This window comes from Moschus berezovskii, chromosome 14, assembly GCF_049115385.1.
Source record: "Moschus berezovskii isolate FMDL1 chromosome 14, NW_MosBer_1.0, whole genome shotgun sequence".
Lineage (NCBI taxonomy): Eukaryota > Metazoa > Chordata > Mammalia > Artiodactyla > Moschidae > Moschus > Moschus berezovskii.
The window spans coordinates 9,808,056-9,862,894 of record NC_142473.1 but is presented as its reverse complement, the minus strand read 5'-3'; the positions used below and the strand labels follow the sequence as shown (position 1 = coordinate 9,862,894).

The window sequence follows — 54,839 nt, the reverse complement described above, 5'->3', positions numbered from 1 at the left end:
AAGAGATGGGAATACCAGACCACCTGACCTGCCTCCTGAGAAATCTGTATGCAGAACAAGAATCAACAGTCGTATGACAAGGAATCCATTTCTGGCCTTTCTTAACGCTTACTTATAGGTAGTTTCATGCATATATGAGAGACATTTTGTTCTGAGGATTAACCCTGGGGGAAATTAAGCTGTTGGATATGAGAAATATCGTTCATCGGTATCATGGGAAGGAATTTAGGGCAATCAGTGAAAGTGCCTGTGGCAGGCAGGTGTCTTGTGAGTGGATGCCCTGTCCAGAATCATTCCTCTCTTTCTAGGAACCACCAGCAGCTGGACCAGAGGCACAGGACTGCCCTGAGACCAAAGCTGGTGGGTCTAAGAATGAACCTTGACCCTGGCCTACAAGATTCTTTTTTTTTTTTTTAAGTATCTAGAATTTTAAACTACAGATATAAATGAGGAGTGAGTGGAATCAAGTTCTGTTGCTGCAGCCTCCCAGTCCTGTCTTGCTTGCTCCGAGGGCAAATGCAGATCTTTGCAATTCCTCTGAGCTTTAGGGTTCTTTGAAGTTGGCACAGGTCATTTTCTGCAAACCAAAGGACCTTAACTGATAAAATACTGAGGTTTCAGGATTATTGTTGCTGTTCAGCCACTAAGTTGTGTCCAATTCTTTGCGACCCTGTGGACTGTAGTCCACCAGGCACCTCTGAACTCCACTATCTCCCAGAGTTTGCTCAAATTCATATACATTGAGTTGGTGATGCCATCCAACCATCTCATCCTCTGTCATCCCCTTCTCCTTTTGCCTTCAATCTTTCCCAGCATCAAGGTCTTTTCCAGTGAGTCAGCTCTTTGCATCAGGTGGCCAAAGTATTGGAGCTTCAGCTTCAACATCAGTCCTTGCAATGAACATTCGGGTTTGATCTCCTTTAGGAAGAACTGGTTTGATGTTCTTTCAGTTCAAGGGACTCTCAAGAGTCTTCTCCAGCACCACAAATCAAAGTCATCAACTCTTTGGCACTCAGCCTTCTTTATGGTCCAACTCTCACCTCCGTACGTGAAGTCTCAGGATGTGTGCAAGCATGCCAAGTCGCTTCAGTCATGTCCAACTCTTTGTGGCCCTATGGACTGTACGTAGCCCTCTAGGCTCCTCTGTCCATGGGATTCTCCAGGCATGAATACTAGGGTGAGCTGCCATGCCCTCCTCCAGAGTATCTTCCGGACACTGGGATCAAACCTGCATCATTTATTTTTCCTCCATTGGCAGATGGGTTCTTTACCACTAGTGCCACCTAGGAAGCCTGAAGTCTCAGGATACTAGCCCCAAAATACAAAGAATGGTACACACATAACAGATTGTATCTACTTTCATAAGCTTTCTATTTAAATAGCCAAATCTATTGAATTTTTCTGATCTTGAAATCATTGACAAACCTTATTTTAAAACAGTTTTCACTTTATGGCTAAACATCAGCACATTAAACCCTTAAGAGAGTCACCGGACCCTTAAGTGTCAAGCTTTCCATTCTTCTAAACTCTGGGAGGTAGAGCTAGAAGAGCCAAGCAAATGCAAAAGGAATTAGCGCAGAGCTGGGATTTCTATGCAGATCTGCATGTTCCTTTAACTTTTCATTTTTCAGCTTGAAAATCTGTGGCCCAGAACATTAAGAAAAAATAGAGGCAGAGCTCAAAATAACCAAGTTTTATACTAAAAATCTATACCAAAGTGATGGTTTAATATTTCCTCTATTTTGAACCAAGAAATTAAAGAAGAAAAGGCCACACAAGGTATTTTCTTTCTTAACATATCTATGTATTTAAAAATAGTTGCCACTGCATTTTAACTTACTCAAATCATTTAACATAATGCTGTTTGTTGGTAGTATTTTTAGTAAAATAGAAATAAAGATTTTTTTCATTGGCCCCATATTCCCTTGTTCCCAAATATTCGAGATAAGGAAAAGGAAAGATATAAAGGATCTAAGAAAATTTTGGTGTGGGGAGAGATGAAGAATGGAGTTCTCTTTGGGACTTCCCTGGTGGCTCAGCTGGTAAAGAATCTGCCTGCAATGTGGGAGACTCAGGTTCAATCTCTGGGTTGAGAAGATCCCCTGGAGAAGGAAATGGCACCTCACTCTAGTATTCTTGCCTGGAGAATACCATGGACAGAGGAGCCTGGCAGGCTACAGTCCAGAGTCTCAAAGAGATACAACTGAGCGACTAACACACTTAACATGCTCTCATATTTCAAAAAATAGAATTGTTGTGGCCACCATATAAAGGTAGGATGAATTCTTCCCTTCCCCCAAATTTAATTTGGATGTGGAGACTATTTATTTCATACCTGCACCAAGAGGGTATGAAAAGGATTTTTTATTTGTTTGCTTCTTATCACTGGGTAGCTTTGCTTTTTATTTGTTATTATTATTACTTTCAGTGAGGTGTAATTGATATTATACCTCACATGTATAACATAACGACTGCATATTTTGTGAAATGATCACCACAATTAATCTAATTGCCATGTGCTGTGCTTGTGCTAAGTCGCTCAGTCATGTCTGACTCTTTGCAACTGCATGGACCATAGCCCGCCAGGCTCCTCTGTCCATGGGATTCTCCCGGCAGGAATACTGGAGTGGGTTGCCATGCCCTCCTCCAGGGGATCTTCCCAACCCTCAGAAATTGGACCAAGGTCTTCCACATTGCAGGTGGATTCTTTACCATACATAGTTACTTACATACATACATATGTAACATACATAGTTACACGTTTCTTTTTCTTATTATGAGAACTTTTAAGATTTACTCTTTTATAAACTTTCAGATATGTAATTTACAGTATTTTTAACTATAGTCACTGTGCTGTATATTATATCCCCGTGACATATTTTATTGTAAAATTGGAACTTTACACACTTTGACCTCCTTTATCTACTTCCTCTATGGCCCACTTCCTTCCTCTGGCAATCACCAGTCTGTTCTCTGTGTCTGAGGGTTCAGTTTTTTTCTAACTTATGTATATAAATCAGATCATATGATGTTTGTCTTTCTCTGTCTGACTTATTTCACTTCATGTGCTGCCCCCACAGTTCATCCACATTGTCACAAATGGCAAGATTCCCTTCTTTTACATGGCCGAATAATATTCTGTTGTTGGTCCCATCACTTCATGGGAAATAGATGGAAAAACAGTGGAAACAGTGTCAGACTTTATTTTTTTGGGCTCCAAAATCACTGCAGATGCTGATTGCAGCCAGGAAATTAAAAGACGCTTACTCCTTGGAAGGAAAGTTATGACCAACCTAGACAGCATATTAAAAAGCAGAGACATTACTTTGCCAACAAAGGTCCATCTGGTCAAGGCTATGGTTTTTCCCGTGGTCATGTATGGATGTGAGAGTTGGACTGTGAAGAAAGCTGATCGCCGAAGAATTGATGCTTTTGAACTGTGGTGTTGGAGAAGACTCTTGAGAGTCCCTTGTACCGCAAGGAGATCCAACCAATCCATTCTAAGGGAGATCAATCCTGGGTGTTCATTGGAAGGACTGATGCTAAAGCTGAAACTGCAATACTTTGGCCACCTCATGCGACGAGTTGACTCACTGGAAAAGACTCTGATGCTGGGAAAAGTTGGGGGTGGGAGGAGACGGGGACGACGGAGAATGAGATGGCTGGATGGCATCACCGACTCAATGGACATGAGTTTGAGTGAACTCCGGGAGTTGGTGATGGACAGGGAGGCCTGGCGTGCTGTGATTCATGGGGTCACGGAGAGTCGGACACAACTGAGCGACTGAACTGAACACCATCTTTATCTGCTCATCTGCTGATGGACATAGATTGTTTCCATGTCTTGGCTGTTGCAAATAATGATGCAACAAACCTGAGGAGTGCATATATATCACTTTTGAGTTAGTGTGTTCTTTCTCTTCAGATAAATAACCAGAAGTGGAGCTGCTGGATCATGCGGTAGTTCTATTTTTAATTTTTTAAAGGAAGCTCCATACTGTTTCCCGTGGTGGCTGTACCAATTTACATTTCCACCAACAGTGTACTATGGTTTCCTTTCCTCCATGTTCTTGCCAATACTTGTTATTTTTTTGTCTTTTTGATTTTAGCCATCCTGACAAAAGCAAGGTGATAGCTCATTGTGGTTTTGGTTTCATTTTCCTGATCATTAGTGATGTTGACCACTTTTTCATGTGCCTGTTGGCCATCTGTTTATTTTCTTTGGAAAAAGTGTCTATTCATATCTTCTGCCCATTTTTCCATCAGATTGTTTGATTTTTTTGTTTGCTTTTGTTATTTGAGTTGTATGAGTTCTTTATATATTTTGGATACTAACCCCTTCTCAGATATACGATTTGCAAGTATTTCCTGCATTCAGTAGATGGCCTTTTCATTTTGTTGATGGTTTATTTTGCTGTGCAGAAGTTTTTTGGTTTGACCTAGCCCTGCTTGTTTAGCTTTGCTTTTGGTGTCAGATTAAAAATATCATCACCAAGATTGCTCTCAAGGAGTTTACTGCTTAAATTTTCTTCTAGGAGTTTTATGGTTTTAGGTCTTACATCTGAGTCTTTAATTCATTTTGAGTTTATTTCTGTGTATGGTATAAGATATGGTCCAGTTTTATTCTTCTGCATGTGACAGGCCAGTTTCCCAAAACCATTTGTTGAAAAGAATGTCCATACCCATTGTATATTCTTGACTCCTTTGCCATAGATTGATTGCCCACATAGGTATGGGTTTATTTCTGGGCTCCCTATTCTGTTCCATTGATCTGTGTGTCTGTTTTTATGCCAGTATCATACAGTTTCACAGTTTGAAATCATGGAATGTGATGCCTCAAGCTTTGTTCTTCTTTCTCAAGATTGCTTGTGAAGGTTTATTAAGCTCATAATGAGCCGTTCTGGGGAGAACAGAGTGGCTTCTGAGCCGGTCCCCGAATGGCTACCTGAGCGAGCAGGGATAGGAGACTGACTCTGTTTTCACTGGGATCAGGAGAAGGGGTCCCCATGAGGGCCAAGGCTGCGTTGAACTTGCCTTCAAGACCTAAAGAGACAGCACCAGGACTTCTTATAACTTTCCCAGATGTGGGGCAAAGAGAAGGAAGTAGTGAGGCTCAACATCTGTCAGCAAACATGAAAACTGGAGTCAGATTCTTTATTATAAGAACAAAACGCCTAAAGTCTCATGTTCATTCATAGTAAAATATTTAGTTTGTAGTTTATTATTTTCCACTTGATGTTCCATAGCATAAGAAAACCATTTAAGCACATTTAAAAAATAGTATATGGTCTTAGAAATTTTAAGAATTGAAGAAAGAGAAAGTACTTGACGTGGTATAAAGTAGTTTAAAAAATATCATGCAAGAGGAACTTCTAAGCTGGCTCATTCAGAAGCCATTTTCCCCAACAAGTAGTGTGTGCATCTTTTCTCTATTAACAGAAAACTTCACTTTAAACAGTGAACAAGTAGTGTGCTATCTTAATTTGAGGTTTCCAAGTCTGTGACAGCTGTGCTGAATCAGCTGTGGAGGGCCACACTACTCTGTAGGGCTTGGGACTAGTCTGTGCCCTGTTAGAATGAAAGTCTCACTAGGACTGAGGCTTTCGAGTCTCTCCTGTTCACCGTCTGCTGTTACACAGTACCTGACACTAGCAGACACGTGAAAGATACTGGATGGGTGGTTGGTAAGTTCCAGTCAGCTGCCACTGGATGGCAGTCTTTTCTTGGGTCTGTGCTGCGCATCTCCACAGCGCTGAAACAGTCCCTACTGACGGGTGTGCCCCGATTACATCAATCACACGTGTCCAGACCTCCATGATCCTGCCCCCTCCTGTCTGAAACTTTGTCCCCCACCATCCCTCAGAATGCTAGGGGTTGGAGAAGCGAGAATTTTTCTTTGTAATTAATCTTCAGTTCAGTTCAGTTCAGTCGCTCAGTCGTGTCCGACTCTTTGAGACCCCATGAATCACAGCACTCCAGGCCTCCCTGTCCATCACCAACTCCCGAAGTTCACTCAAACTCATGTCCATCAAGTCGGTGATGCCATCTGGCCATCTCATTCTCTGTTGTCCCCGTCTCCTCCCGCCCCCAATCCCTCCCAGCATCAGAGTCTTTTCCAGTGAATCAACTCTTCGCATCAGGTGGCCACAGTATTGGAGTTTCAGCTTTAGCATCAGGCCTTCCAATGAACACCCAGGATTGATCTCCTTTAGAATGGACTGGTTGGATCTCCTTGTGGTCCAAGGGACTCTCAAGAGTCTTCTCCAACACCACAGTTCAAAAGCATCATTTCTTCGGCAATCAGCTTTCTTCATAGTCCAACTCTCACATCCATACATGACCACGGGAAAAACCATAGCCTTGACTAGACGGACCTTTGTTGGCAAAGTAATGTCTCTGCTTTTTAATATGCTGTCTAGGTTGGTCATAACTTTCCTTCCAAGGAGTAAATGTCTTTTACTTTCCTGGCTGCAATCAGCATCTGCAGTGATTTTGGAACCCAAAAAAATAAAGTCTGCCACTGTTTCCACTGTCTGTTCTCTTCCAACTCCCTAATTTTTCAAGCCAACAAAATGGGGCACAGTAAAGCCCTAAGCCTCATAGTGGAAGCCCAGCCTTCACTGAACCAGTGTATACGTATATGTAAGTAAGTGAGTGTTAGTTGCTCAGTTGTGCCTGACTCTTTGCAACCCATGGATTACAGCCCACCAGGCTCCTCTGTCCATGAAATTTTCCAGGCAAGGATACTGGAGTGGGATGCCACTTCCTTCTCCAGGGTATCTTCCCAACCCAGGGATCAAACCTGGGTCTCTTGCATTGCAGGCAGATTCTTTACAGACTGAACTACAAGGGAATCCCAGTGTGTATATATATATATGTATATATATAATTTAAATATATATATATATAAACGTCACGAGAGAGGGTTTTATCTTTTATTTTTTTAATATTTATTTATATATATATTTTAGTATAGTTATATATGTGTGTTTGTATGCTTTAGTACAGTTTTATATATATATGTATGTGTGCATAATCTAGTACAGTTCCTGGCGCACAGTAGGTGGTCAAAAAATACTTCTTCCTTTCCCCTTCTCTGTGACAGAGGTATAAACAAAATTTTGTTTGGACAGAGTGAGGAGCAGTAGCTGTAAGAGTTTCCGGAGAACATTTTTAAGAATGTGACGCTGGGGACTGGAAGGACGGACGTGACCTTGGAGGTGCAGAAGGAAGAGAAAGTTCCAGGCGGAGGACAGAGCAAGCAGAGAGGAGGCAGTGGCTGAGGCAACGCAGCAGTGCTGCCCGGGTCCTCTCCAGCCCCTTCCCTCCCAACACGGCTCACCCTGTCATTTCAGGTCTCAGCTCAAATATCAAACATCCTCAGAGGGGCTTCTCCGACTAGTTCTCTAGAATCACTGCTATCTACCTCCCCTCCTGTTTCTTTTCTTTCTGAGCACACTTGTTTATTTGTGCACCTCCCCAGCTACAATGTGAAGAAGGAAATGGCAACCCACCCCAGTACTCTTGCCTGGAGAATCCCATGGACAGAGGAGCCTGGTGGGCCGCTGTCCATAGGGTCACACAGACTCGGACACGACTGAAGCAACTTCGCATGTATGCATGCATTGGAGAAGGAAATGGCAACCTGCTCCAGTGTTCTTGCCTGGAGAATCCCAGGGACGGAGAAGCCTGGCGGGCTGCCATCTATGGAGTCGCACAGAGTTGGACAGATCTAAAGTGACTCAGCAGCAGCAGCAGTGGCAGCAGCAACTACAACGTAAGCTCACTGAGGTCAGGATTGTATCTGTCTTTTCATGGCAGCGTCATCAGTCCCTAAAATAAAGGAGAGCCTTCGTAAACACTGATGACACAGAGAAATGTACACAACACCAGTAATAACAGTGAGTGACTTCTGCATGGCAACGGCTGTCCTTTCATCACAATCTCCTACCAGAGAGGAAGGGGAGGATTGTACCATGCAGCGGCCGTGTTCTCTGCTGTGAAGAGGAGGTTTTGAGCCAACCACAGCTGAACTGCTCATGTCCCTGCCTTCCTGTGGTATCAAGAAGAGGGAGAGAGGTTGCCTGAGCTTCTGGTGGGGAGGAATGTGATAGAAACAGAAAGGACACAGTCAGAGGTAGTTAAAATTTACCTCATCCTCATATCCACCTGTGATCATGGTCCTACTGTAGTCTCAGATCCAGTTCTTAGAGCAATAAAACCCTCTCTTGTGAGGTTTTCAAAGTCACAGGCAACTAAGAAAAAATTAGGAAGATTGCCCATAGAAGGGAAATGTCAGATTAATTATGTCCAAAGTTCTGAACCACATCAAAAAGAAAATCTTCATCATGGCATTTAAACTGTCCACCCTAACGCAAGGAGAGATCTGGGTGCTGTCCAGTGCAGGAAATGCTGTTGGGAGAAGCAGCAGGCAAATTCTTCTCCACTTATTTCCAGTCTTAGTAAGGCCAGATTGTCTTTCTTTTGTTCCTAAATGTGCAATGCCACATCTATTCTTGTTGCCAGATGGATATGATTTAGCACAATACCGTCCTATCAGCATTTCTGTTCAAACGTAAGTCAGTATAATGCCAAGCTGAAGGCTATATAAAAAGTAATTAACCACAAAGACAATTACAGTGTAAAGTAGCTGTTCAAAAATCTGAGACATTGTGAAAAGTTGCCACCTAGAAAAAAAAAAAAAACACCTAAAATTTCCTGAAACATCTTGACCTTTGGTAACCAACCTATAATACATGATTTCATATTTATGATGAAATTTATGTCCCAAATTGACTTCACACTATTTTAGTTTCTTTTTTTTGGAGTTTCACAGTCTCTGCAGCTATCTGAAGAAAAGAAAAGTAAAATTACCACGAAGCTACAGATTGATGTTTATGGGTTTTTTTTGCGTTAAAAAAGAAGCAACCCAAACTATCTTCCGTAGGTTTTGCCTTGTTACCACTAGAAGGTGCTAGAATCAGCTCTGAACCAAAGTTCACTGTTGAGTGTTCCAAGTGTCACAAACGTGAAGAAGTCGGGCGAGCCCAGGGTAAAATGTATTGTGCTTACTTTTGAAGAATTAACTAATAGCTTGACTTGAAAAGACAGAATATAAAAGTTTGGGGTTTTGCTCAACTAGGAAAAGAGTTATAAATATTATTAGTGTTCAAACTAAAAAAGGAATACAAAGAAGAAACACAATTTAAAAAGTGAAAAAACTATCTCTTAGTCTTTTAAATAAAGTCAACTGAGAGGTACTCTTGATATTGAGATGACTCAGTGACAATGCTTCTTGAATTTTCTATCAAGGTAAAATATCAGACCAAGTGAATAGAAAATGAATGAATAAGATGGTCACCTCAATGTTGTTTAAAATATTGTATAATGGCTATATTATGGTACTTCACTGTGTAATCATAAAAATGGTATAAATGTTTGTTTATTGTCATGGAGCTCTACCATGCAATAAAGTTACATACATGTCTGTAATAAAGTTACATGTCTGTAATAAAGTTACATATAAAGTGCATGTTACAAAATAGTGATGCAAAATATCCTTTAAAGGATTTAATGATAGAAAAGCATGGAAGATATTCTCCAAATGATGATTGCATCTAGATGACATGATTCAGTTCAGTTCAGTTCAGTCGCTCAGTCGTGTCTGATTCTTTGCGACCCCATGAATCGCAGCACGCCAGGCCACCCTGTCCATCACTAATTCCTGGAGTTTACCCAAACTCATGTCCATCAAGTCGGTGATGCCATCCAGTCATCTCATCCTCTGTCGTCCCCTTCTCCTCCTGCCCCCAATCCCACCCAGGATCAGGGTCTTTCCCAATGAGTCAACTCTTCGCATGAGGTGGCCAAAGTATTGGAGTTTCAGCTTTAGCATCAATCCTTCCAATGAACACCCAGGACTGATCTCCTTTAGGATGGACTGGTTGGACCTCCTTGAAGTCCAAGGGACTCTCAAGAGTCTTCTCCAACACCACAGTTCAAAAGCATCAATTCTTCGGCACTTAGCTTTCTTCACAGTCCAACTCTCACATCCATACATGACCACTGGAAAAACCATAGCCTTGACTAGTAATGTCTCTGCTTTTTAATATGCTGTCTAGGTTGGTCATAACTTTCCTTCCAAGGAGTAAGTGTCTTTTAATTTCATGGCTGCAGTCAGCATCCACAGTGATTTTGGAGCCCCAAAAAATAAAGTCTGACACTGCTTCCACTGTTTTCCCATCTATTTCCCATGAAGTGATGGGACAAGATGCCATGATCTTAGTTTTCTGAATGTTGAGCTTCAAGCCAACTTTTTCACTCTCCTCTTTCACCAAGAGGCTTTTTAGTTCCTCTTCACTTTCTGCCATAAGGGTGGTGTCATCTGCATATCTGAGGTTATTGATATTTCTCCCGGCAATCTTGATTCCAGCTTGTGCTTCTTCCAGCCCAGCATTCCTTATGATGTACTCTACATAGAAGTTCAATATGCAGGGTGACAATATACAGCCTTGATGTACTCCTTTTCCTATTTGGAACCAGTCTGTTGTTCCATGTCCAGTTCTAATTGTTGCTTCCTGACCTTCATATAAGTTTCTCAAGAGGCAGGTCAGGTGGTATTCCCATCTCTTTCAGAATTTTCCACAGTTTATTGTGGTCAATAAGATGACTGATTATTTGCTGTTATACTTTGGTGGTGTGATCTTGAGAAACAAATGTAACTACTCTGTCTCTCAGTTTCACCAGTAACAAACAGCGGCGATGATACTCCATAGTGATACAGATAAGGCACTTAGGAGAGTGTTGAGCACACAGTTCAGTTCAGTTCAGTTCAGTCACTCAGTCGTGTCCAACTCTCCGCGACCCCATGAATCACAGCACGCCAGGCCTCCCTGTCCATCACCAACTCCCGGAGTTCACCCAAACTCATGTCCACAGAGTCGGTGATGCCATCCAGCCATCTCATTCTCCGTCGTCCCCTTCTCCTCCCGCCCCCAACCTTTCCCAGCATCAGAGTCTTTTCCAGTGAGTCAACTCGTCTCATGAGGTGGCCAAAGTATTGGAGTTTCAGCTTTAGCATCAGTCCCTCCAATGAACACCCAGGATTGATCTCCTTTAGAATGGACTGGTTGGATCTCCTTGCAGTATAAGGGACTCTCAAGAGTCTTCTCCAACACCACAGTTCAAAAGCATCGATTCTTCGGCGATCAGCTTTCTTCACAGTCCAACTCTCACATCCATACATGACCACGGGAAAAACCATTGCCTTGACTAGACGGACCTTGGTCGGCAAAGTAATGTCTCTGCTTTTTAATATACTATCAAGGTTGGTCATAACTTTCCTTCCAAGGAGCAAGCGTCTTTTAATTTCATGGCTGCAATCAGCATCTGCAGTGATTTTGGAGCCCAAAAAAACAAAGTCTGACACTGTTTCCACTGTTTTTCCATCTATTTCCCATGAAGTGATGGGACCAGATGCCATGATCTTTGTTTTCTGAATGTTGAGCTTCAAGCCAACCTTTTCACTTTCCTCTTTCACTTTCATCAAGAGGCACACAGTACATACTCAAAATATGTCAGCTGCCATAATCATTATCCTAACTGTCCATATTTTATAATTTTATGAGTACATATGTATAGTGTTACAATCAGAAAAGATAATAAATATTTTAAAAGATGATTCACATGGGGAGGAGGGAACTGGACTTAATCTCAGATGGTAAAGAATCTGCTTGCAAGGCAATAGATCCAGGTTCAGTCCCTGGGTTGGGAAGATCTCCTGGAGAAGGAAATGACAACCCACTTTAGTGTTCTTGCCTGGAGAATCCCACAGACAGCGGAGCCTGGTGGGCTACAGTCTGCTGCTGCTGCTAAGCCACTTCAGTCGTGTCCGACTCTGTGTGACCCCATAGACGGAAGCCCACCAGGCTCCCCCGTCCCTGGGATTCTCCAGGCAAGAACACTGGAGTGGGTTGCCATTTCCTTCTCCAATGTGTGAAAGTGAAAAGTGAAAGTGAAGTCGTGTCTGACCGTTAGCCACCCCACGGACTGCAGCCTACCAGGCTCCTCCATCCATGGGATTTTCTAGGCAAGAGTACTGGAGTGGCTTGCCATTGCCTTCTCCGGGGCTACAGTCTATAGGGTCACAAAGAGCTGGACTTGACTGAATGACTAACATGTTCATGCTACATATAGTAAGTCAGTTCCCCTTTACCCAGAAAGTTTAGTGGTCAGATCTTTTTAATGCCTAATTTTCAGACTATTCTAAAGAAGAATCCACTTAGCATTTATGCATTAAATCTGACACTACATTTCTTTGTGTCAATCCAGGCTGTAAAAATTAAACCTTATTAAATCTGGCAAATAATAAGAGCTCAAAATTTGCTGCAGGTGTTAAGTGAAGTGGTTCAATCGTGTCCAACTCTTTGGGACTCCATGGACTGTAGCCTACCAGGCTCCTCTGTCCATCGGATTTTCCAGACAATAGTACTGGAGTGGATTGCCAGCAGGTGTAACAGAAGGCAATTAAAAAATCATATTCACAGTTTGTCCCACAGCTCTTGGTACGTAAGGAATTGTTTTTGCTTGGAACAAAGACACTTAGGTAAATGTTTGGGTAAATGGTGAGTGTCTATTGGAAGCTCGGGTAAATGGTGGGTGTCCATTGGATCAGTACTTTATAGAACAAAGGAATTTGGTGCTCTTCAGTGTAGAGGAAAGATGGGAGAGGGGAGAAGTTGAGGACAGGAGAAGAGAGGGAAAGAGAGAGAAGGGAAGAGTGAGGGAGGTGAAGAGAAATGAGGGAAGTGGAGGGAAGAGATAGGAGGAAGAGGCTGGTTGGAGGGCTGGTGGAAGCGCGTCTCACAGGACCTCACGAAGCTGTTCTGGGCAGTCGGTGACGGGGTGGACCCCAGTGATTCTGTAAAGACTGTGTACTTTGTGGAGAATGATGAAAAGGATAGGTTCCACCTCTGTGTGGATGCTGGCTGGACAGAGAGGGCATGTGTAGATGCAGGATTTGGGGAGAGGGTGCTGGGGTATGAGAGCACATGAATTTCCAGAAACTCATAGAAATCTTGAATAACCCTGGGTCATGAAACTTGGGCTCAGGGCAATCTAGATCTCAAGGGACAAGGGAGCAGGTAGCAGCATCCAGATTACATAAAATTGTGTGTGTGTAAGAGAGAGAGAGAACGAGCGAGTGAGCACAGGGGCCAGCAAGTGAGAGCTAGAGAGGGAGAGAAATTCACAAATGGGAAGAGAATCAGGGAATGGAGAGAAACCAGTTGCACTAATGAAAATTCCAACTACAGTTATATCTGAAACCCTGTAGTGGTCACATTACACACAAATATAGCCTCTCTTCCAGTTTCCTCCCTGCTTCCGATTAGGAGCTGAATGTGTTGCCCAATATTCCAGACCAGCAGATATTGGTCAAGTCATGGGAAACTCAGTGCTTTTGGGGGAAGTCCTTTCCATTTAGAAAAACACTTGTGGTTACTAAGTTCTTTGTATTAAGCTGACATTTTCATTCATTCATTCATCTAACAAATACGCATGAAGTGTGTTCTGTGTGCCAAGCATTGGTCTGTGTACTGGGGGCGGGGGGCAGACAAGCTGTGGGACAGTGCCCAGCAGAAGTGGCAGCAATAGCAGCAGCCAGGACCCCTGGCAGGGTCAGAAGCCACAAGGCAGCAATGCCAGAGCCATGCCAGCTACTGACGGGATCTTTATTGGCCCCTGGGAGCAGGGAAGCCACCCAGAAGCTGCCCAGGGGAAGGGATTTGCATGGGTCTAAAATTCAAGCAACTACACTAACTGGAGACTGCCCTTATCGCATCCCACTTCCCAGAAACTATACAGCCCTCATATTCCATCCTACGTTGGGATGATCAGGTTAACACAGGCTACACTACAAACCACAGCTCTGCAACTCTATTCTTGAGCTATTTTATGCCCCAAGTGGGTCATTTACACTACAAATCTCACCTGCTGAGAGCTGAAGATCTAAGACTATTTTGATCTTACAGGTATCAATCCTAGATTTCTTCTGCTTATAAAAATGATGGGCAGTATTTTCATCCAATCTATTCTTCACTATATTCACTGTAAAATTGCAAAGGAAAAATTTGAGATCAGACTCCAAGATATCATCAAAATCTGCAGGGAGGGAAAAAAGTCTGTTTGATAAACATCAAGTTGGATTGAATGTCAGATACAAATCAACACCACATATACCCTCATCCAGCCAGATGCTGTTCATTTGCCACAAAGATATAGACTCAGACATCTGCTACCAGTCAGAGCTTATCAAAACAGGAAGTGGGTGTGCCAGGCCCAGATCTTTCCTTGTGATTGCAGACTCTCTCATGGTGAGCACTTCTTCATTTTCTTAAAGCTTACACACCACTTTGAATAATTCATAATAGAATTTTGCTTAAGATGGCTATTACATTTATTTACTCTGTCAACTGTCTGCAGAAGTCCCTTCCTTCCCTTTTCTGAAAATTAGAAATCTTAGCTCATTTCCAGTTCTTCCACTATTTTGTGATTTTCAAAAATAATTATATCAATGGTTAAGTAATATGTTCTGCAAGTTTTTTAAGGTTGTATGTCTGAAACAAGAAACAAGAATTATTCAGAGTGGCTACTTGCTTTCTATAACCTCCTCATTATGTTGACCTCTGTTTTCTTCTTACTAACATTTAGACCATCTTATTCCCTCCTCTCTCCATGGGATTCAGACTGGGAGAAATATTCAACAAGTAGCTGCTGCCAGAGAATGGGACCAAAAGCTGAAGCATAAGTTTGATTGTCCGATTTAGGTGAGTGCAGTGAGGGGCTGTGGGATGCAGGCAAGCTAATTAACGTCCATCAGGAGAGACAGAGTCTAATGCAGAGCAAATAGAGGGTCACAACTGGGGTTCAGAAGCAAATCAGGGCTGGAATTCCCTGGCAGTCCAGTGATCAGGATCTGGCATTTTCACTGCTGTGGGCCTGCTAACCACGTGGGTTCCTGAGCACTTGAAATGTGGCTAGCACCACTGAGGAACTGGATTGTTAATTTCAGTTCAATTTAAACTCATTTATTTTAGAATTTAAAACATGAACCAAAGTAAAAATGTTCTCACTAAGTACAACCCCATTGTTCTGAGAGGATTATGTTTCACTTTAACAAATCATGTAAGAGGTTTTTGTGATGCTAGAGTGTGCCTCGTAGGCCTGTGTATACACATCAGCAATCTACTTGGTATAAACAAAATTATTTAAGTGATTTTTCCTACACAACAATGTAACATTTCAACAAGATTATTGGATGTTTATGCAGAAAACACAAGTTACAGTGATACTTATGAAAATAGTAATCAAATAGAAATGCTTATAATTTTAATTAAAGCAATTATGCCTTTGTTCTTATTAAAAAGTTAAGTATGAACAAAATTTAAGTTTAAAATCAGGGCATACTAGTGACGTAGAATCAAATGGAGATGGAGAAGCCAGTCGCACAAACAAAGCAATAAAGGAAAAAAAAAATGAGAAAAGATATGTCCCAAATTTCACAAAGCATGGTAAATTGCAGATTTGGGGGTTAAACAAAATTAAAAAGCTGTTTGCTTGATGTGTAAGTTTTCTTTAAGATGATGAAACAGACAATATTACAGACATTAGCAGAAAAAACATGGTGCATTTGATGTTTCCTCTAACAGTCAAAAATTTTGCAAAGAATAGACTTAGTTATCAGAAATCAGAAATGAATATCCAACAAAATTTTTTAAAATTATATATAATGTGACCTTATAACTTTAACTAGCTGTTAAATGACTTAGACTCTTGCACAAAAAAAAACCTAATTTTTTAGATGGCAACATGGTAAAAGAAATCCATTTCAGTTATGGAAAATTATAAAATTACTAGGAAAGGAGTAAAAAAAAAATCACATTTTACAAAAAACAAAATGTCTTCAATAAAGTCACCGAACAATCATCTGTAAGATACAAGCCCTTTTCAAGAATATCAAAGCTCAATTGATTCAGAATTGGAAAGACTGCAAGGACTTTCTTCAACACATTTCAAGTGCTTAGAATGAGTCATGACTAATTAATACTTTGGTTACATTTAGTCTCAGAGGACTTCCAAACTCATGAAGAAGTGCTGGCAACTCATAGTCTAAAAAGTCAAACTCATGGCATAGATATATTGGAACTTTTTATGACTGTCAAAGAATTTCAGCTGAATATGAAAAAAGTTGGTTTCTATATGATACAGGTGCTTCAGCTATTATATAAAAAAATCTGGATTTATAAGAATTGTAAAAGAATAGACTGATGAGAGTCCCTTTGGACTGCAAGGAGATCAAACCAGTCAATCTTCAAGGAAATCAAACCGGAATATTCATTGGAAGGACTGATGCTGATACTCCAATACTTTGGCCACCTGATGTGAAGAGCAGATTCACTGGAAAAGTCCCTGATGCTGGGAAAGATTGAGGGCAAGAGGAGAAGGAGGCGATAGAGGATGAGATGGTTGGATGGCATCACTGACTCGATGGACATGAGTTTGAGCAAACTCAGGGAGATAGTGAAGGACATAGAAGCCTGGTGTGCTGCAGTTCATGGGGTTGCAAAGAGTCAGACATGACAGCGGCTGAACAATTATGTTTTTAACTCCAATTCAAGATTTTCTTGAAACAAAAGAATATTTGCCAAATTTTCAGTAATGGAAGACAAAACTTGGCAGTTATGATTTATGTTTTCTCAGTCATATCACACTGCATATGAACAAGCAGAACCTGAAGCTCCAAGGAACAGAACAGCTTGTTTGTAACCTAGATCTATAGATATAAGAATTAATGTTGATATTGAAATTTTTCATAATACTAGTCAATAATGAGTTTATACATTTTTCTAATATGAATTCATATGCAGAATATTTTAATTATAACTGAAAGTATTATGTAAATTGGCTGATAGAAATTCAAAAATTGAAAACACTTTGTTGCTAATGTTAAATTTAGAGTTTCTTCCCTTCCTTCCCCTCCAACTTTGTTGAGACAAAATTAATATATAACATTGTGTGAGTTTAATATGTACACTGTGATTACCACAATAAGGTTAGTTAACACATCTATCACTTGACATAAATAACTTTTTTTGAGGGTTTGTTATTGAGAACATTGAAGATCCTGTCTCTTGGTAACTTTCAAGTATACGATACAGTATTATTAATGATAGTCACCACACATCAGATCCTGAGAACTTGTTCATTTCATAACTGGAGGTTTGTAGAGTTTGGCCAACAGAGTTGCTTTCAATTTATGCAATTCTCCTTTGAATTTGAAGTTAACATTAATTGTCTTGTTAGTGAATTTACTAAATTTTGACATAATTTTGAAATTAATATGCTTTTAAGTATGCTGAACCTTACAGTTTGTTTCATTGCATAATGTTTTCATAAGAAAAAGTATTGAAAACTCTAAGATATCCTACAACCATCAATCAGCTAATTATTAATTCTACACTAAAACTAGGCAGACATATAATCTTAAATTTAAAAACTAGTTTAAAAAAAAGTAGACAAAAATTTAACATGATACACTTTTCAATATGGCTATATTTGTAGTTTCATGTTGTTAATAAGTGTTTCAAATGTACTGTTGGAAAGTTGCTTTTTATACTGTGAATATTGCTAGGGTAATATCAGATTATAAGCTGTAAAAACTAATTATTTTTATGGAAGGATAAAGCTAACACTGTGATAATCAGTTTTCAATTCACACGCAAATTAAGTTGATGTAATAGTAATAATCTAAATAACCTTCTTATAACCAACAAAATTCTACTGAATTCAAGTTATACATGTTGCAAACAGGACTGAATAGTGAGACCTGGAACCATTCAGGGTGATGTTAAGAACTTGTGCTTGCAGCCGACACCTTCTCCGTAACTGTCTTTTGAGCACACTGTACTTAAAAACTTACAGGTCAGCCTTCAGCTCTTTCCTGTTGTCTGACCATATAAACCAAACATCTCTCATAACCTCTCTTCATCAATGGCTTCAGGTCTGTTGATCTTATTCCCAAGAATCAATATAAATGCATTAGAAGTGGTTTTGACTGTCATTAGCAAATCAAGTTCTTTTGATTCTAACAACAGTCTTTCATGATCTGCACAATCCACCAGAAATGTAACACCGTTGATATCAGGAAGATAGTTTTTCCATACTTTTTGGGCTTGAACATATTCACCCACATTAAAAGTTGCAAAGGTCATGCCAGCAGTGGCTAGTTCTTTTGAAGGGGGATGTAACATTGGGGACATGTGTCGATGTCTGTCATCTTTTAGCATAAACAGTAATGTTGTTTTTCTCATGTCGTCTAATCCAAAAAATATTGATTTGTCAGTTTTCTTTTATAATCCTAAAAACTGTAGCACTCTGCTGAAATCACTGTATATCCGATCAAAGATGAAGGATCTGTCCATATTTTAGCATCTGAGACTGAAGAGAATGCTATTCCTTGCTTGGTACTGGCCCTGCACCCTCTGAGACTGGACTGCAGAGTGTGATGGCTACTTGATGAGCTTTTGCTTAAAAGTCAAATCAGTTCTTGGAAAAGAGGAACAAGCTTTGTCAATGTACATGCAAACATTGAAAGAAAAGAACTTTCCATATTCAATTTAGTTACTTGAAAATGTTTAAGTATGCTTTTCACTGTAAAAAATATGGCTACTAGGAAACTTTAAATTGTATATACAGCTCAGATTATATTTTCACTGGACAGCATGAGTCTAAGGATATTGTCATGATCAATGCTGGAGTGTCAAGAACTCACCTTTTCATACATACGGGGGAGTGTGCAGCTACTTCAAAGGACCAAAGGCAGAGTAGACAATTTTATTCGTTTCCAGTTCTGTTGGATTGTCATCTCAAAAGTGGGGTGCAGTATTGTGCTGATACATTATTAACAATTGGTTCTTGGGGTAAAAAAAGATCCTTGCTTTCTACCATTATCTAGTTTCCTAATGTAAATGTTTCCATCAAGGCTCATTTCAGACTACTAACTGGACATCACTGGGAGTCTGGAAGGAGTACTGATAAATTGGCTCTGGCCAGCAGGTTGCAGCCAGCTTCAGTCTACTACCAGCTGGGACTATCTATTATTCATCATTGTTTCTGCAGTAGCTTACGTCATCAACAAAGAGTAAGCCCATTTTAAGCATAGTACTTGTTGAATGAACAAATATTTCTGCTAGCCACAAATCTCCAGTTGTTTCAGTTTTCCCCTGATCCTTTAATCTTTCTGAAATGTACATTCCTAAAGTTGGGGGTAAATGTATGACTACAAGCATTCTCTTTCTTGGCCCTTGTAATGAATGTGTTGTGCTGTCCAGATCTCCCTTAGCTCTGAGCCATTCATTACCCTGATGGTTGAGGGTATTACCTGATGGTGCTCAGCTGAAACGCTGTAAAAATTCTACAGGTCCGAAAGAAGATGCCTCTCCAGTGGTTTCCCAAGCAGTTCTCTGCATCTAATGACTGACTAATGCGGGAGTCCGGGTCTGGCCCCTTCAGTGAGAGACGTTTTAGAAGAACCATCCCAGTTTCAGAATTTCCTGTGAGACCTGCCATAACCCCTGTTGCAACTGCATTGTGATTCAATTCATACCTCTGCTCAGCACTGCTTCATTCATTCCTTTATGGTCATGGTCTTTGAAATCACTGCCCCATGTTCCACCTGCACACTGTCTCCATTGCAAGGTCTACTTGCCAGAGAATGCAACCTACAACAGGCACAACAGAAAGCATCTGACAACTTTGCTCCACGTTATTTTTAACTTCATCAACCAGTTCTTACATGTTGGTTATCAAGGCCAGATCTTGCTACTTCCTCCAGCTTATAGAGAGGAAATTTATAAGCAAGGTAAGTCAAGAAGTTCTATTTGAGAAGATTTCTAAGAATTTTCATTGTGGTCACATTTAAAAGCATGAGTTTGCTGTCTGAATAGTTGGAATCCTTATAACTAATATGTCTTATTAGCTTTGGTTTACTACTTCGAATGTTGTGATTTTTACTATATTGTTGTAGAAAATATCAACTTATTGCAATGATTGACCTCAGCTCCATTCAGCATTTTTGCACCCATCAGAACAATAGAAATAACTGCCCAAAGTTGAGGTGCTCATCATATCAGAGGAGGGCTATTTTCAAAATTCTCTTACTATAAAATGATACCTCAAGTATTCTCATTTTTTGAGAATACTTTAGTGCTTTTTATTTTATGAGAAAATGTTTTTCAGCCTATCCCCAAAGCAAATTTATTTATTTTTTCCTTTCCAAATTCCTGTTATTTCAAGTAAAAAAAAATATGATAACATAAAGTCAGATAGTTCTATTCAATTATTGCATAAAATTCTATAGACCATTTTGAAGAAGTCCATTGCATGACACAGATTTTTTTTTTTTCCTTAGCATTGCCTTTGCCACAGGTTAAATTGCATTTTCCTAATTTGATCTGCAGACTAAAACAAAAGGAAGCTACATGAAATGAAATAATAAGAACTTGCTTTATTTTCTAACTTCTACTCTTTATTAATTATAAATGAATATTACCTTCTAAACACTTAAAAATCATTTTGCCAACATATTTGCCAAATATCCAGAGGAATAGTCTTTTATTTATTATACTTTTTTTCCATAGTACCAGATATAAGAATACAGTCAGTAAAATATGTCAAAATGTTCTTCATAAACTCCAGCACAACAGCTCCAAATCTAATATTTACTCTCATTGTGATAATATACTTACAGAGAAATCAAAGTTTTTATTGGTTGTTGTAAAAGTGAAATGAAAGTGAAAGTTGCTCAGTCATGTCCAGACTCTCTGCTGCTGCCACAGACCATACAGTCCATGGAATTCCCCAGGCCAGAATACTGGAGTGGGTTGCCATTTCCTTTTCCAGGAGATCTTCCAGGAAGATCAACCCAGGAACCGAACCGAGTGCTCCTATATTGCAGGCGGATCCTTTACCAGCTGAGTTGTAAATGACTTTTCAAATATGTCTATGTAGTAATCCAAGGAGAAAAGAGCAGATAAAACCAAGGAGGGTCTTGGAAGGCAGGAAGGGAAAATCCAGACCCTTATCATCCTTCCCTCCCCCGTGTTTTAACTGTTACCGGATTTCAGGTCCTCCTGAGCAGTATAACCTGTCTCCCCTCCTACCCCACAGGGAGAATGTATTTGCCTTACTCCTCCCCCCCACCCAGTATACATGCCTCATCCAATCAACAAATGACCCACAAAACCCTTATCCCATTCCTTGTACCCTGGCTATAAAAGTGGACTAAGGAACCCTGTTCAAGGTCAGCACTCCTTTGAGCTGGCTGGCCTGCTATTCTAACAGCGTCTCCCACTCTAATAAATTTTATTTCCCTCTCGTTCTGTCTCATATCTGGAAATTCTTTTCCAACCCGCACCCAGACCACAACATTTAATAAGAGATAGTCTGTTATTGAATGGTCCGCGGTGGTTTCTGGTTGCCATGGCAAGCCACTCCAGTGCTGCTGCTGCTGCTGAGTCACTTCAGTCGTGTCCGACTCCGTGCGACCCCATAGACGGAAGCCCACCAGGCTCCCCCGTCCCTGGGATTCTCCAGGCAAGAACACTGGAGTGGGTTGCCATTTCCTTCTCCAATGTGTGAAAGTGAAAGGTGAAAGTGAAGTCGCTCAGTCCTGTCCGACCCTTAGCGACCCCACGGACTGCAGCCCACCATGCTCCTCCATCCATGGGATTTTCTAGGCAAGACACATGGAGAACTGCATCGAGGAGGTGGTGGGGGGCAGGGAGGAACCAGCAACAGAGGGCTGGTAGTCTGAACATCAAAAGATTTCTGTTAATTAAAGACAATCAGGTAAGCCAAGCTAAGGAATCTAGCTATTTTCTATGTATGGGAAGATGCAAGAGTCTGGGCTCACTGAAATCATTCCTTTCATATGCATCTCAACTGTTGGGGCCAGTCTCCTGTGTTTTTCACGTTCTGAGCTCCCTTGGGGTTCGCCATAGGGAGTGTCTGCAGTTTGATGAGTGCTAGATCACAGGTATTCTTCTTCTTGAGTTCCCAGGGCTCACCAGCTTAAATTGGAGGGCTGCAATCGCTGACCGTGACATCATGGTTTACTGATATGGCAGGAAATACTCCATTTCTCACTCTTTACTCAGGTTTTCAACTCTTTTTACTTCTTTAAACATCTTAGGTGTTTAAGAATTAATTAAAATTAGACATCTTAGATATCTAATCAAATATCTTAGACACTTGGTGACTCTAATATGTCTTGTGACTTTTATGTGTAAACTCATTTGTTGGGGCTCCATCAACATTTTTTGAGACCCAGTTTGAAGATGCGGTCCTTCAGAAAGAAGTTGAGTTTGCCTCTGTTATGCAGTCTGTTATATTTTAAGTAGGTATATAATGTTTCATGGTCTAGACATATAATTTATGTAGTCACTTCTCCACTGGCAGAGGGGCCCTGGTGGTGCAGTGGTAAGAATCCATCCGCCAATGCAGGAGGCATAGAAGATGTGGGTTCAATCCCAGGGTAGGAAAGATCCCCTGGAGGAGGAAATGGTAACTCACTCCGGTAGTCTTGCCTGGGAAATCCCATGGACAGAGGAGTCTGGTGGGCTACAGTCCACGGGGTTCAAAGAGTCGGACATGACTGACTGAGCACAAGCTAAGGGCAGAGATCATGGGATGGGGCACTGTGTATTTCTTCTATTTTGTTTGGATTACATTTTGAGGTCCCCCCCCAGCTGAAGTGATAAATTACTGTGGAACACTGATACAACCTAACACATTCCTGTGACTAATGGTATAAGTAAGACACTAATTTGGCTGAGAAACATCATTCCCAAAACAACTGTACTAATTACCTATTCTGAAAATGTGAAGAACTGTCATATCTTTATGTCAGATGGCATCAACCTCTCATAGTAAGAACCAAACTGACTCTACGTGTCAGAAACTTTTTGAAGTATCTCATAAATTTCAAATCATCTAATCTTTGTAACACACTTAAAAGGTGTGTTTTACAGTGTCAGACTTTATTTTTTGGGGCTCCAAAATCACTGAAGATGCTGATTGCAGCCATGAAATTAAAAGACGCTTACTCCTTGGAAGGAAAGTTATGACCAACCTAGATAGCATATTAAAAAGCAGAGACATTACTTTGCCAACCAAGGTCCGTCTAGTCAACGCTATGGTTTTTGCAGTGGTCCTGTATGGATGTGAGAGTTGGACTGTGAAGAAAGCTGATCTCCGAAGAATTGATGCTTTTGAACTGTGGTGCTGGAGAAGACTCTTGAGAGTCCCTTGGACTGCAAGGAGATCCAACCAGTCCATTCTAAAGGAGGTCAATCCTGGGTGTTCATTGGAAGGACTGATGCTAAAGCTGAAACTGCAATACTTTGGCCACCTCATGTGACGAGTTGACTCACTGGAAAAGACTCTGATGCTGGGAGGGATTGCGGGTGGGAGGAGACGGGGACGACAGAGAATGAGATGACTGGATGGCATCACCGACTCGATGGACATGAGTTTGAGTTAACTCTGGGAGTTGGTGGTGGACAGGGAGGCCTAGCGTGCTGTGATTCATGGGGTTGCAAAGAGTTGGACACGACTGAGCGACTGAACTGAACTGAACTATGCCAATATTACAGCTGGAGTGTAATGGGTAACTTGCTCTAGACCCCACTGTGTTACGCTTTCTAGAAGCAGAAGCTAGGACCGAGATTCAGGAACATGTAATCTCCTGAGAGTATACCTACCACTCTTCAAGAAAGCCTGTCACGAAGTGGGTGGGGGGATAAGCTGAGCCTTAGCCTGACCCACTGTGGGGAGGCCAGGGAATGGCAATGATAGCAGCTGTGGTAGTGGTCTCAGAGTCTCATCAACCAAGGGCGATACTCTAAAGTAGATCACAGGTGCAAGCTGTTAGCAGCTCTTCACCACCTGGGGTTTAGGGGCACAGGGATGTAAGGGGGATCTGGGATGAGTACCAGCAGTGTCTGCTGTAGCCATATAGCTGGGAGGGGAAAATGGGTTCAAAGTCAAGTCATCTGGCTCCAGAGTTCTACCAGTGCCACCACAGAGCCTCCTGCAAACTCTGCATCTGCTGCCTTCAGACACCTCAACACTGCCCATCAAGAAGACCTTGACTTGCCAAACCAAGCACTGCCTCCAGTTTCCTAGAGGAATAAGAGCTTTTCATTTGGAGAAAAATGTATGCCCATTTAATTCAGAGGTTGCAAGACCAATTCAGCTGTCTTGTTTCCATTGCCCCCAATTCAAAAGGCCTATTGAATGCACTTGCCCAGGACCAGGACTAGCATACACAAACCTAAGAGGAGAACCTCTGTTGGCTTGTCCCAGCGCCGCGGAGAGAATGCTATGATCCTCTACCCTTTCTTCAGACAGCAGAGAATCTGCTTGGCCCTAACAAGCCTGGTATTTTCTTATGTTCCTCTTCCTATACCTTATCAGTGGAGAATATGGTAGAATGAGAGAGGGAGACATCTACAACTGCTCACTTCAGCTTTTAAATCTTCTGGGACTTAGGAATGTACTCAAACCTGCATAGGCATGGAGTCAGCCACGGATAGCTAGAAAGTTTTGAGAATGGGGAAACAAGGCAACACTAGAGTCCCCCCATATACTGAGAGCTCTTTGCATAATATCTCTCTCCTGAAACCTCTGCCAGTCTTCTTAGCCTAGTTCAAGGCTTCAAGCTTCCCCAGTTCTGAGAGTGCTATTTCCTAGGTACCACAGGGGGACTGTCATTTTCACTGTGCTAGTTTGGCTCCTGTAATAATTGATCAGGTCCTAGGGAAGACACTTAGTGGTTTTCAGCCTTCTAACATGAATTGACCTGCTTTATCTCTCCATGCACCAAACCCCAAAGCTGTGGGAGCCACTAAATGCTTTACCTGTGACCTACTCCAGAGCTTGGCTGATGTGGGTCTGGAGCCACTTCCACAGCTGCTATTGTTCTAAAACTTCTGTCAGTAAGCAATATTTACTTTATGGGATCAAATGTAGTTTAAGTCTACATTGCACGTGTTTCTCTTCATTCAACTACACAGTAAGAGTTAGTAAATTGCTGACTTTTAATTAATTCTTCTCTACTAAATATAAGTATTTTGTTCTATTTATATCCTACATTATCTTGGTATCTCAATTATCCTATTTCCATTTTTTCCCCCTTATTGCTCTTCTTTTCCAGCCTCAACTCAAAACTCCTAAAGAAGATACTAGGAAATTAAATCCAGGTATATATAATAAGGATATTACATCATGATCAAGTGGCATTTATCTCAGAAGTGCAAGACTGAAGTAACACATAAATTAATGTAAATCTCCATATTAATAGAATAAAGGACAAAAATATATGGTCATATCTATAGATATAGCTTCTATTTATGATTTTTAAAGACTCAGTAAACTAAGAATAGAAAGATATTTCCTCAATCTAATAAAGAATATCTTTGAAAAATCACTTTTTCTCTAAGATCAGGAATAAGGCAAAGAGGTTGACTAATCAAGCCTATTCACCATTGTACTGGAGGGCCCAACTTGTACAATAAAGCAAGAAAAAAATAGGAATAAAAATCAGAAAGGAAAAGAGATGATTGTTTCTACAAATGACATTATAGTTTACTGAAGAAAATAAAGAAGAATCTAAGAAATGACTATAGTAAGTGAATTTAGCAAGGTAGATTCTAATTCTTAATTCAATTTTATTTCTACATACTGACAAGAAATAACTAAACATGGAATTTAAAAATACTATTAACCATTAAAATCTAAACTTAAATAGCATTTAAAATAACATCAAAATATGAAATATTTAAGAATAAACAATAAAAGATGAGAAATATATTCATGCTGAAAACAAACAAAAATATTAAAGAAGGCTAGCTGAAGGGATATACCATGCTCATGGATTAAAAGATTCAATAACAATAAAATGTCACTAATTATCAAACTGACCTATAGACTGAATATAATGCTAATCAAATTCTCAGGAATTTTAAAAAAGATATTCACAAAATAAATTGAAAAATTATAGGAAAATTTAAAGAGCTTAGAATAGCCAAGACAATTTTGAGAACAAAGTTAGAGGATTTATTCTATCTGATGTTAACACTTACTATAAGAATACAGTGATCAATACAGAATGTTATTGGCAAAGGATAGACAGATTAATAGACCAGAATAGAGTCCAGAAAGAAACCTCCACATGTATGTTCAACTGATTTTAATTTCTAAAATTGAAAACATAAAAACTTACAGTGATATAGCATTATATTGGATCTGAAGTTGTTACAGCAATATTGTATGAAGTTCCTTCCAGAGAAAGAATATTATCATGATTACCCTCAAGAAAAAAATTAAGTCGATTACTTATCAAGAGGATGTTGAGAACACACCACTATTAAAAATTATAAAAGTTCCAAACCAGGAATGGGGTGGGAAATTCTTGTACACACTTCTTATACCTTGTTTGCACATTGCAAATAGAAGAAAAACTGGCAAACTAGAGATAGTAATGGCCACCTTGTCACTTTCTTCAAGTATTTCCTTGCTTATTTCTGTCCCTAAAGAATATTTGGAGAAAAAAATATATTTAGCGAAGTTGGGTATTAGGAGGAGAAGGGGTTTTTACACAAAATATTTGGTATAGTCAAAGTGTTAAAGGAAAAATATAAAGTATATAAGGTACGTTACATTATTAAACATTTGGGTGGAGGTTTAGAATAGATTGGGCTTCCCTAGTGGCTCAGACTTTAAAGCGTCAGTCTGCAATGCAGGAGACCTGGATTCGATCCCTGGGTTGGGAAGATCCCCTGAAGAAGGAAATGGCAGCCCACTCCAGTATTCTTGCCTGGAAAATCCCAAGGACCGAGGAGCCTGGTAGGCTACTGTCCATGGGGTAGCAAAGAGTCAGACACGACTGAGTGACTTCACTTTAGAATAGAGAAGGGCTTCCCTGGTGGCTCAGATGGTAAAGAATCTGCCTGCAATGCAGGAGACCAGGGTTCAATCCCTGGGTTGGGAAAATCTCCTGGAGAAGGGAAAGGCTACCCACTCCAGTATTCTTGCCTAGAGAATTCCATGGAGAGAGGAGCCTGGTGAACTACAGTCCATGGGGTTGCAAAGAGTCAGATATGACTGAGCAACTAACACTTTCACTTCACTTTCTTAGACTAGAGAAGGCCCAAGCAGATAGACTGACTTCCTTTTTGTCAGTCTATCAACAAAGATTTATTGAGTACCTGGTGGCTCAACTGGTAAAGAATCCACCTGCAATGAGGGGACCTGGGTTCAATCCCTGGGTTGGGAAGATCCTCTGGATAAGGGAAAGGCTACCCACTCCAGTATTCTGGACAGGAGAATTCTTGGGGTCGCAAAGAGTTGGCAACAACTGAGCGACTTTCACTTTCTTTCTGTTTGCCGGTTCCCCTCTAGTGTTAGAATAATGTGGAGAGTGAAATAAATACAATCCTTGATCATGAATCAAGGCATGGAAGTGGTCAAACAGGAGATGGCAAGAGTGAATGTCGACATTCTAGGAATCAGTGAACTAAAATGGACTGGAATGGGTGAATTTAACTCAGATGACCATTATATCTACTACTGTGGGCAGGAATCCCTTAGAAGAAGTGGAGTAGCCATCAGAGTCAACAAAAGAGTCCGAAATGCAGTACTTAGATGCAATCTCAAAAACAACAGAATGATCTCTGTTCGTTTCTAAGGCAAACCATTCAATAATACAGTAATTCAAGCCTATTCCCCAACCAGTAATGCTGAAGAAGCTGAAGTTGAACGGTTCTATGAAGACCTACAAGACCTTTTAGAACTAACATCAATAAAAGATGTCCTTTTCATTATAGGGGACTGGAATGCAAAAGGAGGGAATAAAGAAACACCTGGAGTGACAGGCAAATTTGGCCTTGGAGCATGGAATGAAGCAGGGCAAAGACTAATAGAGTTTTACCAAGAGAACGCACTGGTCATAGCAAACAGGATCTTCCAAGAACACAAGAGAAGACTCTACACATGGACATCATCAAATGGTCAACACCGAAATCAGATTGATTATATTCTTTGCAGTCAAAGATGGAGAAGCAAAAACAAGACCGGGAGCTGACTGTGGCTCAGATCATGACCTCCTTATTGCCAAATTCAGACTTAAATTGAAGAAAGTAGGGAAAACCACTTGACCATTCAGGTATGACCTAAATCAAATCCCTTATGATTATGCAGTGGAAGTGAGAAATAGATTTAAGGGACTAGATCTGATAGAGTGCCTGATAAACTATGGACAGAGGTTTGTGACATTGTACAGGAGACAGGGATCAAGACCATCCCCATGGAAAAGAAATGCAAAAAAGCAAAATGGCTATCTGAGGAGGCCTTACAAATAGCTGTGAAGAGAAGAGAAGTGAAAAGCAAAGGAGAAAAGGAAAGATATAAGCATCTGAATGCAGAGTTCCAAAGAATAGCAAGGAGAGATAAGAAAGCCTTCCTCAGCGGTCAATGCAAAGAAATAGAGGAAAACAACAGAATGGGAAAGACTAGAGATCTCTTCAAGAAAATTAGAGATATCAAGGGAACATTTCATGCAAAGATGGGCTCGATAAAGGACAGAAATGGTATGGACCTAACAGAAGCAGAAGATATTAAGAAGAGGTGGCAAGAATACACAGAAGAACTGTACAAAAAAGAGCTTCACGACGAAGATAATCACGATGGCGTGATCACTCACCTGGAGCCAGACATCTTGGAATTTGAAGTCAAGTGGACCTTAGAGAGCATCACTATGAACAAAGCTAGTGGAGGTGATAGAATTCCAATTGAGCTATTTCAAATCCTGAAAGATGATGCTGTGAAAGTGCTTCACTCAATATGCCAGCAAATTTGGAAAACTCAGCAGTGGCCACAGGACTGGAAAAGGTCACTCTTCATTCCAATCCCAAAGAAAGGGAATGCCAAAGAATGCTCAGACTACCGCACAATTGCACTCATCTCACACACTAGTAAAGTCATGCTCAAAATTCTCCAAGCCAGGCTTCAACAATACATGAACCGTGAACTTCCAGATATTCAAGCTGGTTTTAGAAAAGGCAGAGGAACCAGAGATCAGATTGCCAACATCCACTGGATCATGGAGAAACTAAGAGAGTTCCAGAAAAACATCTATTTCTGCTTTATTGACTATGCCAAACCCTTTAACTGTGTGGATCACAATAAACTGTGGAACATTCTGAAAGAGATGGGAATACCAGACCACCTGACCTGCCTCTTCTGAAACCTGTATGCAGGTCAGGAAGCAACAGTTAGAACTGGACATGGAACAACAGACTGGTTCCAAATAGGAAAAGGAGTACGTCAAGGCTGTATATTGTCACCCTGCTTATTTAACTTATATGCAGAGTACATCATGAGGAACACTGGGCTGGAAGAAGCACAAGCTGGAATCAAGATTGCCGGGAGAAATATCAATAACCTCAGATATGCAGATGACACTACCCTTATGGCAGAAAGTGAAGAGGAACTCAAAAGCCTCTTGATGAAAGTGAAAGAGGAAAGTGAAAAGGTTGGCTTGAAGCTCAACATTCAGAAAACTAAGATCATGGTATCTGGTCCCATCATTTCATGGGAATTAGATGGGGAAACAGTGGAAACAGTGTCAGACTTTATTTTTTTAGGCTCCAAAATCACTGTGGATGCTGATTGCAGCCATGAAATTAAAAGACGCTTACTCCTTGAAAGGAAAGTTATGACCAACATAGATAGCATATTCAAAAGCGGAGACATTACTTTGCCAACCAAGGTCCGTCTAGTCACGGCTATGGTTTTTCCCGTGGTCATGTATGGATGTGAGAGTTGGACTGTGAAGAAAGCTGATCGCCGAAGAATTGATGCTTTTGAACTGTGGTGTTGGAGAAGACTCTTGAGAGTCCCTTGGACTGCAAGGAGATCCAATCAGTCCATTCTAAAGGAGATCAATCCTGGGTGTTCATTGGGAGGACTGATGCTAATGCTGAAACTCTAATACTTTGGCCACCTCTTGTGCCGAGTTGACTCATTGGAAAAGACTCTGATGCTGGGAGGGATTGGGGCAGGAGGAGAAGGGGACGACAGAAAATAAGATGGCTGGATGGCATCACCGACTCGATGGAGGTAAGTTTGAGTGAACTCTGGGAGTTGGTGATGGGCAGGGAGGCCTGGCGTGCTGTGATTCATGGGGTCGCAAAGAGTAGTAGACGACTGAGCAACTGAACTGAACTGAACTGAACTTGATCATAATTACTATTTTAAATTACTTTTTAAAAAGTACTTTAAATTACTTTATAAAAATCAATAAAGTTGTGCAAAATTTGCAAAGGAGACATATTCATCTACTTTAGGTCCTGACAGATCTGATCCCAACTTTCATTACTAATGTGAAGAATGTAGGAATCATATTAACCAATAATAATTCAGTGTTTATTAGGCCATGATCTTTAAATTGGGATAGTGTTCCCTTGGACAAAGTTACCAAGTATTTACAAAAATTTAGCCTTGGGGAAGTGGGAACTCAAATAATTTTAAGGAAATTAACAACCTGATCCTCAGTTTCCACGTGTAGTTTTTCCTAAAACAGATCTGAGTGAAAACAAGAGCTGTTAGAGGTGCAAGGACTGTTCTGTTTTCCAACCAACCTTCTCGAAATGGTTCTTTCTTCTTAAAAAAAGACAGGCCCACCTCTCACCCATCTTGGGTTTTAAAATGGTGTAATTTTGGCCAAGGGTGTAAAATATTCCTGGACGGTCAGAAATAACTGGTGTTAATGTTGAGAAAAATGAATGACTTTAATATCTGGGTATCAGTTCTGTTCAGTCACTCAGTCGTGTCTGACTCTGCAACCCCATGGACTGCAGCACACCAGGCTTCCCTGTCCATCACCAACTCCTGGAGCTTGCTCAAACTCATGTTGATCAAGTTGGTGATGCCATATAACTGGGTGTAGTTATCAGATAAAATATAGGTATTTTATCACGTAAAATACAGGTCACCCAGTTAAATTTTAATTCTAGCTAATCAATGATTAATAGATTCAATGAATAATATATTGCATGGCACATAATTATCCTAAAAAACTATTTGTTGCTTGTTTCAAATTTAAATGTAACTAGGCTTCCTGTTCTTGGCTGCCATCTATGGGGTCGCACAGAGTCGGACACGACTGAAGCAACTTAGTAGCAGCAGCAGCAGCAGGCTTCCTGTATTGCTAACTCTGGCAATCCTATTTGGGTAAAATACCTGTGGTTTCCAAGTCAGAGTTCAACAAAATGAGTTGTCTATTGAAGCCTAATTGGATTTCAGGATTAAAGGTTACTAAATAATTTTGGAGCTATAAAACAGGTATTAAAATTTTGGAAAAAATTGATATATCTTTTGGGCCAGTCTGCTGCTGCTGCTGCTGCTGCTGAGTCACTTCAGTGGTGTTCGACTCTGTGTGACCCCACAGACGGAAGCCCACCAGGCTCCCCTGTTCCTGGGATTCTCCAGGCAAGAACTACTTATGTAAAAAAGATTTTTCAACACATAAACTTTGGAAATTAAAAAAAGGAAGAGAATCTATGCTGAACTCTATAATATTCTACTAATAAGTAATATTCATGAACACACACTTGAATAAATTGTTCAAATATAAGCTGCAGTCCCCATTAAGATTGCATCTGTAAAAGAATCATTTTTTATGAGTATATTGTTACATCAGCATATATGTTTATATTGCTTTGACAAATTGACTTTGAATATAAGTACTGAAAGTAATATAAATGATAATGTAGTAAAGGAGAAAATTTTGAGTTTTCAGCCTATGATCACAGGAAAAAAGTTAAATTTCAATTTATACATGTTTATTTCAGAAATTTGTGCCAGAGGGATCATAAAGATGTCCATTTTAAACACAAAAATTCTGTGGGAAAGTAGAATATTCAAGGACAAAAAGCAATGATAAAATATTTCCAATTATTAAAGATTAACTGATTTCTTAATAATGAAGGTTGTCAAATGGTATTTGTAGTCCACTGAATACATTTGAAAGACTGTTGATCAATCTTATTCTAAGACATCAATGTCTAGATTCAGTAGTTCCTTAACAACGACAACTTTTGTGTTTTAATGATGTTAAAAATGTGCAGAGAAATATAGTTTTCCAAAATTATTTTGATGGGTACATGATTATAAATATATATAAAGATCACAAAATTTTTTTCCACCATCTCACAGGAGAGTTGAAAATGGCTTATGAAAGTTTGAACTAAGCAGGCTCAAAAATGAATCGAAATCTCCACACAAGTAAACTTAATCTTTTTTATATAGTTCCAGCTGGAAATCTGCTGCTGCTAAGTCACTTCAGTCGTGTCGACTCTGTGTGACCCCATAGACGGAAGCCCACCAGGCTCTCCCGTCCCTGGGATTCTCCAGGCAAGAACACTGCTGCTGCTGCTGCTAAGTCACTTCAGTCGTGTCCGACTCTGTGTGACCCCATAGACGGAAGCCCACCAGGCTCCCCCGTCCCTGGGATTCTCCAGGCAAGAACACTGGAGTGGGTTGCCATTTCCTTCTCCACTATGGACAGCCAAATCAGCTAACACAGAAAATACCCCAGCTCATCCTGACTGTACTCATCCTTGTTTCCACAGGAGAGTGAAGTACTAACTAACATTACAGTTCTGCCTTTAGTGCTTGGTATCTATTCTTGATTTACTGGAAGGCAGGAAAATCGGGTGAGCTTTCCCAATCCATTTGTTATCCTGGCATGCACTGTTTTTAGATAAATGTGCTTAAATTGCCTCCTTAGGCAGGAAAATATGGAAAATATGGCAGTGCAGTGAGACTCAGACTTCAGATTTCTATGAGGCTATCATGGTAGACAGCTCCCCTGTGAAACTGAAGGCTACAAAGAGGAATTTGTTTTACAGCCAACTCCACCCTAGTTATAAAAACAACTAATCAACCAGGAAAAAAAAATTTTTTTTCCCACTAAACTAATATGGTAATCTCTTTTAAAAGACTAAAAATAAATTGAAAAGGAGAACCTTGTAATTTTTTTTTTACAAAACCCCTACATTTCCACTCAAGCTTTATAATTAGAACAAAAAGTAAAAATAAATCAGAAAGCTTTCACAAAGTTTAATATTTTATTACGTGGGGAGATGCACCTTTTCCAGTCAGGCTGACCAATGATCGCCTTGCCCCCTCACAGATTATCAAGATTTCCTCTGACCCACGAACAATGAAGCAAAGGTCTTTCAGTAAATGCCACGTCGATCCGCCCCGGTTAAGAAACAGTCACGCTTTCTGGGTCATGGAAATCCCCGAGTGGGTCTGCCAGGCCACTGATTAAGGGGAAGTGTGTGTGGTTATTACCGCTGGAGTTCCCCTAAGACTTCAGAGGAAAGCACCAGCTCACAAGCAAACCGCTGGGAGGAGTGCGGGACGCGGGGAGCGGGGAGGGCGTGGGGAAGGGGCGGGGCGGAGTGGGGGTGGGGAAGACGGTTAAAAGGCCGCGGGAGCCTCCGGCCCGCCCCGAACGGCGGGGGCGGCGGGTGGCGCCCGCCAGGTCTCGGCTGGCACATCCCCTCTGGCGCGAACCGGCGCGGGGTTGCAGGCCGACGACCAGGACTGCGGTGAGTGATCGTGCGCGCGCGCGTGCGCGCGACCCCCAGGGATGCCGCGCGGGAAGGGGCCACATCTGCGGCTCTTCCCGGTTCTCGCGAGCCAGCGCGGGAACAGAGTGCGAGCTCCGGCGGCCTGACTGGCGCGGCCGCGCTCCTCAGGCCGGTCCCCGCCGCCGCCGCCGCCGCCGCCGCCGCCCAGACTTGCCCTCAAGCTCTGGGGCCCGCCGGCTCCGGCCCTGCTTCGCCGACACTCGCTTTCCTTCCGCCTTCCTGCCAAGTGTGCAATTCCTGTTTTCCTTTTGCCGTGAGTCAGTGGAAGGGGGGGTGTTTGACAGTTGGTTTAATGGATGGCCGAAAGGTATCGCTGCAGGAGGACATGGCGACCCACACCCGAGTTCGCGCCTGGAAAATCCCCTGGACAGGGGAGCCTGGTGGGCCACAGCCCGTGGGGTCGCACAGAGCCGACTGGACTGAGCGACTAAGCCCAAGAGGTATCACCGACTTCAGCCGGCGCCAGATGGCTTGGCCATAGTAAGGACTTAGTAGAGTCTTTCTTTAATGAACAGACGGAGGAGTGTTCCCAAGTGGTGACAGAAAGAGCAGATTTTTGGTGTTTTCCTGATAATCGGCCTGGAAATCCTGTAGTGCTCTTAAGAGTTAAAGAGTTAAGAGTTAACTCCAGTTAAAGTGCTGGAGATACTTGCCTGTTCCTGTTCCGTCTCTCAGTCGTGTCCGACTCTTTGCGACCCCGTGGACTGTAGCCTACCAGGCTTCTCCGTCCATGGGATTCTCCAGGCAAGAATACTGGAGTGGGTTACCGTTTCCTTCTCCAGGGGATCTTCCCGACCCAGGGATCGACCTGATGCTAAACTAACAGTCATATTAACTTTGTCATTATTTTTTGCTAACATTGCTGCTGCTAAGTCGCTTCAGTCGTGTCCGACTCTGTGCGACCCCATAGACGGCAGCCCACCAGGCTCCCCGTCCCTGGGATACTCCAGGCTAGAACACTGGAGTGGGTTGTCATTTCCTTCTCCAAAGCATGAAAGTGAAAGTGAAGCCGCTCAGTCGGGTCCGACTCCTAGCGACCCCATGGACCGCAGCCTACCAGGCTCCTCCGTCCATGGAACTTTCCAGGCAAGAGTACTGGAGTGGGTTGCCATTGCCTTCTCCGTTTGCTAACATTAGGTGTTTCTAAAACCTAGTGTACTCAAAGACTCTCTCAAAAGACTTCACGTGTGTCTTTCAGGTTTTTCACAGTCCTACGAAGCAGTTGTCATATTTACCTCCACTGACAATGAGAAAACTCTGGGCTCAGGGAGATTTACTTGTCCATAGTCACACCTCTGGACACTGATGAGTATTGGAAACCCAAGATGTCTGACTCCAAAGCCTGTACTACCATCACCTAGCAGACTTTGTAGTCATTAATGTAAAATTGATGTCCTTAATACCATGCAAATGAGGGTGCTGCGATCCTGAGGGGCTCAGTCAAGTTTGCTGACATTGACTTCGCAACAGAAACTCTTACTGTCTTCATTGTTTGCCAGACGGGATGGATATGGGGCTAGGAGGATTGATAAAGAGCTGCTGCACAGTTCTGCCGTGAGGGAGACCGCAGACTAGGGGGTGATGATTTAGTTGCTAAGTCGTGTCCGACTCTTGCGACCCCATGGACTGTAACCTGCCAGGGTCTTCTATCCATGGGATTCTCCAGGCAAGAACACTGGAGTGGGTTGCCATTTCTTTCTCCAGGGGATCTTCCCGACCGAGGAATGGAACCCGGGTCTCCTGCATTGCAAGCTGATTCTTTACGGACTGAGCTAGAGACAAAAGGCACACTTAACCTCTAGTATCAGAGACTTGGATGTGCTAAGTGTCCAAGAGGAAGAGATATCCAGTATCCCTGGCATCAGGGAGGTTGCCCACTAGAAGTGAAGAGTGAGAAGAGGTGTGACTGGGGATGAGCCAATCTGAGAAGCAACCACTAGAAAGGAAAGAGGAATTCCGAGAGAGAAGCCAAGGAACTAGAACATTTGTTAGAGGAAGTGAGCCCCAGTGGCAGGTGTGAAAAATTCCACTGGTTTTGGGAAAGAAGCCACTGGTGTTACTCATATTGAGAGTGGTTTTCCTCAGGCATAGAAAACAAACTTACTGCTACCGAAAAGGAAGGAGGGGGAGGGATAAATTAGGAAGATAGGATTGACATATACACACTACTCTCTGTCTGTATATAAAATCAACAAGGACCTCCTGTATAGCACAGGAAACCATATTCATTATTTGTAATAAACTATAAAGAAAAAGAATCTCTGTATCAGAGTGCCCAATGGGAGAGCATGTACCCTCCCAAAAGGGTGCAGCCACTGCTTCAGTTCAGTTCAGTTCAGTTCAGTCGCTCAGTCGTGTCCGACTCTCCGCGACCCCATGAATCACAGCACGCCAGGCCTCCCAGTCCATCACCAACTCCCGGAGTACACTCAAACTCATGTCCACAGAGTCGGTGATGCCATCCAGCCATCTCATTCTCCGTCGTCCCCTTCTCCTCCCGCCCCCAACCTTTCCCAGCATCAGAGTTTTTTCCAGTGAGTCAACTCGTCGCATGAGGTGGCCAAAGTATTGCAGTTTCAGCTTTAGCATCAGTCCCTCCAATGAACATCCAGGATTGATCTCCTTTAGAACGGACTGGTTGGATCTCCTTGCAGTATAAGGGACTCTCAAGAGTCTTCTCCAACACCACAGTTCAAAAGCATCGATTCTTCGGCGATCAGCTTTCTTCACAGTCCAACTCTCACATCCATACATGACCATGGGAAAAACCATTGCCTTGACTAGACGGACCTTGGTTGGCAAAGTAATGTCTCTGCTTTTTAATATGCTATCTAGGCTGGTCATAACTTTCCTTCCAAGGAGCAAGCGTCTTTTAATTTCATGGCTGCAATCAGCATCTGCAGTGATTTTGGAGCCCAATAGTTTATTGTTGCCATCCAGAAATATATGCCTGGCATAGTGAGATCTTTTGATATTTTTATGAGAGCATTGGAATCTAGAATGTCATGGGAAATCTCTTACTTTTTTTTTTGGCCCCTCTACATAACATGCAGGATCTTAATTCCCTGTCCAGGGACTGAACCCTTGCCTCATTTAGTGGAAGTGTGGAGTCTTGACCACTGGGGAAGTCTGGAAATCTCTTACTTACAAAAAGTGTTGGTAATTAACTAAAACATTGAAAAACACAGTGATATTTTTCCTGGAAAAATCTTATTGGAAGGCTGGTGGAATTAAAATGAGTCATACAGATTAGTTAATAGCACTGTTTCAGTGTTAATTTCCTGGTTTCTGTAGTTATGCTATGGTTATATAAGATGCTAATTTGGAGGAGGTTGAATGCAGGATATGTGAAAACTCTTATGTTTATGAGTTTTTTCTCTTTATAAACAAAGTAAAAAGTTTAAAAAATTAGTGAAATGCTGGAGTCTTAATTCTATGCAAGCCAAACATAATACCTCTGCTGGCCACCAATCTGAGGTCTCTGGTTTTTGTCTGGGATTTTTTGGCCTCTACAGTGGCTAGTACACCAACTTGTATATGGTAGACATTCAGTAAATACTAGTGCTCTACTTTGGAAAAACTGTTTACAAAGTGATCATGGTGTAACATCTATGAATTATTTGACTTTTAAAACTGTCTTTTTTTTTTTAAACAGGTTTTACAAAAGAGAGGAACTGCTCTACTTCTAGATTTTTTTCCAGTTTTTTCTATAAATCATAACATCTGAAAATGGAGGCCTAAAACTCTTAAAAGGGACTTAGTCTGATCTGAGGGAGGTAGTTTTGTGCATGAATAAACAAAGTAGAATAACTAGAGTTTTCGGTATCCAAAGAATGTTAATTTCAAAAATATGATCTAGTTATAAGAGGTATAATTATACAGTAATAATAGGTTTGATTCTGAATTTAACTTGTGGATATAAAGAAATGATTGTAGTTGAGACATATTGTTGAAGTACTTTTTTTCAAAGTTGGCCAGGCAGTTTCCTACTGGCTGCTGTGTCGAATAGAAAAAAATTGTACCTGTGTTTGGTAAAGATTTAAAAATGAATGACAGTTATCTAGAACACAGAATTAATATTCAGCCTTCTGCTAAGTTAGAGAAATATGCATATAAAACCTTTGGCATGTTAAAAGATTTCTGCAGGGACAAAGAAATGTCAAAACCAAAACTTTTTGATAGGTACAACAAAATAAGAGTAAGTACGAAAGATAAACGTGATGATTGGTAAAGAAATTAACCATTTCTAAGCCTATTAATATTTTGAAAGTCAAAAATTTAGTTTGTTCAAATGGGCTGTTATCTCTGAGAATAATTAGAATGAGAGTGATGGGTGGATGGTTACTTTTTGGTAAATGAACAAACTTAATTCAGAAAGAAATGCACACAGAGATAGTAGTGACACTACACAGAAAGAGTAATAACACCAAGGGTTTTATATTTTAAAATAACAAATAATATTACACATTTTATAACAATGTGTAAACTTATTGACTAATGAAAGGAATACTGAAGTTAAACAATAATTCACCTTTGAGGGAAATAATCACTGCTATTTCTGATACCACCTGGAAAGAAAGCATTGAAGTCTGCAATAAAAATCCTCAATATATATGAGACCCAGGAAACATGCTTGCAAATCACTTCTGGAAGAACCATGATGACTTGTTTATTGGTCATTACTGATACTATTGATGTAGATCTGCCTACTGGTAGCTAGTTTTAATTGAGAAATTCTGAAATTTGAGGTCTCTGCTGTTCAAAAGAAGTGGATTGTGACAAAGTAAATTTATTATGTTTTGTCAAGATAAATTCTGGTTCAAGGTATGCTATCTGTGAAATAGTTTTTGACCAAAGCCAAATTTTTTTAATCCATCTGTTTTTTGTTTGTTTTTTTAAAATTTATTATCCATCTTAGCTTGGAGACAGCGCTCTGACTTCTGACTGTTTTTAAAAATAAATTCATTATCAGGAGATTTGATGTTGGCTCAACAGGATGGAGCTGAGCCTAAAAGATCAAATGAGCAAATATACTCATCTCTGATAGTTTATTTGAAATGGAATGTTTAATTTGCTAAGATCTAGAGGCATCACTATGACTCAGCAGTCAGGTACCTATCTGTGGAAGTAATTATTATTTAATAAATCTTGAAACCAGGTCTTAAGATCTGTGAGCCAATTCTGTTACTACTTAAGTTCTTCATCTGGAAGAAAATTTTGGATTGTTTTCTTCTCCCTATTAAAATGGTTGTAGGAAGAAAAATTAATTTGAGCAAGATTTAGGATATACTGTATTTCACTGAATCTAAGATGTCATCATTTGTAAAGCATGCCATTATTTTATGTACCTCCTAGAAATAAAAATCCTGTTAATTAAAATGTGATATGCCATTGATTGTAAGATACCTCTCCATAACAGAGATATTGAAACATGTGCCTTAGAATCAGTGAAATATAATAATCCATTATTTTCTTCTTTTGAGGTAGGTTTTACAGTTTCTTTTCCCTGGTTCCAAAATTTCACAATTAAAAAAAAGCAGAATAAGTATAGTTTGAATATTTTTGTGTTGGGACACTTATGTAGCATAGCTTTTTGCCAAAACAAACTATGTGAGACATTTTATCTTCAGGCTGACCAAATGTCACTGAAGCATACTAGTGGAGAAGGTGACCTGCCTGTGGAGACACCTGACACAAAATGGCATCTTGATGACATAAGGCATTCTACATTTTTATGAAGGTTTTAATTTCATCACAAGGTACTGTGTAGCATCATGTTTACATTGTATATATCAAGAGTATGCAGAAGTGCAAGTTGTACATAATTGTCCCTTAAAATGTATCAGTATAGGATTTAGAATCTTGCCATGCTGTAATCCTAAATCCTTAGAAGAAAAAAGAATGGAAGATTTCCTGTTCTGAGTGTTCAGCCTAGTACTAAAATGAATAAAAATCAAAAGCCATGCACAAAACTACCTCCCCAGAGAAAGACTAGTCCCTTTTCCTCCCCATCCATTTCATTATGAACATAGTAGAAAATAGTGTATTCTTGTCAAATTTGATGAAGAGTGCCAACATGTTTGAACTGAAGTATGACTTTTCATGTGAGCTCTACCGAATGTCTACATATTCAGCTTTCCCTGCCGGTGTTCCTGTCTCAGAAAGGAGTCTTGCTCGTGCTGGTTTTTATTACACTGGTTTGAATGACAAAGTCAAATGCTTCTGCTGTGGACTGATGTTGGATAACTGGAAACAAGGAGACAATCCTATTGAGAAGCATAAAAAGTTGTATCCTAGCTGTAGCTTTGTTCAGAATCTAAATTCAGTTAACGTTTCAGGAGCCTCTTCTCAGCCTACTTTTCCTTCTTCATTAACAAATTCCACGCATTCACTACTTCCCAGTTTGGAAAACAGTGGCTACTTTAGTGGCTCTTATTCAAGCTTTCCATCAAATGTTTTAAACTCTGGACCAAATCAAGATTTTTCTGCCTTGAGGATAAGTTCCTACCCTTGTGCAATGAATACTGAAAAAGCCAGATTACTTACCTTCCAGATGTGGCCGTTGACTTTTCTGTCACCAACAGACCTGGCAAAAGCAGGCTTTTACTACATAGGACCAGGAGACAGAGTGGCTTGCTTTGCCTGTGGTGGAACATTGAGCAATTGGGAACCGAAGGATGATGCTATGTCAGAACACCTGAGACATTTCCCCAACTGTCCGTTTTTAGGAAATCAGCTCCAAGGCACTACTTCAAGGTACACTGCTTCTAATCTGAGCATGCAGACATACGCAGCCCGCATTAAAACGTTCTGCAGCTGGCCCTCTAGTGTTCCAGTTCATCCTGAGCAGCTTGCAAGCGCAGGCTTTTATTATGTGGGTAAGAAGCTTAATCTAATAATAAAAAAATATTCAACATGTTAATCTTATACATTTTCGTGGTAAAATTATATGGATTCATAAGTTTTGGTCCAAAATTAATTTTAGGTCACAGTGATGATGTGAAATGCTTTTGCTGTGATGGTGGACTGAGGTGTTGGGAATCTGGAGATGATCCATGGGTGGAACATGCCAAGTGGTTTCCACGGTAATTGTTTTGAGATTTTCTATGCACATGTGTGTAAGATGAATTTTATGTGTGTAACTTAATCAACTGTTGCTTTAGTCTGTCTTTGTTTCAAAAATACATTTGTGAATAAATTTAGGGAGGCTTACTTAGAAAAATAACTGCTTAAAAAGTTTTGGTGGAAACTTAAGATAAATAGTTCAAGATTTCTTTGTGTGTGTAATTAATATAAATATATATTAAAATAAGATGCTCATTATAAACCCAAGTCACACATTATAGGAAAGTACAGAGAGAAAAAATTTAAATGTTGAGAAATCTCACCACCTAAAGATGACCATAGTTACCATTTTCATGAACATCCCTCCAGAGACATCTCAAATGTATAAAATTTTATATAAATTAGATATATGTACTACTTTGAAACTTTTCAGTCAACATTATGTCTTGAACATATTTCCATTTATTCAACACTCAATAATATTAATTACCTATTACCAGGCACTGTTGTAGATATTTAATATACTTGGTTGAACAAAATCAAAACTCCTGGTCTCTTATGCTAAACTTATAGCAGGAGAGATCAAACAGCACAAGCTTAATAAATAAGTTATATAGCATGTTGGAATATAATAAGTGCTTTGGATAAAAAGAAAAAAAGAGATGGTTGAAGGATATCATAAGTACCAGGCTGATTGCAGTATGAAACAGAGTCATCAGGGTAATTATAGATCCATTTCATTTGTTTTGTTCACTGCATAGCATTTTGCTATCATGTCTTTCGATTATTCCATGCTTGTTTTCACTCCTTTTTAAATTAAAATCAGGTAACCTTTAATTATATTTTTCATGGTCAACACTTTTAATATTTGTTAATGTTGATTACTAAATGTTTACATTATATAAGTTTTTAATACTGTTCTTCCCTTCTAACAACTTTGCACTCCCCAAATATTTCAGATTTCAAAAATTATGAAGATTAAAAAGAATACCTTTAAAAACATAGACATTTTTAAAAAGTGCTGCTAGCTTTCTATTGTGGTAATTTTTTGAATATATAAAGAACTGATAATTTTGCTTTGATCGAGTCATGAATTCATTTTGTACTCAAATTCGACAATGGATGTGTATTTTCTAGGAACTGCCAAACTTGTGAATGTCTGACGTACTAGAAAATATCTTCATCTTCCTCATTCTTTCTCTTTGTATATTTTCAGCTTTTAAACATACATACATACCTTATGTATGAACAGTATCATTTATTAGGGAACTTTCTACCTTGTCTCCTTATTAGTGTTCAGAGCGTTTTTAGGAATCTTAGAACAGTTGAAGAGAGCAGCTGGGAACTCAGAATGGAGACAGCCTTGCTTTTCTCAGTAGACTTGAGAGCCTCACGACCTCTAGCTGCCTCAGTCTTGGCTGATTACCAGTTACAGCCCTCCTCTTGCTGATATCTTGCTTTTGACTGCAGCATCTCTTACCATTTCCTATATGCTAAATGAATAGTCAAGTGGTTATAATTATGTTTATGTTCATTTGAAATATTTACCAGGCTACAAATGGCCAGATTTAAATTTGTTTAAATATAAATAACCAGGTTAATTTTGTTAATTTTGTTTACATTTTAGGTGTGAGTACTTAATACAGATTAAAGGACAAGAGTTCATTAGTCGAGTTCAAGCCAGTTACCCTCATCTACTTGAACAGGTAAAGGACAGTTTTTTAAAATCATTTGTTAAATTGACTTTCTGATAAATTGCTTTCTGATAATTACAGAGAGTAGACTTTAATGAAAAGACAAGAATCACTTTAAAAATACATTTTCTTTTTTCAACACCCAGCATGATCTTAGAGAGTGCTCAGTTCAGTTCGGTTCAGTTGCCCAGTTGTGTCCAACTCTTTGTGACCCCATGAACCACAGCACTTCAGGCCTTCCTGTCCATCACCAACTGCCAGAGTCTACCCAAACCCATGTCCACTGAGTCATCCAACCATCTCATCCTCTGTTGTCCCCTTCTCCTCCTGCCCTCAATCTTTCCCAGCATCAGGGTCTTTTCAAATGAGTCAGCTCTTCCCATCAGGTGGCCAAAGTATTGGAGTTTCAGCTTCAACATCAGTCCTTCCAGTGAACACCCAGGACTGATCTCCTTTAGGATGGACTGGTTGGATCTCCTTGCAATCCAGGGGACTCTCAACAGTCTTCTCCAACACCACAGTTTAAAAGCATCAATTCTTTAGTGCTCAGCTTTCTTTATAGTCCAACACTCACTTCCATACATGACCACTGCAAAAACCATAGCCTTGACTAGACGGACCTTTGTTGACAAAGTAATGTCTCTGCTTTTTAATATGCTATCTAGGTTGGTCATAACTTTCCTTCCAAGGAGTAAGTGTCTTTTAATTTCATGGCTGCAATCACCATCTGCAGTGATTTTGGAGCCCCCAAAAATAGTCAGCCACTGTTTCCACTGTTGCCCCATCTATTTGCCATGAAGTGATGGGACCAGATGCCATGATCTTAGTTTTCTGAATGTTGAGCTTCAGGCCAACTTTTTCACTCTCCTCTTTCGCTTTCATCTTTAGTTCTTCTTCACTTTCTGCCATAAGGGTGGTGTCATCTGCATATCTGAAGTTATTGATATTTCTCCCGACAGTCTTGATTCCAGCTTGTGCTTCTTCCAGCCCAGCATTCCTCATGATATACTCTGCATATAAGTTAAATAAGCAGGGTGACAATATACAGCCTTGACATACTCCTTTCCCAATTTGAAACCAGTCTGTTGTTCCATGTCCAGTTCTAACTGTTGCTTCCTGACCTGCATACAGGTTTCTAAAGAGGCAGGTCAGGTGGTCTGGTATTCCCATCTCCTTCAGAAGTTTCCACGGTTTATTGTGATCCACACAGTCAAAGGCTTTGGCATAGTCACGAAATAGTAGAGAGTCCTTCTCTTTGGATAACAGCAGATCCAAAATTAGAAACCTTCTGAAAAATAATATTTAAGTTATATTTCTGAATATTACTCTAATCAAGTTGTAATAAATTACTTGAGGAAAAAATTGACTAGGTAATAGCATTTAAGTTATACTCTATATCACCATGATGATGAGCTATAAATTTTTCTTAAAAGGATTTGAGGAAGATAATTATATTGCTCTTCCTAATCTTCCCAGAAAAGCAAATAAGAACTTATAGAATAGCTTGAGGATCAAACACTTCCTAGCCACGGTCAATGGAACTAATATTAGATCCAGCTTATCCCAAAGGAACATCCAGAAAATGGAAGATCTTTGGGATAATAGGTAAACAATGATTGTCTTGTAGATAACTAAAAAGATATAACCCTTTTTGTGCCTTAATGAAAATGAGTTTTATTTGTTAATACATACACACATGTGAAGAAAGTCTTACTAGTTTATGGCCTACAGAATTGAATTGCTGTTGAATGTAAATAAAATTCTGCTTTTGACATAAAAAACATGTTGCCAATAAACAAGTCAGTTTGCAATAAATTGAATAAGTTTCGATTAATTTTTATTGCAATGAATAAGATAAAATTTACATTTTAATTTATGTACATTTTTTTTGTAGCTGTTATCTACTTCAGACAATCCAGAAGATGAAAATACAGAGTCACCAAGTATGTATACTAATAATAATTGCTACATTTAAATATTAGAATCATTTGATACTGTTAAGATTGAAAGCTGATAATTACATAATATACATTTATGTTATGATTTATAATTTACAATGAATTTTCAAATACACTTGATATTTTTCAAACCTTAGTGCATATCATAATTGCCTGAGGAACTCCAAAAAATACAGGTTTCTAGTCTCACTTTAACCCTACTGAATTGAATCATAGTATCTAAAAGTGGGGCTTGACTGTCTCTAGTTTTAACAGACTTCATACATCCAGTTTTCAGACCAGTGTGGGAACAGGTGCACTATGACATTAGATTGCATACATATTATTTCTATGAAATGGACAGAGTAGAAAATAATATTCCCATTTTTTCAATAAGGACTTGGAGGCTCAGAGAGGAGGTTAAGTGACCTGTCCATCACCTTAACCTAAAAGGTGATAGAGCCAATATTTGAATAAGCCCTTCTCCATTATCCAGTGTTCAATTCAATAAATATTTGTTGCGCTTCTGCTGTTCTGAGAAATGAATAAAGAACAGAATAACTGTAACATCTGTTCTCATGAGCTCCTAGTCTGAGGGACACAGGAAAATGCACAGATAGGATAATGGTGCAGAAAATAAAGTGGGCTCAGAGAACACATATGGGACATTAGCCCAGACATGGAAGGTCAGAAAAGCCTTTCTAGAAGAAGTGTTTGTCTTAGCACAGAAGCAAACAGAAGAATGAAAGTTAGCCAGATAACGAAGGGAGGAAAAGAATATTCTCGGCAGAGAGAACAGCACTTGAAAGACTTAAGTGACAGAGGAGAACAGGCACATTAGAAAAACTGAACATACTTGTATGGATAGAAGTAGGATTTGTGAACAGATGAATGAATGAAGCAGGCTGGCTTTACAGTGGTCAGCACAATAGGCAGAATTTGACCCAGCTGTCAGTTTGTGACTTCTGGGCTATAAGACAGTTGAGTAAGTGGCAAGTGATGAGGCTGAAGGGGTTAGGGCCCAGACTGTATAAGATCTTATAAGGCACAACTGAATGTTACCTTAAAAGCAAAGGAATTGTTGATGGAATTTATGGAAATTCAGATTTGTGTTTTTAAAAAGTCATTCTGATTACAATATTGAGAATAAACTAGGTAGGAACAGTGTTGTAGAAGGCCACTGCAGTAATAGAGATGAGTGATGACAATTGGCCTATTTCAAAATTATGTAAAACATATTTAATTTAGAAATCTCGTTTGTTCATTCCACTTGGGGAAAAAGGAATCTCAATGCTGGTTGGGATGATCCACCAGCACCAACATTCTATTTCTTTCTCCCACTTATAGTTATGCCAGGTAATGCATATTTTGTATCTGAATACAATATTCCTTGTTCCTATTTTAGTGACTGAACATGTATCAGTTCAGTTCAGTTCAGTTCAGTCGCTCAGTCATGTCCGACTCTCCGCGACCCCATGAATCACAGCACGCCAGGCCTCCCTGTCCATCACCAACTCCCGGAGCTCACTCAAACTCATGTCCACAGAGTCGGTGATGCCATCCAGCCATCTCATTCTCTGTCGTCCCCTTCTCCTCCCGCCCCCAACTTTTCCCAGCATCAGAGTCTTTTCCAGTGAGTCAACTCGTCGCATGAGGTGGCCAAAGTATTGCAGTTTCAGCTTTAGCATCAGTCCTTCCAATGGACACCCAGGATTGATCTCCTTTAGAATGGACTGGTTGGATCTCCTTGCAGTATAAGGGACTCTCAAGAGTCTTCTCCAACACCACAGTTCAAAAGCATCGATTCTTCGGCGATCAGCTTTCTTCACAGTCCAACTCTCACATCCATACATGTATATCATTATTTTAAATTTATGAAAGGTAGTGCAAAAATAGTACCTGCATATTTTCTGGGCCTTATGTTTTTGATATTGTAATAAATTGCAATTTAGAAAATATACAAACTCTCCCGTAATGTGTTAAATTCCTTATTTCATATAGTTATTCATTTTGGACCCGGAGAAAACCATTCAGAAGATTCAGTCATGATGAATACACCTGTGATTAAAGCTGCTTTGGAAATGGGCTTTAGTAGAAAGCTGGTAAAGCAAACAGTTCAGAGTAAAATCCTAATGACTGGAGAGAATTATAAAACCATCAGTGATCTTGTATTAGATTTACTTAATGCAGAAGATGAAATAAGGGAAGAGGAGAAAGAAAGAGCAACTGAGGAAAAAGAATCAGGTACACATATTTATTTACAGTCTCTATTTCCAAAAGGATGCCACTGTATATGTTATTGAAAATATACTCATTAATCTAATTGGATTTTATGTTCAGTCTTCTACATTTGAATTCTGAAAACTTTCTTCACATTAAAATATATTTGATTGCTTATTAGTAAATTAATATTGTATATATTGAGTGAAAGCAAATTTTCCTGCCTTTTCTTAATTTCTGTTTTTACTCTGAATAATTGATTGTGGATATAATTATTCATGGCACATTAAAAAAATGTTGGTTTTTTAAAAAATTTTTGTCTGCACTGGGTCTTCCTTGCTGCACATGGGCTTTCTGTAGTCGTGGTGCCTGGCTTCTCGTTGCAGTGCCTTCTCCTGTTGTGGAGCACAGAGTCTGTGGCACTCGAGCTTCAGCAGTTGCAGCTCTCAAGTTTTAGAGCGCATGCTTAGTAGTTGTGGTGTACAGGCTTAGTTGCTCCTTGGCACGTGCAGTCTTCCCAGACCAGGGATTGAACCTGTGTCCCCTGCATTACAAGGTGGATTCTTAACCACTGGACCACCAGGGAAGCCCATGGCACATTTTTGATCCCGGACTAGTTGCTCACTCCTCTTCGCTGTAAATTGGGGTGGGATCAGGGACAACTATTAATAGTAGCATAACAGTGTGTCTCAACCTGTGACTATAAAGTAATGTACAAATTATTATTAAGTTTCCTATTTGCCCACACAAGATCTGAGTTCCCTTGTGGAGTGTCTATTATTTAAAAGAGTGCTGGGATACTCTTTCACATTCTCTCAAGACAAGTTGCCTGTGACCTTCCATGCTAGCCCTGTCTTCTTGTTAGCTCTGCTCTGTTGCTCTTCAAAAAACTCTCTCCTCTCAGCATGTTCATTCTTATCTGGTTGCTCTGCTTCCATCATCACTTTGGACTGGACAAAGAGAAATGTTGATCTCTCCTTTGCCACTCTTTCTCAAGCATGGACCAGATCCAAGAGTCCTTTCAACACAGCTGAAAACAGATTACAACTCTTAACAAGCTCTTACTGGAGATTTAGGGATCACAGAAGGACATTATATCACACATGGCAGTTGACAGCTAAAACTGTATGTGTGCTTTTTTGGTGCCCCTAAACCCATCCTCATGAATCTCTCTGCCTAGCTCCTGATTAATCTCTGTGTAGCTCTGACCAGTTTACACAAATGAGTAGGAAAGTCCTAAGCAAGGGTCAGTTCAGTTCAGTTCAGTCGCTCAGTCATGTCCAACTCTTTGTGACCCCATGGACTGCAGCATGCCAGGCTTCCCTGTCCATCACCAACTCCCAGAGCTTACTCAAATTCAATTCCATTGAGTCAGTGATGCCATCCAACCATCTCATCCTTTGTCGTCCCCTTCTCTTCCTGCCTTCAATCTTTCCCAGCATCAGGGTCTTTTCAAATGAGTCAGTTCTTTGCATCAGGTGGCCAAAGTGTTGGACTTTCAGCTTTAGCATCAGTCCTTCCAATGAATATTCAGGACTAATTTCCTTTAGGATGGACTCGTTGGATCTCCCTGCTGTCCGAGGGACTCTCAAGAGTCTTCTCCAGTGCCACAGTTCAAAAGCATCAATTCTTTGGTGCTCAGCTTTCTATATAGTCCAACTCTCACAACCATACGTGACGACTAGAAAAACCATAGGTTTGACTAGACGGACCTTTGTTGGCAAAGTAATGTCTCTGCTTTTTAATATGCTATCTAGGTTGGTCATAACTTTTCTTCCAAGGAGCAAGCGTCTTTTAATTTCATGGCTGCACTCACCATCTGCAGTATTTTTCAGTTCAGTTTAGTCGCTCAGTTGTGTCCGACTCTCTGTGACCCCATGAATCACAGCAAGCCACGCCTCCCTGTCCACCACCAACTCCCGGAGTTCACTCAAACTCATGTCCACAGAGTCGGTGATGCCATCCAGCCATCTCGTTCTCGGTCGTCCCCTTCTCCTCCCGCCCCCAACTTTTCCCAGCATCAGAGTCTTTTCCATTGAGTCAACTCGTTGCATGAGGTGGCCAAAGTATTGGAGTTTCAGCTTTAGCATCAGTCCTTCCAATGAACACCCAGGATTGATCTCCTTTAGAATGGACTGGTTGGCTCTCCTTGCAGTCCAAGGGACTCTCAAGAGTCTTCTCCAGCACCACAGTTCAAAAGCATCGATTCTTCGTCGATCAGCCTTCTTCACAGTCCAACTCTCACATCCATACATGACCACTGGAAAAACCATAGCCTTGACTAGACGGACCTTTGAACCCCCCAAAATAAAGTCTGTCACTGTTTCCACTGTTTCCCCATCTATTTCCCATGAAGTGATGGGACCAGATGCCATGATCTTAGTTTTCTGAATGTTGAGCTTCAGGCCACCTTTTTCACTCTCCTCTTTCACTTTCATCAAGAGACTCTTTAGTTCTTTGCTTTCTGCCATAAGGGTGGTATCATCTGCATACCTGAGGTTGTTGCTGTTTCTCCCGGCAATCTTGATTCCAGCTTGTGCTTCATCCAGTCCAGCATTTCTCATGATGTACTCTGCATATAAGTTAAATAAGCAGGGTGACAATATACAGCCTTGACATACTCTTTTCCCAGTTTGGAACCAATCTGTTGTTCCATGTTCAGTTCTAACTGTTGATTCTTGACCTGCATACAGATTTCTCAGGAGGTCCCCAAATATCCACAAAGCCCAGAATGAGAAAGGTTTGCACCCCTGCCCTTGTCCATGGCCATCTGAGACCTCTTTCTTCCCAGGATAGTTGACTATGAGATTGTCCACTCCATTCCTGGATAAATCTACCCCTGGCCAACCCAGACAGACATACCAGATCATAGTGATACAGCAGCCTCTATTTACCAAAGTGTGACTTACTTATTCAGTTGTACATGTCACCAGTACAGCAGTAGTGTAGTCCCAAGTTTGCCCAACCTTGCCAGGTTCTTTTTCATTTTAAAGGGAAGATAAGGCTGCATGTCCTTCCTGTAGTTGTCACATTCTTACCACTGGTTGTCAGTGAATAACTGCTCAAAGAAGAGAACACTCATCTCCACAACTATTTAAAAAACTCTATGAAGTCTAAAGCTATCCAACTATAAAATACTTATTTTTCTTCAAAAAAAAAAATAATAATCAACAGAGTTTCCAGAGATACTCCAAGTCAATGGTGTAAGATAACTTGCATTGTCAAAAAGATCCAGTAGCTTCTCAGCTCACTGCTGTAGCTACAGTACCTAACACAATGTCTGCACAGTCTGTGCCCAAGAAATATTTTTTAATGACAATGAAAATTCTTACGTTTGTGTTACTAATTAATTTCTAGTTTCCCAGAATGGTAGGTGAGTGATTTCTTTACAAGTGTGCCCTTCAAGAGGCAACTTAGGATATTTTTTTCCAGAATAAAAGAATAGTATGTTTCAAAGGTATATTGAAATCTTTACTTTCTTATAAGCTATGATATAGCCTATGACTTTGAAGTGAGACTATTTTCCTCAGTCAATAGCAGTCTAATTTTGGAAATCTTTAGAATTTCAGAGAACTTATTAGTTTAAGTAAAATGTAATTAGGAAAATAAAAAACTTTAAAATGAATATACTTCAGTATAAAATTATATTTTAGTTTTCTAATATATCACTACTTCTTAATAATAGATTACTTAACAATATGGTAAATTCTGATTCTTCCATCCCTCTGTGTAATCTGCTTCTAATTTCTTTGTTCCTACTGCTCTTTAAATTACTGAGCCCTGATCGTTCATTTGTTCAGCAGGTATGTGTGGAACATTGACTTTTTACCACACTGTTCTGTTCGTTTTCTCATTTATTTTCAGAGCTTCAGTCCTCTTTGAAATGCGTATCTTGAGCCTGGACCATCTGACTAGGCACTAGTTAAACGGTGTTCCTTGTAATGGTTTTATTTACATGTCCTATTTAATAGAGTCAGAGTTTCTAAAATCTATCAATCATCTCCACTCAAATAATCCTTCTTTAGACAACTCAGCTTCTCTTTTTGTAGTAAAGCTTAATGGATCATGGTAAAATTATATGATAGTTAATTAACAAACCTAGATTCATAAGTCATATTCCAAAAAGATAATACAATTGCAGAGTTTCAAATATAAAATATTTTACTAGTAAATACAAAGTCTAGATTTTTAAGGAGAATATAGTGATCCTATAGCACAGGAAGGTGTGACAAGCAGGATTTCTTTTTCAAAATGTTGTTAGTGCCTTTTCCCCATTGTTATAAAATATTGAGCTAACGGTGATATCATGTATAATTTGGGGAAATAATAATTAAATGGAATTTTAAAGAAGTTTTATTGGTGACTGATAATTTAAGAAAAAATCTGTCATTTTAATTCTCTTGATTTTGCTCTTCCCACTTGGACTAGATTGGATTGAAATTTCAATTACATTTGGCTCTAAGGTTTAATTGGTTAAAGGATTAGCAGTTTTGCAGAATTGTTGAAAGCAGAGATTATGACACCCAATTCCTCAGTTTGACTTTTGCTAGTTTTATGTACTTTAGCAATTTACTTACCTCATTGTGCCTCTGTTTTCTTATCTACTAAATAAGGACACTAGTGAAAGTGAAAGTCGCTCAGTCCTGTCCGACTCTTTGCGACTCCATGGACTATACAGTTCATGGAATTCTCCAGGCCAGAATACTGGAGTGGGTATCCGTTCCCCTCTCCAAGGGATCTTCCCAACCCAGGGATCGAACACAGGTCTCCCACATTGCAAGTGGATTCTTTACCAGTTGAGCCACAAGGGAATCCCAAGAATACTGGAGTGGGTAGCCTATCCGTTCTCCAGCAGATCTTCCCAACCCAGGAATCAAACCAGGGTCTCCTGCATTGCAGGCGGATTCTTTACTGACTGAGCTGGCCTGTTGTAAAGATGAAATGAGTTAATACATATGAATACCACAGTGCTCAGCATTAGTTCTTATTATAAATAGAGTTATTTTCTACTTTGGTACTGCCAAGCTAGGAATCAACTTCAGTGCTAACTGATACTGAATTATGGTTGTTTTCATTCAGTTATATGTGTATATGTGGAAGGAAGTTTGTGGGCAGAGTTTGAATGTGATTATGTTTGTGTTCTTTTCTATAAAGATGACCTATCATTAATCCGGAAGAATAGAATGGCACTTTTTCAACATTTGACTTGTGTGCTTCCAATTCTGGATAGTCTCCTAACTGCCAGAGTGATTAGTGAACAAGAACATGATGTTATTAAACAGAAAACACAAACATCTTTACAAGCAAGAGAACTGATTGATACTATTTTAGTGAAAGGAAATTTTGCAGCCGCCATATTCAAAAACTCTCTACAAGAAATTGATCCCATGTTATACAAGCGTTTATTTGGTGAGTGCTGAAAAATTACTTTTGAAACTGTCTAGGTCAGTTGAAAATATGCTCATATTAATAATTTGTAATTACTGAAAATGATTCAACCTAATTTGTAAACTAGTAATTGTACAAAAAGATAGAAAGCTTTTGTTGCCTTGACATTTTGAAAATTATTTATAGTGTTTGGGCAGAGTCCAAACTGTTAGTTTAGAAATATATATTCTGTGACTAAATATTGTTAACCTTATTTGTAATAGTAATGCTTTTGCTTTTGCTCCCTTAGTGCAACAAGACATAAAATACATTCCTACAGAAAATGTTTCAGGTAAAATATTAATAATTTAAACCAGAAGCAAACACTGTTTTTTATTTTCTTGGCTTTTCATTGGAGGAGAAGCAGCAAATTGCCTTTTATTAACATTTTTTTCTCTCTTCTTAGATTTACCAATGGAAGAACAATTGAGGAGACTACAAGAAGAAAGAACATGTAAAGTGTGTATGGACAAAGAAGTGTCCATAGTGTTTATTCCTTGTGGTCATCTAGTAGTTTGCAAAGACTGTGCCCCTTCTCTAAGAAAATGCCCTATTTGTAGAGGTACAATCAAGGGTACAGTTCGTACATTTCTTTCATGAAGAAGATCTAAAACTCTGTCTAAACTTATACTAGAATTAATGGAAGAAATGTATTATAATTTTAACTTTGATAGTGTTTTGGTTTCTTTAAGATATTTTTATTTATCTTCAACTCAGAAGATTTTGTTTAATATATATATTTATATAAATATATTTCTACAATATGAACGTGAATATTTTATATAGCAGGAAATGATGGACTTTTGTTCTTAGGAACAAAATATAGGGATAGCACTGTAAGCACAATACTAAATTAAAATTTCAGCATTATTGAAATTGTAAGTGATGTAAAATTTAAGCTTTTGAACTGACCTTTCCGAATTTTGCATATTTTTGAGTTGTATTAAAGATCAGGAGAAGGAAATGGCAACCCACTCTGGTATTCTTGCCTGGAAAATCCCATGGATGGAAGAGCCTGGTAGGCTACAGTCCATGGGGTCACAAAGAGTTGGACACGACTAAGTGACTTCACTTTAAGGATCAGGAACACAGATTCCTTTGCTTTTTCCATCAATGTCCTATACATAGAAGGTCTTGATATTTGTTGAATGCCTTTTTTAGGACATAATGTTTTTGTAAAGAATTCTATGAGGAACATTTTAATAAAGCAATCAAAATTACTATTGTTCTTGATACCTTCATTTCTATGATATCAGATAGTGTACTGACTCCCACGCTCCTTCCCTACCTCCCTAAGACCTTTTGAATGTTGAACTCTGCTTTAGATCCCTTTCTATAAGATGCTTCTTTATTTATACTTGAAGAACACAGCGGTCAACCATAGCTGTCTTTAATCTATAGGATTTTATAGGATGTCTGAGTCAAAATAAAACATCCTCCCATTAAATTTGTTTATTCATTTGTCTGTTGATTTATTCAGGAAGTCTCATGCCTGTCCTGCCTATTGGGAAAGGCCCCTACTTTTGTTATCACCACTTTGGTATTAATTCCAGGATTTGAAAAGTACACTGGTTAGCAGTGTTTGGAATGAAAAGCTTGTAAGTCAATTTGTTCTGCTCTGCCAGTGCAGAAAGATTTCCTCCTTTGCATTACTTTTTGGTACTCAGTGTGTCCAGTTCATAATTCTCTAGCCTTTGTTTCCTGTAAAGTTTTTAGGGCTTTAAAACCAGAAGTGATGCTGTAATTGGGAATAGTCTGGAGAGACAAGCAAACAAGCCAGTCATCTAAACTAGTTCTAAATGGCTACTAGAGTTCCATAGAGAGAAAGCTTAGGAACCAAGTAAGAGGGGAGATTCCATCTCTTCAGACTGTTCCTGGGAGGCTGCATATGATGCCACTGATTTTGCCTCTTTGTTCGAATATTTAGTTGGCTAGCCTCATGCTAACCACAGTGTCCTGCAGGGGTGCGAGGTTGAATCAGTTGGATTATTGCTTAGATGATTTGTGTTGTTGTTCAGTTGCTCAGTCGTGTCCAACTCTTTGCTATCCCGTGGACTGCAGCACTGCAGGCTGACCTGTCCTTCACTGTCTCCTGCAGCTTGCTCAAACTCATGTCCACTGAGTTGGTGATGCCATTCAACCGTCTCATCCTCCGTTGCCCCCTTCTCCTCTTGCCCTCACTCTTTCCCAGTGTCAGGGTATTTTCCAGTGAATCAGCTCTTTGCATCAGGTGGCCAAAGTATTGGAGCTTCAGCATCAGTCCTTCCAGTGAATATTCAGGGTTGATTTCTTTTAGGATTGACTGGTTTGATCTTGCAGTCCAAGGGACTCTCAAGAGTCTTCTCCAGCACTACAGTTCGAAAGCATCAAGTCTTCAGCCCTCAGCCTTGTTTATGGTCCAACTCAGCCTTTTAAGATAAACATTTAGATAGTATATACCCTTCTGAAAACAGCTATGTTTATATCTAGTTCTTATTGCATGCTACACTTAATATTTGAACTTTCCCGTATTCACTGTGAAAGTCTTGTTCATTTCTCATTTTGGGAGCATGTGTATAGCTAACATACCCAAATTATTTATTCAGATATTTTGTTATTACCTTGTTAGTCACTGTAGATAATAATGGTAGTTTGACTTGCAGATGCCATGTCAGCCATCAGGCATGTTTTTAGGTGCTTGACATTCATTCATTCATTCGATTCCCTCCATCTTCATG

At 40.0% G+C, this 54,839-nt stretch overlaps 1 protein-coding gene, 1 long non-coding RNA gene and 1 pseudogene across 5 annotated transcripts; 2 read left to right on the top strand and 1 right to left on the bottom strand.

Annotated features, from left to right (window-relative positions):
• The first annotated feature begins 14,273 nt into the window (after positions 1–14,273).
• On the top strand, positions 14,274–33,062 carry LOC148775536 (uncharacterized). 3 transcript variants are annotated; one of them, XR_016039032.1, is made up of 4 exons: positions 14,274–14,372; positions 14,745–14,825; positions 19,040–19,918; positions 32,428–33,062. It is a non-coding gene; the product is annotated as an uncharacterized LOC148775536 (long non-coding RNA). The 3 variants fall into 3 exon arrangements; XR_016039030.1 differs by having other exon boundaries at positions 14,278–14,372; positions 14,710–14,825; XR_016039031.1 differs by lacking the exon at positions 32,428–33,062 and adding an exon at positions 20,959–21,395 and having other exon boundaries at positions 14,278–14,372; positions 14,710–14,825.
• LOC129554919 (small COPII coat GTPase SAR1B pseudogene) lies at positions 17,845–19,050 on the bottom strand (annotated as a pseudogene).
• Positions 33,063–33,584: 522 nt separating the features above from the next.
• Positions 33,585–53,342, top strand: BIRC3 (baculoviral IAP repeat containing 3). Of its 2 annotated transcripts, none has more exons than XM_055422874.2 (9): positions 33,585–33,737; positions 37,435–40,657; positions 40,765–40,864; positions 42,472–42,550; positions 44,433–44,481; positions 46,477–46,719; positions 51,850–52,104; positions 52,373–52,414; positions 52,529–53,342. In XM_055422874.2, the coding sequence occupies exons 2-9, from the start codon at positions 39,802–39,804 to the stop codon at positions 52,720–52,722; spliced, it is 1,818 nt and encodes a 605-aa protein (XP_055278849.1). In that variant the 5' UTR covers positions 33,585–33,737; positions 37,435–39,801; the 3' UTR covers positions 52,723–53,342. The 2 variants fall into 2 exon arrangements, with proteins under 2 accessions (XP_055278849.1, XP_055278848.1); XM_055422873.2 differs by having other exon boundaries at positions 33,642–34,032.
• Positions 53,343–54,839: the final 1,497 nt, after the last annotated feature.

Bases quoted from the DNA above. Each gene is read 5' to 3' on its own strand.
- BIRC3 (XM_055422874.2), top strand. From the start codon at position 39,802: ATGAACATAGTAGAAAATAGTGTATTCTTGTCAAATTTGATGAAGAGT. The intron at 42,551-44,432 runs GTAAAGGACAGT...TTTTTTTTGTAG, and splicing joins ACCCTCATCTACTTGAACAG to CTGTTATCTACTTCAGACAA. The intron at 52,105-52,372 runs GTGAGTGCTGAA...TTGCTCCCTTAG, and splicing joins GTTATACAAGCGTTTATTTG to TGCAACAAGACATAAAATAC.